Source organism: Onychomys torridus, chromosome 1, assembly GCF_903995425.1.
Source record: "Onychomys torridus chromosome 1, mOncTor1.1, whole genome shotgun sequence".
Taxonomy (NCBI): domain Eukaryota; kingdom Metazoa; phylum Chordata; class Mammalia; order Rodentia; family Cricetidae; genus Onychomys; species Onychomys torridus.
The window spans coordinates 81816857-81888259 of NC_050443.1; the positions used below are offsets into that span (position 1 = coordinate 81816857).

General features: G+C 43.5%; 5 protein-coding genes across 5 annotated transcripts; 3 read left to right on the forward strand and 2 right to left on the reverse strand.

Moving 5' to 3' along the window:
- The first annotated feature begins 3043 nt into the window (after positions 1–3043).
- LOC118575633 (olfactory receptor 52B4-like) lies at positions 3044–3988 on the forward strand. The gene has a single exon (XM_036176116.1). It carries the CDS (start codon positions 3044–3046, stop codon positions 3986–3988), a length of 945 nt encoding a protein of 314 aa, XP_036032009.1.
- Positions 3989–15798: 11810 nt separating this feature from the next.
- On the forward strand, positions 15799–16749 carry LOC118574318 (olfactory receptor 52B4-like). Its single transcript, XM_036175163.1, has one exon. The coding sequence runs from the start codon at positions 15799–15801 to the stop codon at positions 16747–16749; it is 951 nt and encodes a 316-aa protein (XP_036031056.1).
- Positions 16750–21921: 5172 nt separating this feature from the next.
- Trim21 (tripartite motif containing 21) lies at positions 21922–30977 on the reverse strand. Its single transcript, XM_036176935.1, has 7 exons — positions 30882–30977; positions 28996–29399; positions 28540–28635; positions 27040–27270; positions 25349–25371; positions 24687–24787; positions 21922–24321 (listed from the first exon to the last, which is right to left on the reverse strand). The coding sequence occupies exons 2-7, from the start codon at positions 29389–29391 to the stop codon at positions 23777–23779; spliced, it is 1392 nt and encodes a 463-aa protein (XP_036032828.1). The 5' UTR covers positions 29392–29399; positions 30882–30977; the 3' UTR covers positions 21922–23776.
- Positions 30978–43611: 12634 nt separating this feature from the next.
- LOC118581657 (olfactory receptor 51G2-like) lies at positions 43612–44620 on the forward strand. Its single transcript, XM_036184061.1, has one exon. The coding sequence runs from the start codon at positions 43634–43636 to the stop codon at positions 44582–44584; it is 951 nt and encodes a 316-aa protein (XP_036039954.1). The 5' UTR covers positions 43612–43633; the 3' UTR covers positions 44585–44620.
- Positions 44621–51749: 7129 nt separating this feature from the next.
- LOC118579507 (putative olfactory receptor 52P1) lies at positions 51750–52804 on the reverse strand. Its single transcript, XM_036180804.1, has one exon. It carries the CDS (start codon positions 52730–52732, stop codon positions 51785–51787), a length of 948 nt encoding a protein of 315 aa, XP_036036697.1. The 5' UTR covers positions 52733–52804; the 3' UTR covers positions 51750–51784.
- Positions 52805–71403: the final 18599 nt, after the last annotated feature.

A 71403-nucleotide genomic window follows, 5' to 3' on the forward strand; every position in this document is an offset into this window, starting at 1 on the left:
CCTAATTTTTAATGTTGGTACATGTATAAACAAGAGGGTGTGAGTGGGTGTAGGCTATGAAACTCAATATGGGACCATGGGAGGGTGTTGAGGGAAGAGCAGGACAAAAGGTCACATGTGACATGAAAGTGGAGTGGATGGTACAGGGGGTGGGAAGAAAGGGAAAAGCATAAACAAATTTTGTTTAAAAAATGCCAAAGCTTCCGATCTATCTATCTATCTATCTATCTATCTATCTATCTATCTATCTATTGGTCTATCTATCTATCTATCTATTGGTCTATCTATCTATCTATCTATCTATCTATCTATCTATCTATCTATCTATCTATCTATCTGCCTATCTATCTATCTGCCTATCTATCTATCTATCTATCTATCTGCCTATCTGTCTATCTGCCTATCTATCTGTCTGTCTGTCTGTCTGTCTGTCTGTCTATCGATCTATCTAATGGGTTTTCTGAGTGTGTAAACAAGTGAGTCTATGCATCTCTACCTTTTTTTTTTTTTTTAACTTTTCTTGGGCTCTTTCCCTTCTGTTTGTTTTGTCCTATTATGACGTGTTATTTTTTTATTTCATCTTATTTTATTTTATTATTGTTCCTTAGAGTCCTGTTTGTGTTCTGAGGAGAGACAGAAAAGTGGTGGATCTGGATAGGAGGGAATGTGGGGAGAAACTGAGACAAGCAGAGGGAGAGGAAACCATAATTACGATATATTATGTAAGAAAAATCTATTTTCAATAAAAAGGAAAAATAAATGAGAAAAATGCCATAATGAAATCTAGTACTTTGTATGCCAATAAAATAAATAAAAAGTCTACAACTCAACCCCTGAAAACAACAAGAAAACCAAGGCTATAGGCCAGACGGTCATCAACAGAAAATGGAAATGTGGTGGGTATATATGACAGACTTTTACTCACTTGTAAAGAAACATGAAATTTGAAGAAAAAGTGAATGTATATCTCATTTTCATTACAGGATATAGCAAAGTCTTTGACTTGTTTTGTAGTTAGACAGACATTACCAGCCTTGGAGGTCATTAATGACGGACCCTCTTCATAACCGACTTTGGACACCATCTCCCATTTCTTTGGTGACACCAAAAAGAAAAGCATTGTAATTGCATTTCCTTAAGACTTTAAAATGCTGTATGAAAAGTGGAGGTTTCAGGGCTTTGCTGAGGCCCATTTAAGGGAGTGGCACTTCCTCCTACTCAAAGGAGTTTCCACTCAGGGATCTATCTACTCCTAGCCCTGGGTAGAGACATAGATGGCTGAAAGATTAGAACATTACATACCGTTGTCCCATCCCTTAAGAATTAATCCAACTCCTCAGAAAGTCTGATTCACCTAAAGACATGCTAAAGAGATCTTTAATGAAATAATGTGCTTATACTTCCCAGAAGCCTCTGTCTTGACTCAGTTGCTTTCATATCTCCACTTGTCTACTTTTTGGAGTTCTAACTCAGAAAGATTAGCTTTCCTCTCTCTCTCTCTCTCTCTCTCTCTCTCTCTCTCTCTCTCTCTCTCTCTGATACTGGTGGGCCTTCTCATTGTTTCTTTGAAGTCTCCCACCTGTCATACAGCTGCCTTTATCTGCTGTTGAGCTTCAGTGCTGAACCTGCCTGGCTTCTTGAAACCTGACACAAAAGGCAAGGCTGTCTTTCCTCTCATCCATCATCTTCTTCCTTCCAGAAGCTGCTATGATCACAGCTTACCAAACTTGTTGATTTACTCTCAATTTCTCATAGGCTCCCAGCCTTCTTTTGGACTTCATTTAAACATCCTTTGGAGACATCCATTGAAATGTTTATTTGTTAGAGAGAACACATGTCTACCTCTTCTCCAGAGATGGAGGAGAAGGTGGTGGTGTGGGCAGGTCTGAAATGCTGTAATCATGAGACTCTGAATACAATGGAAGGATTTTGGAAACACAGGTCTAAATTTGATCTCCCTGGTGTGGAAGCTTCCCTTGGGGTCTTCAGGTAAATGCACACAAAAAAACCCCCTCTGCTCCCTCTAACATTGAGTCTTATGTGAATTTATATCATTCTGTGCTGTAGGAATTGCAGTGGAGGCAGGTGAGTTACTTACTGGTGTGGGGTGAGTTTCTTGGTGAAACAGACATCCATTCCAACAAGACTAGAGGGTGCTGGACCCAAGGCAAGCATCTGAGATATGAGACTGTGTGTCTGGAATTCAATAGGCAGGGACAAGTGTAAAATTGTAATTGTAAGTGGCTCTAGTATGAGGGCAAAGAGTGACTACTGGGAGAGGAGAAGGAAGGGCTGATGCAGTACGTCTGGATCTTATGTACCCAGGGTCACTGAGTCCTTCTTAAGCTCTGCTTAAGGTCTATTGCCCAACAACTGGAAATATTCTGCCTCTTGTTTTCTCTCACTGAGTATGTTTTACATGCTAGATTCTGGAAGTGCACGAAGAGAAACGAAGTTAAAAGATCAACTAAGGTCAAAGTAAGCAATTAAAATAAGACTCGCTGTTTTGCTGTCCAAAAGCACTGGGCACCCCTTGACTCCTGGAAGCCTCCCTAGCACCTCTTCCTGCTTACATATGATTATTGGCTTTATCTGCAACCCCTCCTCCTGCTGTTTCTGTTCGGGAGGGTGATGAACAGAGCTGCATTTGGACCCCCTAAGGGTGCATACACTTTTACTCTTAGTGTGTTGTTGATTGACTTGTGGTAGCTGATGTCCACAGTAGGACTTGGGCTAAATCAGGTCCTTCAGTTCAGCAGACCAAATTACTTTCTTCCTTGTGGTCCCATGAATTTCTTATTCTACACTAATACGTTCAGTTAGCATATTATTATAATTAGCTGTGTAAAACTATCTGGCTGTAATGGTTCTGTCTCTTCAAAGATGCAGATCATATTCTTATTCAACTGTTCATCTGATGTAGTTCCAGGCACACTCACAGTGAAGAACAATAAGGAAGTACTGTAAGACTCTGATATCATAAAAAATACCTTTGAACACAGTATGAGATTTCAGTTCTCTGGGAAAGGTCATCTGCATCAATATGGATATTGTAAACCACACTGGTCTTAGTTACACAGTCTTCCATTTGCTTGGCATCCCTGGCCTAGAGGACCAGCACATGTGGATTTCCATCCCCTTCTTCATTTCCTATGTCACTGCCCTGCTGGGGAACAGCCTGCTCATCTTCATTATCCTCACAAGGCCTAGTCTCCATGGACCTATGTACCTCTTCCTCTGCATGCTGGCAGGAGCAGACATTGTCCTCTCGACATGCACAGTTCCCCAGGCCTTGGCTATCTTCTGGTTCCATGCTGGGGAGATCTCCCTGGATCGCTGCATCACTCAGCTCTTCTTCATCCATTCTACCTTCATCTCTGAGTCAGGGATCTTGCTGGTGATGGCATTTGACCGCTACATTGCCATTTGCTACCCTCTGAGGTACACCACTATTCTCACAAACTCTCTGATTAGGAAGATTGGAGTGACCATCTTTCTGAGAAGTTATGGTACAATTTTCCCTATGATATTCCTTCTGAAAAGACTAACATTTTGCAGAACCAATATTCTTCCACATACAGCTTGTGAGCACACTGGCTTGTCCAAGTATGCTTGTAATGGTGTTCAAGTAAATATCTGGTATGGATTTTTTGTTCTAATGTCAACAGTCACTTTAGATGTTGTGCTAATATTTATTTCTTATATGCTAATTTTCCATGCTATCTTCCGCCTCCCTTCCCAAGGTGCTCGCCACAAAGCTCTGAATACTTGTGGGTGCCATGTCTGTGTCATCATGCTCTTTTACGGGCCTGGGATCTTCTCAACCCTCACCCATCAGTTTGGACACCAGATTTCAGCAGATATCCATGTCCTACTTGCCAATGTTTGCATTCTGGCTCCACCAATGTTGAATCCCATCATCTATGGGGTCAAGACCAAACAAATCCGAGACCAAGTGACTCATGTCTTATTTCTGAAAGTAATATGACTTTCAGGAGAGAAACCAAACTTCTGTATTCTCAACATTCTAGTCACATATGAAGTGATCTCTAACAGCCCTGGTAGTTGAGGGGTGTTGAGCCCAAACTATTTATCTCAAGGACTCTCTTTGTGGATAAACTCTATTAGGGGGAATTTTGATATGCTTTTCAAGGTCTCAGATCAGTAATGAGGTCGGAATACTTGGAGTTTAAGATGTACAGAGTTGCTACTATATATTCAGTGCACATAGTGATGGGTTCTAAAGACACTTTCGTTAAAGTATTCATATACTTTCTCTGTACTCACCCCATTCCCCCATCCCCCCTTTGTTGTCCTTCCCCTAGTCCCACACGCACCTATCCTTCCTTCAACTTTCAGATCACATACAATGCAGTTACATATGTCACATGCATGTGATTTCCTGCACCTAAAATCTAGGGCTCACAAATGAGAGTAAAGGAGATGTTTGTCTTTCTGAACATAACTTATTTTGCCTAATTTGATGATCTCCAGTTGTATCCAATTCTCTGCAAATGATATGACTTCATCTTTTTTATGGCCGAATGAAACAGTGTGTGTATATGTATTTGTATTTTTAAATTGATTATTTGTGAACTTCACATCATGAACCCTGTTTTCACCCCCCAGTCTTCTCATGTCCACTCTTCCTCCCCTGTGACCCCCCCCCCACCCCAAATGGACAAAAGAGTCCATTTTGTGTTGTTCATGCATTCTCTGGAGCATGGTCAGATTCCTAGTGGCCAGCCCCCAAAAGAAGGATGAGTCTTTTTCTGCCTGTATCCATGCTAGAAGTCATCAACTGAGGAGAGCCGTGTGGTGGCCAGAGCCAGCTCTCCTGTGTCCATGTCACTGCCTGCAACTGTCACTGTTCTGTGGGCTGATGAGGTGAGGAGCCAGTTTTCCTGTGTACATGGCTTCAGGCAGCAGCCCAGACCACGGGCATCTATGGACTTCCATGGCGACATCGGCAGTAGACATCATCATGGCCTTTGACAGTATCAGGACCACTGACCCACTCTTGGCTCTCAGCAGCTGCGTGAGTTATGAGCTTCCTTGGCATGGCCTCAGGTGGTTGTACATGTCAGTCACATCAGCATGGTGCCTGAGAACATCACTAAGGCATCAGGGAACAGCACAGACTGCTTATGTCTACATGGGTCTCAGGCCTGGTGCAGCAGCATGGGTCACTGATACTAACTTGGTCTCTGGTGGCATCGAGGGCCATGGTAGTCCTTCGAGGAGGTCCAATGCAGAAAGTGAACCTTTCCCCATCTCGGGGTCTCTGTTGTTGTCTAGGGCCAGTAGCCAGGCAGTACATTTGGGGGCTGAGTCTGAGTCTGCTTAAGCTCCAGGCTGTCGTACACCATCTGGCCGACCCCACTGGGTAAGGACAGCAAGTAGATTTCAGCCCTCTCTCACCTGTCACTTCTACCAGGTCTCCAGTTCTGCCTCTCTCCATAGCGCACGTCGCTCTGTTTTTTTCTCTTTCCCACCTCTCCATCACATAGTTGTTCTTTGTAGTGGTGCCTATCACCCCTGCTGTTGCCTAGGGCCATGACACCGTATTTTCTTTATCCATCATCAGTTGATGGGCTTCTGGGCTGATTCCATTAACTTGGCTGTTTTTTTAGAACTCTGTCTTCTGACCCTGACCTCCAATATTCTTAACCTCTCTTTATTATTTTTGTGTTTCTTTGAAGCACATTTGGGCTACATTTTCCTAACCTGTGTTCACTTTTTGCTAGTGATCTTCACCTCTGTCTAATACACTGGTCAACCAAAACATTGAGTCTTATTTTTTGTTTAATGATTGAATTTAAAAACTGATAAAATTTATCTTTACAGAAAAAAATGTGTCGAAAGTAGGAAATTTGCATGGACTTCTCTTTTCCCTCCCTTCAGTTTTTCCTGTTACTAACATCTTGCATTGATGTCATACATTTATTAGGATTGATAATGAATACTGGTACATTATTGCTAATAAAATTCATAGTTCCCATTGTCAGGCTTTGTTGATAGCCTAGATTGACAGTAATTTTATTTATATCATTCTGATCTCTATGAATTTGGTGCTTAACTGGGTTCATATTAATGTGAGATTAGTCAGATATCAAAAGAAAAGACTTTAGTGGATTTGATCATGGTTAAAAGAAAATTGTAATGATGAATATCTTCTGAGTCTAAATTGAAGAACATAAATGACATTATACTGGTGAACTCACAGTAGCTGCAGTTACCTACATGAATCCTATATAAGATCAAATCAGTCAACACTCCAGCATGGATGGGGAGGCTCCCTTGAGGATCCTCCTCTAGCTCAGGAGCTAGTGACAGTTGATAGCTGCTGAACGAGGGGGAGCCATTTTTCTTTTGGGGTGTGAACACTAAAATGTTGTCCACGGTCCCTAGCATGGGTGGCCCACAGCCATGAAGTAGTAATTGGATTAGAAGACTATGTACAAAAAAGAAGAGGACATGTTTGGGGTGGTCTAGGGGTGACTGGGAGGGGACAATTAAAATATATATATATGTATGAAAATGTCAAAGAATAAATAGAAATATTCTTAAAAATTATAAGTGACTAAACAGGAGGTCTTCCCCTTTCTGAACAGTAACAAAGGAGGAGGGGATGTGGGGGCAGAGGGAGGTGGGAGGAGGGGAGGGAAGGAGAGGAGGGAGGGGAAACTGTGGTCAGAATGTAAAGTAAATGAGTAAGTTTAACTAATAAAAAAACAAACAAACAAAACCACTAACAGAGCTGGGCATGGTGGCACATGCCTTTGATCCCAGCACTTGGGAGGCAGAGGCAGGCAGATCTCTGTGAGTTCAAGGCCAGCCTGCTCTACAGAGTGAGTTCCAGGACAGGCTCCAAAGCTACACAGAGAAACCCTGTCTTGAAAAACAAGAAAAAACAAAAAAACCAAAACCAAAACCCAAACCCAAACCACTAAATAGAAAATAAATCACAGAGAGTGGCTGGCAGTTTAGGAGGAAAATAGTGATGTTAATGGAATACAGTCTTAGTGAGGTTAATTTAATATGTGTAGCTGGCATGTATGTGGGCAACCTCATAACTAGACAGTAGGATATCTGGAATTAGTGAATCTAGAAGTAGAAGAGTGATAAAATTATGGAAATGAGTGCCTAGAAGAGAGTGGAGAGAAACACAGAGTTGAGGAGGAAGCAGAATTGAGAGTATGGGCAGTGATGAATGGATGAAAGAAATGTGTTGTACACAAATACAGAGAATATTATTCAGCTTTAAAAACAAGGAAATCCTGTTCTGTGCAACAGCATGCCTGAACCTGAAGGTATTACAATAAATGAAACAAGCCAGATACAGAAAGAAAACGTAATGCATGACAAACACATGTGGAATCTAAAGCAGCCAGTGTCACAGAAGCAGAGTAGGATCCAGTGTTCAAGGATGTGTTGATAGTACACCTGGAACTTGCTGAGATTGTAGACCTCCTCACAAAACCAAACCCAAAGGGATTACGTGAGGCAATGAGCATTTTGACTAGCTTTACTATGGTGGTCATTTCAGTGTACATACATTTCAAAACACCCTATGTATACTTCAGATACACATGTTTCTAATTTGTCAGTTATTCTTCAGTAAGTTTTAGGCAAAAAGAACAGAGAGAAGAACTTGTTGTCTACTTGTACATTGAACTGTTTATACAAGAGTGCCAACATCTCGCATGTGTCTGCGAAGAAATCGAGAAGGTCTGCCACCAGCACTGAGGAGGAGAAAGACGTACCAGTCCCATATGAGCAACAATTTCGGCAAGGAAATCAGTAAGAACTAATCTGGAAACAGCTCAGGAAGTAGTTTGCAGTAGAAATCACCTTAAGTGATTTCATCTCTTAAAAGTTTAAGTAAGTCTTATCAGTTTAAATAAATTGCACCAAAATATCCATAGATGAAAGACTTCACTAGATGATTTTTCTTTTCATATTTTTCTTATTGACTTCATTTCTCTGTGACATAAATTCCATGAAGGCATTTGTCTTCTCTATTCCTCTATTTGGAAGTGACTGGCATGGAGTAGATTTCCAGTGGGATTATTTTTATTTACTTCAAAAAGATTTCTAATATGTATTAAAATTTGAAATTTTCGGTCAGTAATAAGATAAAGTTCATAGAAGTAAAAACATTTCTGCTACAGTTTCCTTTTTGGAGGAGCACGTATTCAACTCAGAGGTATTAATATGCTGGGCTGGTGATGGCTCAGTGAGAAAAAAGAATTTGATCCCACAGTGGAAGCAGAGACTCAGATTGTAAAAGTTATCCTCAGACCTACACAATGCTCCATGACATTACACACATACAAATCATATACTGCTTCCTCACCAAACCAAAACCCAAAGGAATAGTGTGTCACACATAAACAAAAAATTAAAATCCTATGTAAATACATTCATCAGAGAATACTGTTAACAGAACAAACTGGAAGCTATATAAATGTGGAAGTGGGAGAATAGAAAACAAAAAGGTACATGGGAAGGTTTGTAAGGAGAAAAGGGAATGGAGGAAAGACATAATTATATTATAATCTCAAAAATTAAAAAAATTGAGAACAGGCATCATGGCCCGTCAACAGTGAAGAATGTTCAGTCACTCTTTATTTTTTCAAGAAATATTTATAACTCTCTATGTGGTATTGTGTGAAACTGGAGACAGGTGCAGCTGTAATGGATCCTTGTGGTGGAATTGTGCTGGAGTTTGGTTTCTTGACACACCAGTAGGGTTTACCTATTCCTATCACAAAACAACGCAAGTGAGATGATGGATATTCAATTTCTTCCCTATGGTGACCATTTGACTCTCTCTATATCCAAGAGCATCATGTCGGCACCTTAAAGATACACAACAAAATCTAATTTAAAGAAAGCATGATTTCCCAAAGCAGGGAAAAGAAAGAAGTTATGTGGTTGCACATTTATTACCACAGATAGTCAGGCATGCTGGGTAGACAGTATACAATATGAATTTCCAAAAATAGCCTACAAAATAGCCTACAAAGAAGCTGGGAGGGTTATCAATGGAAATGTTTTATTAATAATCACTAGATGCTGACATTAGATTAATAGTTCTACAGATACAACAATATCAACACACTTTAAATGGACTTGATTTTATTTGACAGTTTGTTATGAGAATGTCTGTCAACATAGCACTAAAGTTGATGCTGGTTGAGTGGGTGAAATAAACAAACAGACAAAAAAATGAATGCTTGAAAAAGATAGGCAGGATTCCAATGCTTAAAGTGTTTCTTTGCCTTTTAGATGTCAGGGTCTAGGAGAATCATGTGGAATGAAGTTTGGGGCCCTCCAGAAGGATTCTAGCCAAATTCCTGTCCTCTGACCTTATACCTTTCCCACCAAATTATCTCATTCAACCTCATGGAAGCCCTCAAGAATGCTCTTCACTATGGGCTTCCAGTGTTCATGCTATGAACGAGTTAACAGAGGCTTTATAGTTATATTCTTGCTGTAGAGGAGATCCTAAGGGACAAGAAAGTCACCTGGATTAGCTCATGGTCCCTGGGGATGCTCAGAGAAAGAATAATTTGTTTCGTGGTTCCTCCCACAGAGTGGCACACTGGCCATGGTAGAGTCTTCTGCCACGTGGACACTCTGGGGTAAAGACTGCGCATGACTCCAGGTAGAGCCTGAAGGTTGTGATGGGCAATCTGTGATGAGGAGGACACATGTTGGTATTACTCACCAGAGCCTGTGGGCTCCACCACCCCTGCCATGGATGTGAACTATGGGAGTCTGAGTGAGTGTGATGATGAAGGAGATGGGGAACAAAGTGATGGACTGACTGCCTTACTCATCTGGGCATCTAGGTCTGTGTTTGAAATTCTCTATCTGAGAACAGTCAGAGGACAGTCCAGCTGTTCCTGCAGAAGTTTTGGGACTTAGTGGAAACATGCACGGAATGAGAAAGGAGGCACCTTCTTCTTGACCTCTAAACTCATCTATTTTGTGACTCTGGAGAATTCCATTCCTGTCTGATGTCTGGATACATAGTAACATACCCAAGGTTATCCCAGAGCAGCAGGCTTGGAGATTTGTCCTCTGAGGGCCCAGAACTATAGTTTAGGTTTCCAATATGAATTAATAAATTCTACCCTACAAAAAGCCTCTCCAAATAAGTAAGATTAACTACATTTTAAAAACATTTAAAATTATTGCTTGGTCGTTTCATATGATTAAACAATGCATTTGACTCATCCTCACCCCCATTTTTCTCTCTCATCTCCCTCCTTCTCCCACTGAGACCCTTCTTTGTGACCCTGCTTTCAGGCCTTCGTTTTGTGTGGGACCCATGGAGTTTAATTAGCTTCTTGCCTGAGTGTGGGCAGAGAGTTGTTTACTGCATTCTTATGCAGTGCTAGGGGGAAGAGGCTGTCTTTAGTCTTATGATCCTCATGTCCCTTGTGACTACATCTTGGATTTCATACTCATGGTTCTTTTAATAAACAAAGAGGGTGATTTAATAAAAAATGAGGTAGATAATATGTAAATAATCAAATGGCTATGTTCAATAGAATTCTACTTTTTAAGAGCAGAAGGTGGGTAGGATTGGCCCAAGCCTGCAGTTTGATGACCCCCTGGAAAAAACCTCCCAGTCAGCATTTACAGTTTTGTTTTGTGTTTTTAGAGGAGCTCTGGCTCTGTGGTCCAAGCTGGCCTTGAACTCTCAACCCTCCCAATACTTTATATTTTGTATCTCTGTCTAAAACTTGTGCAGTTCAAAGTGGAACTGAAGAAGTAGGCATTTTACCCTATGATTTACCTGCTTTGAGAGCTCTCTTTTCTGGTAAATGTAGGTAGAGGCTGGAGGCAGGGGTGAAAAGGGTGTACTCTCTTCAACTCACAGCTCCCAGAGGATGCTCACTGATGAGAGGAAAGCCAGAATGCTGAATGAGGATGGACTGACATGACTCATGTAAGTCATCACACAGGTAATTTATGATGTGTGGGAGAGTGAGCCTGACGTAGTTAATGATGGTCTGGCAGTTCCTCCATGTCTGTGAAGGCTTAGGTGCGCCTGTGTAGTGACACAGTGAAGGGCTATTGGTGTGAATTGTGAAAATGTGTGTCAGTGTATACCTCTTGATCAGAACTTGTGTGAGTGAACACATGATGGTGACTATAAAAATGAATGTGGTGAAAATGTGTGTGTGTGTGTGTGTGTGTGTGTGTGTGTGTGTGTGTGTGTCTATGTATGCAGCTGCAGAGATGAAACTGAACACGTGACTCTAATGCTTGCATTATTTTTGCCTATACCAGCTGTCAGATGCATCTCTGAAGTTGTAGCATAACTAGAGTTGTTGGGGAATGGGCTGCACGCCCTCAAAGTATGGCTTGAGTAATCAGCATCAGGCTTGAAGGGTAATCAATGAAGGCTTCAAATACTTTCATTGCATGGTTTTTATTAATTTGGTATGCATATGTGTGTAGTTATGCACATGCCATGGCATGCGTGTAGAGGTCAGAGGATAGCTTGTTGGAGTCAGTTTTCTCCTTCCACTGTGTGGATTCTAGGGACTAAAGTCATGTCTTCAGGCTTGGCAGCAGGCACCTTTATGCACTGAGCCAGCTTGCTAGCCCAAAGAAGGTTTTTAAATGTAAAGGAAGCTTGATGCTACCTAAACATGGATTCAAATATTAGCCTTGCTACTAACAGATTGTTTGAACAAATTATCTGTTTAACTTTCAGTTTCTTGTACAAGTTTGTGATAGTTTCAATTTCATAGGTTTGGTGTGAGGTTTAGAAATAAGAAACATGTTTAATACTCAGGTATTTAATGATTACTACTATAAAATTAAGAAGCATAACTGATAGAGATTGGAGATTCCAGATAGACACATGAAAGGTGACATGAGCTTTGGCAATTGTGACACAGCAGATGAGTCTAGAGAATGCCGTGCAGTGCAGTGTCTGGGCTGCAGCGGGATGGCAATGGGTGAGTGTGAGGAGGGAGGTCAGAGGGCAGGAAAGGACAGACCTCGCTTTTGTGAAATGGGAGGGAGACATTTGAACATAAGTGCACAGCTGGATCAGTCACCAGAGAGGGAGAGGTTGACATCTCTGGAATGATGGATTAATGTGGAGGAGTAAAGAGAGGGTTGGGGTCAGGCTCGCAGAGGAGGAAGAGGGAAAAGATGACTGTATACAAATCAACTCCAACAAATCCACCCAAGTGAGGAGGTGAGGGACTCTGTCGGCGGTTTCCTCTGTGAACTAGGAGTTGGAATGTTAAAATTGCCTGATAAATTGAGGCAAAGTGGGTTAGGACAGACAGGAACTGATTCAAGTCTGTTCTGGGGATCCAGATTTCAGCCTACTGTTTGGACAACCTGGTGGCCTTTGCTGTGTCTGTTATCTTCTCAGTAAGATGGGAAGGCCACCACAGTTACCTGGGGGTGTGGCGACTGAGACATGAACACCTAGGCACAGCCAGCCCTAACTGATCTTTTGTTCATTCCATCCATCTCTTCTCTATGCATCTTATATAACACTGAAAGATATAGCTACTTAAAATGCATTTTTTTCTTTTTCTAAGACAGGGTTTCTCTGTGTAACAACACTACCCCCAAGCAGCACAGGGCTCGAAGGGAAATCCACAGAGTCGGCACATACTAGACTTTTTTGTCTGAGGAGGTAAGGGGAAAAGACACTCACACACTCTCTTGATGGTTTCCTTCAGACTTTTTCTTTATTCTTCTTTTGCATTCTCTAGTCTTTATTTTCCTGGAGATTTCCTTCTCTCATTCTTGATGTTTTCCTTCTAACTCTATCTTCATTCTTGGTGTTTCCCTTCTAGTTCTAAATCTCTCATTCTTAATGTTTTCCTTCTAACTCATTTTAACTCTTTCATTCTCAATATTTCCTTCTGACTCTCATTCTTGATGTTTTCCTTCTAGCCCATTTTAATTCTAACTCTTTTTCTTACAGCTTATACACCTCAACAAAATCTTTCAGGCAATATAGGAATTAACTATGTGGTTACATTCTGTTTTTCAGGTGAATGATAACAATGATTATAAAACAAACAGTAAAAAGCTAGCATGTTTCCCATATACCTTACACGATTAAACATTTTATTTAATACAGATGAAAAATAAGTTATTCCAAGAACCCACATACATTCATACCCAAGTAGCTTGTTATAGATTAACTGTGTGGGCAAGCAAGATATTCTTCTCAGTTAGGTCTTTCACTGGCAGGCTGCATTTTGCAGTTACAAAGAAAGGGCCAACTACTTTATTACTTATCTTGAAAGGCAATATTATAAGGAATCTTAAAGGAATAATAAACCTAAACTTTTACGTATGAAAAGAATCAGTCAGCTCTACTTTAAATCTTTGGGGTGCATACCTCCTCATAAATAGTTTTTTTTTTATATCAGAAGATTGAAGGCAGAAACAAGTATAAGGAATTAATCATCGCCTTTGGTCACAAACCAATCCTAGCAAGAAAATGACTAACATCAGCAAGTAATAATGAGGCTGCTTTGTTCTTGTTCCCTGATCTTAAAGAGTTCCACATTCAACTATGTGCCTTTCTAAAACCTTAGATTATCTTCCTGGATTTTTCACCTCAAAGCTCTTTGATGAAAACATCTTAGTCTAACTTTAAGTTATTTTCAAAGCATTGTTTCAGCTATTATGCACTCTGAAACCTATGAACACATCTCCCTATGAACACATATTAAGGTTGAAAAATTTTAAGCTAGCTGGGCTACTGGTACTCAGTTGTTTTTCTTAATCATTAACCTAAGTCAGTCTATATGATTCCTCAGTGGAAATTCATGTGTTCTAGCTGTGTGACACTTCCTTGTATTTGTTTTTATTTATCAAAACTCCATATAAACTAACATTATTATTATTATTAATTAGACAGTACAGCTTAGGAATAAATCACCTTCATAATAATTCACAGGTAAAAATATCCAGTATGGGATGTTTCCAAGACATAAACACACTATGTTAGAGGCAGTGAGGATCTCCCCACACCCATTCACACCATGCCAGATACCAGAGACAGATGGTAGCAGCAAACATGTAAAGGCACAGCAGAAGCAAAAGACAGTCCAGGATCTGTGGTCTTGGGGCCTATCCTTTCTGAAACTGACCCATCAGAGAGTTTCTTCCTGGTGGGCTAACACCTTGAACTTCAATTGCCACCTGCTGCTCCTCTGACATGGCCACTGGCAATCCTGGCTGTCCTGAACTTGATTTGTAGATCAGGCTGTCCTTGAACTCACAGAGATCAGTCTACCTCTGCCTCTTGAATGCTGGGATTAAAGGTGTGTGCCACCATCACCCAGCCTCCCAAAGAAGGCAGGAGATGAGAAGTTTAGATGGGTGGTATTGATTAACTATAAAATGGTAAAAATTCCTCTGTTGGAAATGTCTGTTGAAATGTTGAAAGACTGGCATTTAACTCAATGGTAAAGTACCTGCCTAGAATGTTTGAGGCTTTTGATTCCACCACCAGCACCAGTACCAGCACCAGCACCAGCACCACCACAATGACCAACACATGTAGCTTGAAAGAAACAAGGATAAATTAGACTTTGCCAGACTGTAGCTCAGTAGTAGAGTACTTGCCCAGTGTGCACAAAGGCCCTGGGTTTGATTACTAACAGCATAGTGAGGAAAAAAAAAAAAAAAAGGAGAGGGCTGCATTTGCAAGAAGAGGCTAGCAATAGTGGGAAACAAATATGTGTGAACAGGATGAGAGTGTCTAGGAAACAAGTCTGATAACTCTCGTATGCATCACCATGCAGTTTCCCAGCCGTTATAGAAGCCTGCAGTCCAGGCAGAGGTCTGAGATGTGCCTGAGATGTGCACAAACCTTGCTCCCTCAATGCCCTCTCTGGACTCTCAGCTCCATTTTCAAAAGCTCTTTCAGCCTTTCTTTTCTTGCAACTTCCTTTTATTTTCCCAGGAAAGATTCTTCAGTGGCTCTTACTACACCAATATAAATTCTAAAGCCTTAGAGCAGTGTGCAGCCCTTCATGCTGGCTCCTACCTCACTCCTCACCATTATTTTCTACCATGTAATTTTCTCTAGCCCCCAACTCCTTTGAGATGTCTTTAGTGTTGTGCATGCTTCTTTACTTGGCAAGCTCTTACTTACTCTTCCAGCTTAAGGTCCTGAAACACTTTTAGAAAGCTTTTTCTGAACTCTTTCCAAAGCTTCCCAGGTTAGACTTTTTCTTATAGGGTGCTTGGATTATGTAAGTAGACATTGTACTTGATTTTCTGCCTCTTCTTCAAACTGGTCCTCAAGCACCCATCCCTTGAGCAAAGCCGATGCTCAGCTGGCCAGCTGACTTGATAGTCAACTCAGTCGCTACTTTTCTTTTGAGAAGTCATATTCCATGGGAGTTGTAGTTTGCTCTTCATGGCTTGTAGCTCTTTAGAACAACTCACGTCTAAGACCTGTGGCCTTTTAGAGTCGGGTGGTTTGTCTTAAAGATGATCTACCCTATTTTTCCTCCAAATTCAAGTGATTAAAGAGAAACCCAGGGCAGGGCAGCAACTTAGGGTGGTCTATATGGTAGATAGAATGTCAAGGATTTAGCCATATCTCTTCACCAAGAGATCTGTCGTGGGGTTACCACAATTCCTGGTCAGAATGCTTTTTGCTGTTCTATCCAGTGAAAAATGACCTGTTCTGTCCTCCTCAACCCCATTCAGGTTTTTGGGAAGAGGGAGCTGACTGTCATATCCTATACTCTAATGTACAGATGACCTGGCCTGGGCATGGCAACTTCTAACTACACAGGAACCAGTCATTCACTCTTTATTCTGCTGGGCATCCCTGGCCTGGAAGACCAACATGCATGGATCTCTATCCCCTTCTTCATTTCCTACCTGGTTGCACTCTTTGGAAACAGCATTCTCGTTCTTGTCATCATTACTGAACGCAGCCTCCATGAACCCATGTACCTCTTCCTCTGCATGCTGGCTGTGGCTGACCTCATCCTGTCTACCACCACTGTGCCCAAGGCTCTGGCCATATTCTGGTTTCATGCTGGAGCGATTTCCCTTGATGGATGTGTCACTCAAATCTTCTTCATCCATGCCACCTTCATTGCCGAATCCGGGATTCTGTTGTCCATGGCGTTTGACCGCTATGTGGCCATCTGTGACCCACTGCACTACAGAACGGTGCTCAGTCACATGGCAATCATTAAGATCGGCTTGGCTGTGGTCTTGAGAAGCTTCTGTGTGATACTCCCAGATGTGTTCCTGGTGAAACGGCTGCCTTTCTGCCACAGCAACGTGCTGCCCCACACCTACTGTGAGCACATGGCTGTTGCTAAATTTGCCTGTGCTGATATTCGCGTCAATGTTTGGTATGGCTTGTCTGTCCTCCTCTCTACTGTAGTGCTTGATGCCTTGCTCATCTTGGTCTCCTACAGTCTCATTCTTTACGCAGTCTTCCGCCTTCCCTCCAGAGGAGCCCGGCAAAAGGCTCTGGGCACATGTGGGTCCCACCTTGGTGTCATTTCCATGTTTTACCTGCCTGGCATTTTTACCATAATTACCCAGAGGTTTGGGCACCGCGTTCCTCTCCATACCCACATTCTACTGGCCAACGTCTGCATGTTGGCCCCTCCCATGCTGAATCCCATCATCTATGGGATCAAAACCAGGCAGATTCGTGAGCGTGTGCTTAGTACCTTGGCTTCACAGTGGAAGCTCTGCTAGGTTGGGTTAATTACGTGGCATATTTACCACACAGAGCTTTACATTGTTTTATCTACTTTACAAAGACGGAAGAATGAATCAAGACTTCCATGGAGAGTGTACAAAGTGACTTGCCCTGACTTTCAAAGTCATTTTGCCATGTGATCAAAGAAGGATAGTGTTTAGCAAGCATGGACTTTTGGGTCAGGATTGAATTCTGACTTTGTGGATGATGATGATGGTGGTGGTGGTGCTGCTGCTTCTGAAAGTGTGATCTGTTGGACTTTGGTAAATGACTTATTTTCACAGAAACTCTTCTTAGGATATGTTTGGGACATCTTTAAAAGAGGGATGCCCACACCAAAGTAACTAAAAGAACAAGAAAATTTTGCTTACAATGAATTTTACTAGTGCATCAGAATAAAAACATTCACATTGAATCAGATTAATGTAATTGTGAAATTTTATGTAGTATGTGGTTTGATGCAATAGAAGGCCATTCCATGGGGTTTGTATGTGCACATGCACTTATCTTAGTTGGGAAGATGACTCTATGAATATCTTGCATAGAAGAAAGCATCAGGTTTATTATTAATTTTTTTTCAAAGTGATAGATACATTCCTCTTATTTATTAATCATTGGCTTTGATATTAGAGGTCTTTGTAGATTGATTTAAGACCTGATTTAAAACATTGTGAACATTACAGCTTAGTAAATGTTTATTGTAAAAGCATCACATTTTAGTTTGAATCAAATATGCAGGCTCGTCACAGTCTTCATATTTTTTATTGTTATCTAATTGTATCTTTATCATTAGGCTGTGGCACGACTGACCTATAAACAGGATTTTTGTTATATATAATGCAGAATAAATTATAAGTCTATTTTAAAATTTCTTCCTTTTTTCTTTAGTATGCTTGAAATTTTTATATATTACTTTTTTCTACCCTCACTTTAAAATTATTTCTTTGAGAGTTTCATACAATTTTGATCATATTTACCCCTTCTCCTCATACCTTCCCAATCCATGCCCTTTTTCCTATCCTATTTTGTGTCCTCCTCCTCCTTCAAAACCCACCAAGTGCTGTTTATGTTCCCATACACTCTTGGAGATATGGCTTTCACTGGGGGGTGGTCTACCCACCAGCGCCCACACCCTTAACGAAAACTGGCTTTCTTCCTGGCAGCTACCAACTGCCAAAAGCTTCTCAGGTAGGGATGGGACTTTGTGCTCACTTCTCTCCATGCTGGATTTTCTCTGGCTGGAGACAGCACAGATATAATGTTTCTTTAATATTTTTGTGTCTGTTCATTTGAAAGGTGGTGTCAGAATGAAAGATGCTCAGGAAAATCAACAGGCTTTCTTTGACTTTAGGCGACAGTACTAATCAGAACTGGAGCTAGTGCTTGGAGATCTTTCATTTCTCAAGGTAACTTTTATGTGTAGGTAGTGAGTGAGATAACCTGGTATGGCATGGTGTTCAGATAATGAGGAACTGAAAATTATGTCACTGTAATAGTTCCCTCCCACCAGCATGAAAATCAAAAGATACAAACTATATTTATAGTGTCAACCCCAAGACAGAAAACAAAGAAGAAAGATCAATTATAGTTAATGCTTCATTTTTTTCATGTTTTTTTTTTCACAAACAGGACACCTCCATTCCTCCTTCAGTCTACCAGCCGAGCCTTTAGTTGACTTTGCTAGAGTGTCTTTAGCTCCATGACAGTGTCCTTCCTAGGATCTCCTTTCTGTCCAGGTTTAAGATAGGCTGTCACTCCTCTTTAGAAGCATCTCTGACCAATGAACTAACTCCTTTTAGCTTATTGACATCTTTGTACAATATATGAATTTTCGTGGAATACATAGACGATGTGCTGAGGACAATTAGATTCAGTTTCAGAACGAGAACATAGGAGTTTGTCCTGGCTTATCTTAGATGCACTCAGTTAGGCAAAATCATCTAACTCAAAGCCCATTTTACAATAAATGTTGATTATATATATGTATACCCAGACAATGAGCTATGAATAGCAATGAAAATGAATGGTGTAGATGAAGTTTGCCTGGTCCTGCCTGGCCCATGGTCAGGACAAATCTCTCTCACCTGCCAGTCCCACAGCCAAGTAAACACAGAGATGTAGATGTATCCGGCTTGTTAAATAAGAAACAGAACCGATTGCAGAGTTAAAAACCACGAGGTCAGAGCAAGAGCAGAAAACCTTACCCTTCACTGCTTCTGCGGTTCTTCCTCTCCGCAAGATACCTACTTCTGTGCATCCTATTTAAAAACTTTCTGTTCTCCTACCTCATTGGTTGTAAACCCAGCCACATGACCTCCTCGTCACTGCCTGTTTGTACAGACCTCCAGGTCTTCTATGGTTGGTATTGAGATTAAAGGCGTGTGTCTGCCATGCTGGCTGTGTCCTTGAACACACAGAGATCCGCCTAGCTCTGCCTCCCAAGTGCTGGGATTAAAGACGTGCCCCACTACTGCTCAGCTTCTGCTCTGGCTTGCTCTGACCTCAAGGCAACTTTATTGACATACAAATAAAACCATATTTCAATACAAATAAAATATCACTATACAGAGAGACTTATATTACTTATAAACTGTATGGCCGTGGCAGGCTTCTTGCTAACTGTTCTTATATCTTAAATTAACCCATTTCTATTAATCTATAAGTTGCCACGTGGCTTGTGGCTCACCAGTATCTTAACATCTGCTTCTCATGGTGGCGGCTGGCAGCATCTCCTGTCTCAGCCTTCCACTTACCAGAATTCTCCTCTCTCTTTGTCCCACCTACTGCCTGGCTCCTGGCCAATCAGCACTTTATTTATTAACCAATCAGAGCAACACATTTACAGCATACAGACCATCCCACAGCAGAATGGACTGCACTGGTAATAAAAGGGGTGAATCTTAGGTGTGGGTGAGCCAGCTTCAAAGTTGTGAGCATGGGAGAGCTCTCTGCATTTCTCATCTGTTTTGTGGTGACATGGGTAGGGGAATGATGCCCTCCCCCAACACAGCAATGCCTGGGGCAGGTGGGAGAGCTGGCCCTGTGGTCATAAGAGCAGGAGAGCTCTCCCTGATCCCTACCAGCTGCAATACTTGGGAGAGTAGGCCCTGTACCTTGCCAGGACAGCACAATAGAGCCAACCCTGTTAGCGCAGGAATGGGTGAGCCAGCCCCAGAAGTTGTGAGCATGGGAGAGATGTCGTCATTATCCATATGTTTTGTGGTGGCATGGGCAGAGGAGAGTCCTCCCCACCCCCCACCCCATGCATCAGCATCTGGGTGGGAGAGCTGGCCTTGTGGTCATAAGAGTAGGAGAACCAACTCTGTTAGTCCAAGTGTGGGTGAGCCAGCCCCGAAGTTGTAAGCATGGTAGGTCCCTATTTCACATATGGTGGACCAACCCTACAGTTGCCCAGGCCCAGATCTAAGGTTGTGACTTGGTCCACCCCGTAATCTACCCCATCTATGATCTGCTGGAGCATGTAAAGGGACCTGACCTGCAGACCCAAAGGATCTCCACAACACAGGTCAACAACAGGATATCCAGGAGGAACCTTAGTGAGGGCCCAGGATTAATAGTGTAGTAGAAACCAGAGGCCTGGAAGCAGACCAATGACTCTTTACAATGAACACTTGCAAGTAAAGATATATGGACAAAGGGGTTTATGATGTGACTCACTGTGTCACACTGCAGTTTCCATTTTGTTTCCCTCTTTTTATTTTATTTTCTCTTAAATTTTGTTTTATTTAGGGGGTGTGCAAGGGTGGAGGGTAGATGTAAAGGGACGAGATAAAGAATTGGATCGAGACACATGATGTAAAAGACTCATAGAATTAAAAAAAAGGATGAATCTTAGCAATATAACATTGAACATTATATGAAGCAAAATTAAGCTAGATATTGGAGAAAGGAGGGAAAGGTTTTATATAATTTCATGTAAAGTAGTCAAAGGATTATAATAAATCTGATATATATATATACACACACACACACATTTACCCTATGGGTTATGACTTGAAGGGAGCTGCTGAGATGTTGTCAATTGTTTCTAGATGTAGATTCTATCATTAGGGCATATTCAGTTTGTTACCAAAATAATCAGTTGCACATAATGTGCACATGCATTTATGTCAATAGGCTTTGTTTACAAATCCCAACCACATGCTAGACTCCCAAGAAAACCTGCATGCCACCGTTTGGACTCCTTCTTGGAGCTCCTTCTCCCTCGAGTTCCCAGAGAAGCCCGAGAACTTTCAGAGTATAGAAATAGGGGTGTGGGGAAGGACCAATACATCTTATAAACACATAAGACATGCCTTTTTGATAAGCCTATTATATTGGTTTCTTCTAGAGAGACTGTGAAACATGTGTTGTACAGATCAAATATGGCAGTCTTCCATCTTCAGTCAAGGGAAAATTTTATCTATGCTCAGTATTAATTCCAACAATTATTTCCTAAGAACTTGCTCTGTGGTAGGCACAAGGGATTCAATGCTCAGGCTCTAGTATCCACACCAATCTCAGGCAGCCTTGCCCCAGGACATAGTATCCATTCTCTACAAAGGGCCCAACTGACTGTACTCATTGCTGCTGTTCCTTGTTAGGCTGGCCCTACAGACTGAAAGGCCTGGATAGGTCTGTGGGGTCTTCAACTCCAGGGCCTGGCCCAGAGTAGCTATTGAACATTCCCTACCACTGAAAGAATCCCAAGGCAGAATCCGAAGGCCAAGAGAGGATGTGGCCTTACATCAAGACAACTTCAAACATCTAAAATGCCCTGAATGGACTCTACTGTGATCAGGGTGTTGCTGGAAGGCCAACCTGAATTCACAGGCTTAAGAACTGTAGAGGGGAGGGAAGAACAGGGAAGAAAGTTCTCTTTCTTTCTCACTCTTTTTTTTTTTGAGCTGGGGATCGAAGCTAGCAAGCGCTCTACCACTGAGCTAAATCCCCAACCCTCTTTCTCACTCTTACACATAAAATAGGTGCCACAACAACAAAAGCCTGTGAAAGGTAAGGGAGTGGGGGGGATGGTGGGGGATGAAGAGGGAGCAGCGCTATTGGAGGTGAACGTGAGCAGAGTGTATCCATATGTGTGTCTGAAAACATAATAATGAAACTTACTATATGCTTACAAAAATTTATGAAAAATTAAAAAATCTGTCAGGTTTCACTTTATATTTTGAAATACAGAAGTGTATTTTAAATATTCTCAGGTATTTATTTATCCAAACGTTCTTTGCCAAACTTTACACTAGCTCCAAGTTCAGTTCAGTGTTTACATTTCACTACTGCTCGTGCTCCACCAAAACCACTCTTTGTCCAAACAGTGTGACCAGCAGTCACACAGTGAACCCCATGGTCAGCCACTTTGTGCCCCTGAATGGACAAACCACTGCTCTGCTACAAGGTCAAAGCTTGCCCTCAAAGTTATTCAGAAAGGAGGGGGCTTCTGCAAAGCATACTTCTAAGACAAACAAAACCACCAGTGAATTTCTTAAGAACAGACAATAAAAGGGAGCATCACACTGTTGTACAGGATTTGGAATGAAAGAAATACAGATGTTTTCTTCTGGTCCAGCTGACAACACTCTTCCAGTTCCATCCCTGGGCCTCTTCACTGGGTACCATAAAGCCTTCATTTGAGGCATCGAGAATGTCTATAGTCCTGTTCGTCCTCCTAGCCAGTTAGTTTGACAATTCTTTCAGCTGTCTGAGGCGGACATCTCTCTTCTTGTAAGTCTTCGGCAGTTAGCTTTGGTTCTCCGACCTGTTGCACCCACGGCACACTTTTCATCCTAGTGCTTGCTCCCACCAGGGTTCCTCCACACCACCCCCAGGCTAACCTTAGATGCTGTAGTTCTGTGTTGACATGGGTCTCTGGGAGGCCACACTGCTAGAGCTGAGAGGTTTCTTCGGTTTGAGCCGAACAAGGGAGCAGCTGCAGTTTCTTGGCCCTGGCAGCTGTTGGGTCCTAATTGGTTCCTTTCACAGTGTACGGGAAAACTTCTGGAACTACTGGCTGAATTATTTTCTTTATTGTGCAGTTATCCATCCTTTATCTTAAATCTGCTTATAGTATTTCTGAAGCTCTGGATATTTTTGTGTTCTAGCTCAGCTACTAATTTCATGTTCTTCAAGGCAGTCGAACCTGGGAACAGCACACCCATAAACTGCTAACAGTCAGCCTCTGAGCACAGCTGTCCCTTCCTTGTGAGATTCAACTACAGGGACTCACTGACCGGACTAACATGGCACCTAGACTTTGGCTATCGTGGGGACATTGAGTGTACTGTCAAGCTACATTCAGCTCTTGCCTGAACTAACTTTTACTACTTTGTTCTGGCTTTGCCATGTCACCCTGGAAGATATTCTTGACCCAAGTCTACAGATGAAGAAGTGCATAGGGCATTCCAGGGAGGAAAAGCAACAAACAAACAAAGAAACTCCAAAAGAAAAAAAAAAAAAACCCTCCAGTAACAAAAAACCCAATCCAAACCAAAAGATGTACAATGTTAAAGACACCTATTTTGGGCTTTATCAACAAGGACTGAGATACAATTCTGAGACACAGAAGGAAGCCCTTCTGAATAGATGGGTATCTGGCCAAAGGTAATAGTCAAGAAATAGAGTAAAGAAAACAAAATAAGTCACACAAAGGAGGCAGGATGTGGTTTTGACTGAGCTAGATGAGTGTGGGTCCAGTGTGAAGAGTCTGTTTCAATGCAGGGAATCATTAAGGAACCTATGTTAGGAATCATATGGAAGGTCAGTTGACATTGACTTTCTGTTGCCCCCAGCTAATGCCTTCATTCTGAGGCCCTGACTCCTCTAAAGAGATGAGGGTGTGGGAGGATTCCAACTGGATGGGCAAAAAAGGCAGAATGTACGGCTGAGGAACACCAACAGGAAGTGAGTAACAGTATCCAGAAATGGCCTTAGGTAGTCATTGGACTTTGATCATGACAAGGAGGAGGTAACAGCGTCCAGAAAGTGCTGTCAGTAGGCACTGGCTCCCAATCATCACATCTTTAGTGGACAGAGCTTTAGAGGTGCAGCATTTCCTCCATCGTCATTGAAACCAACACTGAAGAAGGGCCGCAGAGGTCCAACAAAGGCACACTCCGAGAAGGTGTAGATGAGGGAGCCATGGTCAGTGATGTTATAGAAGGAGACAATGCCAGCCTCATAGTCTACAAAGATCCCAACTTGGCATGGAGGCACCTGAAGATGGAGGGTGGTCTGGGGGCTGGTGCCAGCCTCATAAGTGTCTTTTTTCCATAGCCAAATGGTCCAGAAGCCATTCTCAGGACTGAGTGTAAAGTGCCCTTTCCTCTGCACAGATTCTCTGCAAACCCCCAGATCCCAGGCCTCCTTGCTGGTCACATCTACCTCCCAGTAAATTTTCCCAGAGGTGAACCTCTGGGCGCCTAGCACCATGGGGTAATTACTAAATCTCTCATCATTTTCAGGCACATTCTGACAGGTATCTGCAATCCTCACTTGTCTCCGATCCTTTGGGATGATGAGCCATGAGTTGGCTGTGTTGCGATCCAGAGTAATATGCACTGCAGAAAGAAGATCACAGGTAAGCCTGGGTAGGGTCAGCATCTCTTTGCTTGTAGTGAGGGGATTCACATAAACTCAAAGGTGAGGGGTGACCCTACACCTCACTATGTGAGGAAATGACCTACAGCAACCTGGCCTTTCCTCTGATCTGTGAGGAAACCTCACCTATGTGTCTTTGCTCCACTTGTACTCACTGGACACCTCTTCCACATGCCACCATCCTGTGCTCCCCATGACTGTCTACCTCTTCCACATGCCACCATCCTGTGCTCCCCATGACTGTCTACCTCTTCCACATGCCACCATCCTGTGCTCCCCACTCTTCACTCTCATTATCCCCTTCTGTTCCTAGAAGTCACCTCACCCCAACATGTCCTCAGCATCTTCTTCCGCCCTGGCACATGGCATGTACTTGTCAGGTCTGGGGAGGCAACATCTAACGTATCCAGGTTGAAGGATCTACTCCTATAGGAAGAAGGGTTTGAGAATCTTACTTGGCACTCCTGTCTTCTACCCCAGGCCCTAGTGATCTCCTTCCTGGATGACTCTGATAATTAAATTCAATACAAATTGACAATACTCATGCATTCGATGTCCATGTAAAAGGAAAAAAAAAGTTTCTACCCAGGAGTTCCAAGCTCTAGGAAACTCAAATAAACCTCCATCTCTTCCCAAAGCCAGAGGTCACTACTAAGTGGCTTCTATTTAATTTTATAGGAAATCATCTAATAGGTGAGTTCTTCTGTGAAGAATTTAGAGAGTCCCAGCAGACTCAGATTACCTTTTTTGTTTTTGTTTTTGTTTTTTGTTTTTTGTGAGGACTTTAATGTATAAAGATGAAATAGTCTAACTACATCAGGCAATTCGCCAACTGAGATGTCCACTAGTCTTTTGAGGTCAGAGAACATTTTAGAGAAGACCAGGTCTTTGAGAACAGGGAGACGTGGGGAACACTCCCAGTGCATGTATGCCTAACTCAATAACTATTTCTGTGCACACGTGCTTCCCACTCCCTTTTCTTCTTACCTTTCCAGGACAATCGTCACCTCCTGAGGAGAGAAGAGGCATAGAGTCAATTCTAGGGTTTCTGACTAACCACTGAGACTTGACTCCTGGGGTCAAGTGATATCGCCTGTGTTTTCTCTGGAGTGTGCTCTGCAGCATTCCCTCCGGCCATAGATGATTCTGACTAGCTCTTAGCAGAAAGGACATGTGACTGCTTGTAGAATATCTAGGAAGCTAACATGGCCTGTTGCTAGGATATGACCAGGGGTTTAAAGACTAACTGAGAAAACAATTTAGAAGGGCTAGGTTCTTGGAGGAGGGAGTTGACCACGGAGATGGTAGAAGAGGAAAATAAAAGCATAACCCGATTGAAGCCAGAGGCCATTTCAGGAAGAGAGTGGCTGAGGTAGAATATCCAGAAAGGCTCTTTGCCATTTACGGGCTTGAGTTGTGTGGGGAAGGGTTAGTTGGTTGAAAGCTTTGTCCTGTGTTGTGGCTAATCCTCTGCCTTATTTAGAGTGAACTTAAGTGAAAATATTTGTCCCCAGAGAGTGACAGGCATAATGTTGGAACTGGCAGCTTTGCAGGCTCAGTCAAAAGGCACTGGGGAGCCCAGATTAGTGACAGGCAAGAGAAAGCCTTCCAAACCAAAGCAATATAATCAGCTTTTCCTGAACAAACCCCAAAAGAAATGTTTCTATGCATCTGACCGAGGGACAGTGTGAGAAAAGAAGCATAGAGATCATCTAGTCCATGGTGTTCCAACGTGAGGCTAACAAATCACAGGTGGATGCAAGATGGTTTTAGAATATACACAGATTTTAAGAACAGTTATGTACGCATTTCATCTTAACTTTTGCCTAGTACTACTTAAACTGACATCATTTAACCTGATTCTCTCACTAAGCCTATTCATGTCTCTGCTCCTTAGCTTTCTCATCCATGGAATGGGATAACAGTAGCACTTACCTGAACCATGATAAGCCATCTGTGTGCTATTTAGGAATCTGCAGTTATCATTATGGGAAAAATTTAGAAAAAAAAAATAGTAGTACCAATACATAATTTCTTAACTATCATGCTTTGGAAAAAAAATTATTTTAAAGCTAAATTTATTTTGGGAAAAGAGTGAAGAGTATTTGCAGAAGCAGAACCAGTTAAAAATCATGTGGGTAGCTCATAGAAATAAAGTATGAAATGCAACAGCTATGACTGATGTCAGGAGCACTCTCGTGTGTCCCAGCCCCTCTACGGCTTCCTAAGTGGAGAAACTGTGCACAGGAGAGAGAAACAGTTTCCCACAACCTATTGCTATGGCGGGAAAGGAGACAGCTCAGATTTGTAAATTCTATTTCCAAAAACATTCTTATGGCTACTTGCCTAAGCACTAGAATGGATTTTCTCATTTAATTCTTTAAAATATATGTAATACTATATACGCGGGTGATATGTGATAAGTGCGATGCTCCAGCTCCCACACCTGGCACCTGCTGAGGTAGGCACTTCCCAGGGATGCCTGTCCTAGGGTTGCTACATGAGCACTTTTTCTTGTACCTGTACTCCGTGGTTCTGGAATGGAAGCCACTCCTGGGTCCACATTTCAGTTTAAGAACATATCAAAGATTAAGGTAGCACTTGCTTTGAGAGTGGTTCCAGACAGCTCTGGTTTTCTCCCAAGTTACTCCCTGTACTGCGCATGGGTCGCACCTCACCTGCAGTAGCTCAAGCTTGGAGCCCCGGCTCCTCCTCTCCAGCTCTGTGATCAGCTCCTGCAGGGCCTGGTTCTTCTCGGCCAGCTCAGCCTCCTTCTCCCCCAGAAGTCTCAGGTGCTTCCTCTCATCCTTCTCCAGTTTCTGCAGCTGCCTCTGCTCTTCCTTGGCCAACAAGCTATTCTGGTGTACAAACTCTGAGTGAATCCTTGACTTCTGTGTGTCAACGTTCCTCTGTGGTTGCAAGGGAAAGACAGGAATTTTACATTTTTATGTTTAATAAAAATTTCCTAGGCTTTGGTGGTGTGGATGCTTCTGTCCCCTGGTCACTCATCTCTCTGTTTATGTCTGGGAATGAATGCATGTACACACGCATACCCAGGCACAAAGCATGCTTTCATGTGCATGCGTGCAGGCACACGGTTTTTGGGACTATTAGGGAAACAGCACTGTGAGTGGCACACTGGAGCTAGGGCTGGAGTGAGCTACAGCTTCAGCAACTTCTGGCACCAACAGGCATTTTCTCAACCTTTCTTCCAAAACCCAGGTAATGCCCATGTAAGTCTGTTTGTCTTTCTATCTCAACAAGTCACAGAGAGTAAAACCTGTTCCCATTTCCAATGATGCACTATTCCTGAGCTCTGGGGGACAACAGGGTAGTCTCTGCCATCTTGGGAGGGTCACCTGATGACCTCTTTTGCCACCACAGCTTGATCCAGTCTTGCTAAGCCCAGTTCCTCTTAGGGGGTCTGTGATTGCTTGTGAGCCCCTTACATTCCTTGTCAGTTTCATGTGTACCCTGTTTTCCAAATCACCGATGTGACAGGCGTTAGTTATTTACCAGGCTTTGGACTATTAACCTGGTCACCATTAAGCAGCCACCGAGTCAGGTGGGCCTCCACCTCAGACTTACATAGATCCCTCAGGCTGTTCCCTCCAGTCTCTGTCCTGTCTAAAGGGCGCAGGAGATGGGATTCTCTCACAGGATACCTCAGACTCAGAAAGTACAGTGTTGATTCTGGTAGCCCAAGACTGTTTGTTATCCACTGAGACAGGGGCAGAAGGAGTGGCATCACCTTACACTTTCTCCAGTAATTCTTGATTTTTATGAAGATTGGGGGAAATCTCATCTGGTTTCAAGCTTGCTTTTTTCTTTCTTTCTTCCTTCCTTCCTTCCTTTCTTTCTTTCTCTCTCTCTTTTTCTTTCTTTCCTCCCCCTCCCTCCCTCCCCTCTTTCTTCCCCCTCCCTCCCTCCCTCCCTTCTTCCTTCCTTCCTTCCTTCCTTCCTTCCTTCCTTCCTTCCTTCCTTCTTCCTTCCTTTCTTTCTTTCTTTCTTTCTTTCTTTCTTTCTTTCTTTCTTTCTTAATTCTTCTCTATCTGGAGATATAGTGTGGATGGTTCTTGGGGAGGGACCTATATAACAACTCTCCCACCCCTTGGAGAGACACAGTCATGCTTGCTTGAGGTCAAGACCTGGGACCTAGCCCACCTGCGGGATCTTACCTTCCAGTCTCTTCTTTGCATTTCGAGATCCATTTCCAGCTTTTCGGCCAACTCTTTCCCTTTCCTCAGTTTTTCTAAAGCCACGCAGAGCTTCTCCTGTAGAAAAAGGTAGCAGGTTAGTCCTCAGCTAGAGATGTGGAGGAGGGGGCTGGGAAGACTTTGGGGGAAAACCCAGCTTGTCTTACAAAACAGAACGACCCTGATGGGGTAATGGGATCTGGGTCATTACATTTCTATTCCACCAGGAAGCTAGAGAAAACATGACCTTGTAGCAGTCCCCTGGTGTAGCCTCTGCTCCTGAGAAATAAGCTTGTATTTGATGCACAAGTACCTCTCAGTGAAAGAAGAAATCAGCCCTCCATTCCCCAATTTCTCAGCTCTCTGTTCAGAGGAACAAAGTACTCTTCACAGACCATTTTCTTTATACCTACATGTGCCTTTGTGCTAGGGCCTCACCTGGTATATCGGAGCAGCCTCTTCCACAGGGACCTTGGTGTGGTCACGGTGTTTCCCAGAGTGGTCGCACACCCAGCAAAGGGCCTGCCCGTCTTCCTCACAGAACACCTGAAGTTTCTCTCCATGCTTCATGCAGCAGTCTTCCTGGGCCCCCTTCTTGGCACCCTGGGCTGTTTGTTTAAGGTTTTCTACCATGTTGGCTATGTGCCGATTGGGCCTGAGGTTTCTGAGCAGAAAGCGCTGCCGGCACTGGGGACATGAACCGCCCCCATCTTTCCCAACCTCAGAAATGCATCCCTTGCAAAAGCTATGGCCACACTCGATACTCATGGGCTCCACCATGGGATCCAGACAGACACAGCAGGTGACGTCATCCCACATCTTTTCCAGAGACATCTTTGAGGCTGGAGTGCAGAGGGGGAAGGGAAGAGATACAATGAAAGTTTGCACAAGAGCAAAAGCAGGACAAACCCAAACTCCCCGAAAAAAGGAAAACAACGTGTGAGCGAACGACATGGGAAAACAAGAGAAGGGAGGAGCGTCAGGCTGAGTGACAGCAGCCTCTCCTCCAGTCTGACCCACGGACCCGCCGGCAGAAGGGGAGACTGTCTCCAGAAGAGGCAGAGAACACTTGCAGGGATGATGCTGTTACTGATTCCACCTTCATCACATCCCTCCCAGCTTTAACCACACACTCCGTCTCATCTCATGCCTCCATGGTGCAGAGAAGTTCATTGAAGTAGTACTGACCATTGACCGTATTTACCATGGACCCTCCACATTCCAACTGAGTGCTACCTGCTTGTCAGTCTTCGTTAGTCTTGACAATAACCACAGGAGTCAGGAATTAGGAGTCAAGGTCTATGCAGTTATTCATTACATGAGACATTTTGGTCAAACATGATCGGCTGCATGTATGGCGAATGAACAGTAGGCTGGACCATAGAGCGTAGGTGTGCCATTGGCTACCCTCTCAGGTTCATGTAAGTACACTTCAAGATGTGCGTTCATTCTGATATGACATCACCTAGGAGCACATTTCCAGTCATTAGGGTTGCATGTGCATGTATGAATGTATGTATGTATGTATGTATGTATGTATGTATCTATATACATAGCTGTTTTTATTTATCCTAATATGTTCTTTGTTGTTGTTGTTGTTGTTGTTTTTGAGACAGGGTTTCTCTGTGTAGTTTTGGTGCCTGTCCTGGAACTCACTCTGTAGCCCAGGCTGGCCTTGAACTCACAGAGATCCTCCTGCCTCTGCCTCCCGAGTGCTGGGATTAAAGGCGTAGGCCACCACCACCCGGCCCTATTATGTTCTTATATACAAAATATATGTGAGCACAAATGCATCAGAGTAGGTGTGCCCACACATTCCCTTATGTGAATGTTTAGGCACACATATGAATATGTGTGCTCATTCACACACATTTGTGGGGAGCATTCGCCAGGCTCTTCTTTAAGCTGCTGCAAGCCTAGTACCTGTCTCAACGTTCTGAGTGCCTTAAACTCACACTAATTTCCAGCTGAACATTCTACATGGCTAACACTCACCTCCATCAGGGCTCTTCAAGGGGCAGGAGTTGCCCTGACCTCTGGGCTAGGTCACAGCCTGCTTCTCCCACCTTTACTAGCTCCCTTGTCTCAGCTCAGGCACCAGCCACCATGAAAGCCCCTTCCAGGGGACTGGGAAAGTCACTTTCAGAGCCCAGCCTCCACTGGCCTGTGTGGACAGCCCGCCAGGCTGGAACTAGAGAGCTCTGCGGAGGAGAAGCAGCAGGTGGACCGGCAGGTTCGGGGTGGGGGGCGCTGGTCGGAAGGGGTTCCTCGAGTCTGGGGCGAAGGAGAGAGCACTCCTAGGTGGGCCGGGGATCCCTACTCACCCTACCACGGTCCTCAGCGTTGGCCACCGGCTCCCAGCTTCGCTTTCACAATCCTGCTCTCTAAATTTCACTTTCAGTTTCCTCTCAGAGGCTAGTCTAGAAGGAAGCGGGAGGAGCAAGGGGAGGAGGGAGTTGAGCGGCAGAGGAAGGATGGGGGCAGGGAGGGCGGAGACAGACAGGGCGGGGAGTGAGAGGAGGGAGCTCAGCGGTGCTAGAAGCTGCTGGCCCCGGCAAGCGGTACCTTCTCTCTGGGGCCTCCTTGACTCATTTCCCAGAATGTAATCTACAGGATATCGATGTGCTGCTGTCTTTGACACTGGTCTTCACCTCACACCTGGAGCATCTGGGAGAAGAGGTCTGGATGGAGAGGAATCACATTCTGCTTGCTACTTCCAGGAATGGATTCCTTCCCACAAGATTGGTAGCTCTTTAAAATTTGGGGCGAAAAATCTCGCCACCGTTCTTATTAGCATATATTAATTGTTCTGTGTACTTCAGTTATGCTCATTTCCCATCACTCTATCTTCCGATTGTCAAAGTAGGTGTTATACCAATGAAGGGAGTTGAGATTTGTGGGCACTGACTATCTTAGAACTTGCGCTAGAAGCATCGGTTGAATTTTCCTTAATATTTATTATATTTAGGAAACAAAAAGACACCCCATGCTTTGAAATTTCTAGTCCTATTTCAGAGACATTTTCTGAGTGGAAGGTTACCAGGTGATATCAACTGTCTAGATTGTGCTGCCGAAGTGGGATTTCATTCCAGGAACACAAACAGTCCCAGAAAGCAGAATGAAACAGAGTCAAGCATCTGAATGGACGAAGAGAGCTGTAGACATCAGAAAACGACTCTGCCTCATACCCCTGAAGACCTGTTGCTGTTTCCTGCAGGCATGGAGAAAGCCATCTTGGTCCATTTTGTTATTTACCACTAGATGGCGCTCTGTTTCTGTTGACACGCCCACCCTACGGTTGTGTTGGTACATATTCACACAGACTAATATAACATAGTGTAACTTCCATGTTAGTAATTGTTTGCAGATCCAAACTATCATTCCAAATTCCCTTCATCCGCAGATGGTACTTCAATATTTGTTTTCCTTTTCTTCCTGTTGATATGACCCACGTCTTTATTTGGGAAAGAATAATGCCATTGACATTACCATCCAGCACGTTGGCTATGCTAGTGAGGTGAGAAGGTGGAATTTGGGTTTTAATCATAGTCTCCACGACTTTAATGTGTGTTAGTAACCGAAGTTGTCCCGGGTGGTAGGGATCGGTCCACTCTGGCCAGGACAGGAAGGGCATCCTCTGCATATTTCTAATTTAGTGACCTAAGGCGCTCCAAAGGCACGTAAGGAGGAGGAGGGTCAGTTAGGAAGAGGAAGGGCTCACCTGGTGTGGGGGAGGGGCAAGAGAGGGTGATAGAGGGTTGCTGGTTTTAATTATGTATCAGAATTATGGGATTGCTCTTGTTTGTTTCTGCTGTTTTGGAGAGCCTGCCACCCAGCTCCCAAATAAATCACTCACAGAGGCTACTCTTAATTATAAATGTCTGGCCTATGCTTGGCTTATTTCTAGCCAGCTTTCTTTTCTTCTTCTTCTTCTTCTTCTTCTTCTTCTTCTTCTTCTTCTTCTTCTTCTTCTTCTTCTTCTTCTTCTTCTTCTTCTTCTTCTTCTTCTTCTTCTTCTTCTTCTTCTTCTTCTTCTTCTTCTTCTTAACAAAGGGAAAACTTTATTGTTTCAATCAAAGGGAATATTAGCAGCCTACTCGTTATCATGCAGAAAGGTATCTCAACTATAGAAACTCGAAGAACAATTTCTAGCTTGCTTTCTTAACTTTAAATGATCCCATCTACCTTTGGCCTCAGAACTTTTACTTTTTTTTTTTTCTGTATACCTTTCTTTCTTACCCTGTTGCTGGTTGTGTAGCTGGATGGCTGTGTGGCTGTGTGGCTGGGTGGCTGGGTGGCTGGCCCCTGATGTCTTCCTCTCCTTGTTTTTGTTCTTTCTTCCTCCTCCCAGATTTCTCCTTGTATTTATCCTCTCTGCCTGCCAGCCTGCCTATCCTTTCTCCTGCCTTGCCATTGGCCGTTCAGTTCTTTATGAAACCATCAGGTGTTTTAGACAGGCACAGCAACACAGCTTTAGAGTTAAACAAATACAACATAAACAAAAGTAACACACCCTAAAGTAATATTAAAATAATACTACAGATAACCCTTTACTCTCATAGGTAAGGCCTTTGTTCATTTCTGTTCCAATAATAAAATGTCATGGATTGAGTAATTCATAAAAAAAATGTTTATTTTTTTATAGTTGTGAAGAATGGGAAGCCCAAGATAAGGCAGCAGCAGATTTGCTGCCTTCTACTTGCTCTCTTCTCAAGATGAGGCCTTCCTTCTCTTTGAATCCTTTTTTGTAAGGACTCTAATCCACAGCTCCATTTCTTGTCGTCATTGTCATCATCATCATCATCATCATCATCATCATCTTATTGTATGAATTTCATGAAGACAAAGACATTCAGACCATAGCAGATGGGATTTCCAAATTGGTGCCATACCTGTGCTTTCAACAGGTCATACCCCAGTTCTACTGACCACCTATCCTGACTGACGATACACATTCCAGACCAATAGTTTCCATAGGGAAGCTCCATTATTAGGGCTTGTTAGATATAAAACAGTTCCTTGGTTATAGGTAGTGCTTTGGAAATAGCTTAGTGGTACAGGTTTAAAAGTGGTGGCTCTTGGCAGATACAATGTAGATGGAAAAACAGATATGTTGGAATATCACTTACTTTGCTTGAAAAATTCCATTTATTTAATATAAATAGTATCACTAGACAACTGCTCAGATTTTCCTAGGCACAGTAAAAAATCAGGGTAAGAATTGGTTTCATATATATATATTAGCATTCCACTTCCTCCAGGAACCCCCTACTTCCTCCTTTTACTTCCCCCAGGAAGTGATGGGATCTCAAATTTTAAGACCCCATTATGGATCAAACAATGTAAACAAATGTACAAAGAATGTGAGATTAATTTTGTGTATAACTTGGCTGCTTGAGGTATACCTGGAGAACTGGTCTGTCTCTCTCTCTCTGAATTAGTTTGATATAGTCCCTAATAAAAAACAACTTAAAAATCTTTTACAGCTCTGACCATGGAGTAGGGGGAGGTTAATGTGGTATGTGGTTATAGAGGAGGCTTTATTTAAGTTTGAAATGACTAGGGTGCTTTTAGAAAAAGCATGTGAATTTGGTAGGAAAAATGGTGGGGGAGTAGGGGAGGAATTGAGGGAAAGGAATGGGGTATGTAGTTGATCAAAACATAGTATGTACATGTACAAAATTCTCAATAAAAAGAAAAAAATTTCACGTGAAAAGTTTTCATTTTAAAAGAAAATATGCAGAGCCATTTTATAAAGTAAAGACATCTGAAATAAACAAGATTTATTTGATGTGTGCGCATGTTTATGTGTACATGTGTGCAAGTGCCTATGGAGGCCAGAAGAGGATGTTGGATACCCTGGAACCAGAGTTATTAGGCAGTTATGCTGACTGATGTGAGTGCTGGGAACCAAAATCTGGTCCTCTGGAAGAATAGGAAACACCCCATACCATCTCCCAGTACCATACGTCCTAATTTAATCATAGTAAAGATTCTGTGAAGACCAGCCACCACCTACAATATACACATAATGACTAAGGATCAAGGAGGTCATTTTCTCATAATCACATATTTGGTGAGAGATCCAGAAATAAATAGGCCAGAAGTTTTCCACTACCTCATGCTCGGCAGATGGTTTCCAAGGGCGTTCGTTGCTGAGAGAGAGAGAGAGAGAGAGAGAGAGAGAGAGAGAGAGAGAGAGAGAGAGAGAGAGAGACTGCTTCATGAGTGTAGCTTTGCTTTTCAACACTGTTATTCCCTAAGCACCATTGTGGGGTTAAGCAGAGAAATGTCTTCCTCCTCTCTCCCAAGTTTCCTAGGCCTAAAGCACTGATGTGTGTTTGTGGCTATACTGCTTGGTCTTTGGCAGAATTTGGCAAGACCACACTGACGCTCTCTAGATGCAGGCTTTCTTCAAGGTCTCTCCCACAGAAGGACAGAGTGTGCCCCAGCCTCTGGTTACTCGCATCTGCCTCCATCTGTCACTGGAGTTCACAGGGTTGGGTCTTCGGGAAGAGTAGCCATTCTGTATGAGGTGTCTGAGCATTGCCCTGGTGCCCCTAAGAAAACTCATCAGGTACTCTCAGAGCTGCCTGTCCCAGAGCTCAGGGACCTCAGCAAGGTGAGCTGTGTAAATCTCTTGGATTTGCGCCTGGTTCCCAGCAGACCTGTTATGTCTCTACTTCTAACAGGAAGATTATAAAGTACTGACCTTTGTGGGCAGAACAAGAGATGCTTCTTACTAACAGAGGAGCAGATGAGAGGAGACACAGGCTCTGGAGCTGTGGTGAGTGAGCAGATGAGGTGCCAGGTTTGGGCTGAGAGGACTGGGAACCAGAGCCTTGTACCATCTGCCTGCATCATCATTTCTGCGACTGAGCAGAATGATGCCCATCTAGAGCAGCCACCTTCCCTCTGGGTCAGTCGTGGCCTGAGGTATGATAATGACTGGATGAAGGCTTTTCCTGATCTTTAACATAAAGGGCTTAGGTCTGGGAGGCCCTCTTTAGGTCTGCTGTTCCTAGGTGGTCTGGACCAGGGACTATCATGAGAAGATGGGCAACTAAGGATGAAGGGAAACACTGTTATTCAATTCTCAGCTAACTGGTCTAATCTGGGAAAAGCTATAGGTGTGCGGATGGTTCCTCATGACTCCTGTAGTGGCTGCTTTAGGCACAGGCAGAAGCTGAGGTGTTCTACAGCTTATTGTAGGGCAAAGTCAGCTACAACATGGGATCTGCCTCAGTCTGAGGTCTGGTTGGCTAAACCTCCACCCAAATGCCAATTTCTGACTAGTTGAAGCAGGGCAGTTGACAGTCTCTCTTCTGCTAAGCTAACTCAGTCTGAGGAGGCCATTAACCATGTAACAACTGGTCACATTGATACTTAGGGCCTTGTGATTTCCAGATGATCACATAGACCCTCACTGCCATTCAAGGGTAGAAGTACTCTTGTTATTTCTTGTTTACAAATCAGGCAATTTAGGACAAAGAGGTGTCAAAACATGCCCAATACTCACAGATGGCAAATAGTAATGCTAGGATTCAAACCCAGACTCCATGGATCTAAAGTACAGACTTAAAATGTTTTTAGATTAATTTAATTATTTTATTTTTTGTTTGTGAGTGTTCTGCCTGCATGTATATATGTACATTACACGTACTCTTAAAGGGTCGTGACCTATTATGTGGCTTGGGGAACCTAACCCAGGTCTTCTGCAAGAGCACAAGAGTTCTCAATCACTGATCCATTTCTTTGGCCCCTAGAGTGTGCACATTTAATCCTGTGCTACCTGCCTAGACTGTAATATACATTATATGCCAACATGTTCCAGCCTCTGAAACGCCAATGTGAAATGTATGCTTTTACTAGAATGCACATATTAACCGTGCTGCTAAAGACACCCAAGGAAGTGAAAGGGGTTTAACATTTGTAGCAAGCTCAGATGTCCTTAGATTTAGCTGTGTTAATACTGAAGGGAAGAGCCTGGCTGTGAAATAGTCATAGCTGCTTGTGATTTATGTAAAAGGCTTTTGTGTCAGTCTTTGTCTGTCTTCTTCCCTCCCTCCCCCTCTCTCCTTCCTTCCTTTCTTCTATGTGTCTATAGCTATTACATTATTATATATATTACATCTTAATATCTTAGACATATTCTTGCATCTTAGATATATTCTGGACCTATTCTACACTTAAACCTCACCAGTTAAATATAAGATTTTAGTTGCTACTTAAAAAAAAAAAACAAAGACAATACTTATATGGTTAGATTTTGAAGACCAAGTGTTTAAAATATTTAAAGAGATTTAATACAAAACAGAATTAAAAGAGGGAAAGGATCTGATTTATTTAAAACCCAATTTTTTTCCTGTATAGATCATGAGTGTGTAAACAAATGAAAGTTTTACTAGATCCTCCAGTTTCCATTCTTTTTGCTCAACCTCATTGCAGCCCTGCTGACAGCATTAGACCTAAATCCGTTATTAGTTTTCAGCTACAGACTCCCAAGGATCCTTGGTTTGTAAGGGGTTTAGGGAAGGACATGTGGAGAACAAGTCATCCCTTCAGCCAGCCAGGAAGCCAAGGAGGCGGAGGAGTCTGAGGTGTTCGGTGACCCTGCAAGCACTCAGTGACTTCCTTGTCACAGGTGCCTCGCATAGGCAGTTTTATGCCAAGCTTATTTCTGAGCAGTGTAATTTTATCCCTAACATTAGCTGAGGCACATCAATATCATGGCTTGAGGAAACTTGAGTTTCTGGCTCATGCCAGTCTCTGCTAGACTTCGGATTCAGTGCTATGAACTGTTTTTCTGTGTCTTCCCATTTGGCCCTAGGACCCAGCTGGCAAAGCCAGAGGCTTAAATCCTCACACTCCCTGGAGTGTTGGTGACTGATGCTTGGTTGCCATAGAAATCTTCTTGGGGTCTCCAACCTTCTCTAAGCTGGGCCATTTCCTTCCAAGACTCATAGCTATTGGTGATAGACTTCTTTGATTAACAAAACAAAATAGGTTTTACATTATTCATGGTCTTCTGGCATCTGGATAAGTAAAATGGTGGAAAGTCAGAGAATATAATTTATTTTTTTTCCATCCCCATAATTGACTACATTATTGATTTTCTATCTATCTACTTAACCTATTTGTCATTAGTCATTATCTATTTTATCTACAACCCACTCCTTTCTACCACCACCCCTGCCCTGTCCACATTTAGTTTGATCAATCGTCTTGATCACTCTCTCAGGAGATTACTGCTTTGAGGAGAACATTCTTCTCCCTAAACCGTAACTCCATAACTAAATTCACACAGCTGAACCATAACCCCATAACTTAATTCACACAGCTTGCAATACAGGACAGTCATTAAGCTCATGAGCTCCTTTTGGTTTAGGGTGTAGAAACATGAGAATACTCAAGGACTAGTGACTGGGACATTGAAGTGGTCACAAGGAAGCTGGGATGTTAGATGAAGAGAACTCTCAAGTATGTAACTTCATGTCACTTCTTTGGGGACAGATATTTTCAGCACTAACCATGTTAATAGGCACAATAGGTAATAGAAGAAGTATCATAACATAGTGCCTAAGCAGCCTCTGGGATCTGGCTACCTTGATTTCTAGTCTGGCCACTCGCTTGTTAACTTTATGACCTCAGGCAAGTCATCAAATTAGTTGGTGCCTCAGTTTTCCCATGTGAAAATGGGAATGATAATTTTATTCTCCTCATAATATAGCAAGCCCTCAATAACCAAGGAATTTATTGTTGTTATTATTATTATTATTGAGACTGGAGCTCATTGTGTAGTCTAGGCTGGCCTCAGCTCACGGTCTTCTTATCTCAACCCCTCCTATGTACTGGGATTGTAGGTGTTCTTTACCACTGCAGCATGTATGTAGTATGTGTATGGTACCACTTTAGTGCTCATGCACCAAGCACTCACACACACACACACCATATATATATATAAGGTGATTATTTAAAAAAAATTTTTGGGAGTGAGAATGCTGAACGACCAACACACAAGCATTGGTATCAAATCATTTGTTTCTTCTGCTTACTTCTAAAGAGGTGTGACAGGATTTCTCATCTCTTAGATTGTTTTTTTATCTTCAGGAAGGACACAATGGCACTCAAAGGCTTTAGAAGGTGAGGGACTTCATGAAATGCGGGCTATAAAATCCTAAGCTAGGGCATGGTTAGCATTACACCTTTGTCAATGCCTACAAATGTGTAAAACCGTGTGTAGCCTTTCCCATGTTCATAACCACTCTGTGACATCATTTTATTACATGAAAGGACATGATGACAGCTCAGGATGAGAAACATAACTCCTGGAGGCAACCCTCACGTGGGCTGAAGTGTAGAGGGCGGCCCTTGCAGGTATTCACTGTGGCTCTGATGGATAGTTGCTCATTTTTATGTGTAAGACCGAATGTGGGTGGGTTTGGGTTGTGTGACAGTGAGGCAGATCATACAGGCATGCCCGAAATGTGGGGAGACTGTAGGATTCAGACAGGCAAGACGATGCTTGCTATGAATCTTTCTTCAGCAAACTTTATCCTCACAATTCTCCAAAGAAATGTGTTTTTAAAAAAAGGCAAAAGAGGAAATGATGGAATTTTGATGCCATTTAAGGGCTTATATTTCTGGGTTTTTATTACTCAAAAGTGTACCCAGACTCCCTCCCTCCCTCCCTCCCTCCCTCCCTCCCTCCCTCCCTTCCTTCCTTCTTTCTTTCTTTCTCTCTCTTTCTTTCTCTCTCTCTTCTTCCTTCCTTCCTTTCTTTCCTTCTTTTTTTAAAAAGCATTTCAAACTACATCTTTATTGAATTTTATTGTAACCTAAAATATAACATTGATGAAAATGCAAAGCAAAAAGTTCTGATATTTAGGATATATATATATATATATATATATATATATATATATATATATATATATATATTAGATGACAATGCAAACCAACAGGAGGAAATAAGCTCCAAGAGAAGACACAAGACTCGGAGACCCACTTACCCATATACTCAGGAGTCCCATAGAAGTACTAAGCTGAAAGCTATGATACATACTCGGAGGACCTGGTACAGACCTGTGCAGGCTCCGTGCGCGCTACTTCAGTCTCTCTGAGTTCATGTGAGCTTCACTCAGTTGATTCAGAGGGGCTTTTCCTCCTGGTGTCCTCTGTCTCCTATGGTCCCCATACTCCTTCTGCCTCCTCTTCCACTGGGTTTCCTGAGCTTCGAGGTCCCCAGACTTTCACTGAATGAGAGAATGAACTGACAAGGTAGAGTAGACATTGTGTATCAGATACATGTTGTTGTATATACTCATAATGGAAGAATCATCTCTCAAAGAGAATGAACAAATTGCAAAGTAGATGCAGCAGTATGGATGTGACATAAAGTTGAATGAATTACATGTACGCACTGTATGATTATAATTATTCAAAGTTCCAAGATTTGTGACAATAATCTTTGGTCATGAATCAGGATAACAGGAGGGTAAAATCACTGGAAGTCATTGGACTTGGAGATTCTGAAAAGACTTTGTTTCTTATTTAAAAATTTATTATTTGTGTGTGTGTGTGTGTGTGTGTGTGTGTGTGTGTGTGTGTATGAGAGGGAAAGGGAGGGAGGGAGAGGTGTGCATGCTATGGCACATGTGTGAGGATCAGAGGATTGTGGTGATACAGTGTATACCCCAATAAAGCTTGCCTGAGGATCAGAGGACAGAGCTAGTCACTAGATTAGACATAGAGGTCAGGAAGTGGTGGCACACCTCTTTAATCCTATCACTCAGGAGGCAGAGATCTGTCTGGATCTCTGTGAGTTCAAGGCCACACTGGGCTACGTGAGAGAAACAGAGCCAGGCAGTGATGACACATGCCTTTAATCCCAGGAAGTAATATGGCAGGGCAGAGAAAGGTATAAAATGTGTGAGGAGACAGGAACTCACTCTCTTTAGATTTAGGATTTCGTAGAGGTAAGTTAGTGTCTGGCTGTTCTGCTTCTCTGATCTTTCCGCTTTAACCCTGATATCTGACTCTGGGTTTTTTATTATAAGACCTTTTAAGATTCGTGTTACAGAGGATAACTGTGGAGATGGCTTTTTTTCTTCCACCTTTATGTGGGTTCTGGGGAGAGAACTCGGTTTGCCAGGCTTGCCCATCAACCGCCTTTACCCTGAGCCATCTGCTGGCCCTCAAAATTTGGTTACATGGATATACTCACTTGGTGGGGATTCATCAAGCTTTGTGCTTTTGATATGTAGACTTTCTTGTGTATATTTTAAAATGATCAAACAGCAAATTTGATGAGCAGAAGGATATCTTAATAACTCATGATACTTAGGGGAAAGGTGATGGAAAAGATTAGAGATGTAAGATAGGCAAGGTCTCTCCTCTTTTGTACTCTATGGAGATTTTGCTTAGATGTGATCTTCATGCATCAGGGAACCATCGATGTTCATTAAAGCCAGAATTGCTAGAACAAACGTGGACCCTATTCATTCATTAATTCCTGGCTGTCTATGTAATAACTTAAGTATTTATATTGTACTTCTCATGAATATTTTAAGCCTAGTTCAAATGGAAACTTGAAAACAAAGTGACATACACGAACACTGAAGAAAATTGGACAATACAGCTGTTTTATTACTGAGAGAAGTGTTGTTGGTTTGGCATGATTAGTTTTATTGGGATCTGAAGAGAAGAGATACTTCAAAGATTAGTTGATTAGGAGAATATATTCTAGAGTAAAAGGACAAGTTTTTTTTAGTGTTTTATGGATAAAACCAAGGAAGAGTGACAGGAATCCACAGGAAATAGCCTGTGGCTTTGGGAGAGACCAGAGGGATTAGCATTTTGTTCAATCTATAATGCAGACCAGTGTGCGATGCTAGGTGGACAAGGGGAGATCAGCTCTGTTCTGAGGAGAGAAGCTGTGAGAACAGGATGTGTGAGGTTGTCAGAACGGGAGAGCTCACACACCTCAGTCTGGGCTCTTCAGCAGGACTTTGTTAATCCTGGGATTCTGGAAGCTTCTGCTGCTTTGCCTGACATCACGTGATACTCTTGAGCTCTGTCAGCCTCAGCACCCTGTTCCCACCTAAGAACTTCAAGGTAGTTGACCCCATACAACAGCTTTTGTAGTAAGAGGGCTGAAGAGGGGTGGTTTAAGAGAAAACTGCTCTTTAGATGAGTCTGTAATCTTGACAGGAGGGTTGGAATCATGCCTGAGAGGTTTAAGTGGAGGATGAGGTGGACAGAGGACTTGGAAAACACTAGCAAAATTGAATGCATTTGCCAAATTCCCACCTTGCCCGCCAGACTTTGAGGAACCCTTGGCTACTTCTTTTTAAAATTTTTAAAATTCATTTTACATACTACCCATAGTTTCCTCTCCCACCCCTTCTCCTGCTCCCCCCCCCCCCCCTCTCCAAGTTGGTAAGGCCTCCCATCCTTGGCCACTGCTTTTAGGCCAATTCATCTTCACAGGAGAGAAATTTGTCACCAGTGAGCACATTTGAAGAGGCAATTTTGACCACTACACATTGCATATGTGTATTGAAATATCACACGGTTCCCCACAAATATGTACAATTATTACATGTTAACCAAAAATTTAAAAATGTTTAAGGGGTAAAATGTTAGCCATCTTGAATTGATTATTATATAATGTATACATTAATTGGCACAAAATACTCTACACATTTGAACAATTAACAGCAATTAAAAATGAAATATAGGGTTGTGGATTTAGCTCAGTGGTAGAGCGCTTGCCTAGCAAGCACAAGGCCCTGGGTTTGATCCTCAGCTAAAAAAAAAAAAAAAAAAAAAAAAAAAAGAAATATATCGGCATGTCTTTAATCCCAGCACTTGGAAGGCAGAGGCAGGTGGATCTCTCTGAGTTCCAGGCCAGCCAGGGCTATGTAGAGAGATCTTATCTCAAACAATAAACAAATAAATAAAAATAAATAAATATTAAAATTTAAAAAAGAGTTGCCCAGTAGCTGATAAAACATTATTTCCAGGTAAGCCTCTGAGGGTGTTTTGGAAGAGATGAACTGAACAGGAAGATAAACTGGAGCTGGACATACACACAGGACTCACGACCATGGTGAGTGGCAGTATCCAACCTGCCTAGGGTTCAAATGGAACCACAGGGCAAGGAGTAAGAGCGGGAATGGCCTGCCTGGCTGATGGTAGGGTTAGCTTTCAAACAGGAAATTTTAGAGACAATAAACATTATTCAAACTACAGGCAGGGTTTTATTTAAAAAAATGAAATACATCAAAGTAAAGAACCTATTTTCTTCCCCCAAAGCATTTCCCAGAAAGGCATACAGAAAATGTACATAACAGCACCAGAAGTGTGAGCAACCAGCCCCCTAAGGGGACGCTTCTGCAAACATACCATTGGTTGACTGTTCCTTCAGGCATGTTTGGTAGCAGATATCAGATGGAAAACATACCTCTAAGGAACAATGCAGCCCAGATGTCTTGTTTTTATTGTCGTCCTAAAAATTTAAAAACATTTATTACACTTACTTAGTGTGTGTGTGTGTGTGTGTGTGTGTGTGTGCGTGCATGAGCTCATGTGGCAGTAAGAGGACAATGGTGGAAATCAGGTTCTCTTCTTCCACTGTGTAGGTTCCAGGGATCAGACTTGGGCTTCAGGCTTGACAGAGGCACTTTGACCAGCTGAGCTATCTTGCCAGCCCCAATCCTGTCTCTTTGGAGAATTACTCTCCCCTCAGTATGCAGTCTGAGAAGGCTCTCTGGATGATTAGCGTTTTAGGTTTCACTCAGGTGAAAACTGGAAGTTGCTCAGGGCCGAGGGAAGGTGGCTGTTGATGCTAAAGAAAAGGCAGTTAGCAATAGTCAGAAATTAATTCAGAAAATATACCCAGGAACACTTCATTCAGAGAAGGAAAATCAAACTCTGTAAGAGCTCTTAGGAGCGTTGCTGTTTTTTAATGACCTGGTAATGGTCTTTGAGTCAGCTCTTCTTTTCTAGCTCAGTGCCCACATGAATGAATGTCTCCTTCTCACAGGGTGGACCGTTTCCTCCTGGAGTCAGTATGTTCTGCAACTCCAGCACTCCTGGTCACTCTACCTTCCTCCTCACTGGCTTTCCAGGCCTGGAAGCCTCCCACCATTGGGTTTCTATTCCTATCAACCTCATTTGTGTGGTTTCCATCCTGGGCAACAGCATCATCCTGTTCCTGATCCGCACAGATCCAGCCTTACATGAACCCATGTACATCTTCCTGTCCATGCTAGCGGCCTCTGATCTGGGCCTCTGTGCCTCCACCTTCCCTACCATGGTGCGGCTCTTCTGGCTGGGTGTTCGGGAGCTGCCTTTTGATCTCTGTGCAGCACAGATGTTTTTCATCCATGCCTTCACCTATGTGGAATCTGGTGTGCTACTGGCCATGGCCTTTGATCGCTTCATTGCCATCCGGGATCCTCTGCACTATGCCACGATCCTTCCCCACTCGGCAGTGGCCAAAGTCGGGGCTGCCGTTTTGGTAAGGGCCATCCTACTTAACCTCCCTGGACCCATCCTTCTGCGCCGTCTGCTCTTTCCCCAGATCAGTGTCCTCTCCCACTGCTATTGCCTACACTGTGACCTCGTGGGACTGGCTTGCTCAGACACCCAGATCAACAGCTTTGTTGGCCTGGTCTCCATTCTCCTCTCACTGGGTCTCGACTCCTCCCTCATCATGCTGTCCTACGCTCTGATCCTACGGACTGTGCTGAGCATTGCATCGCCCGGAGAACGGCTCAAGGCACTCAACACATGTGTCTCACACCTCTGCATTGTGCTCATCTTTTATTTGCCCAAGTTGGGACTGTCTGTTCTGCACCGAGTGGAGAAGCACAGCTACCCAGCTCTGGCAGTGCTTATGGCCAACCTGCACTTCCTGGTGCCACCCTTCATGAACCCTGTTGTCTATTGCATCAAGTCGAAGCAGATCCGTCAGGGCTTCTTAAAGCGCTTCCAGCAGAAGCGGGTAGATGTTTCCTAGGACAGAAGGACCTCAGTGGGCCACCATGAATCTTGGGGTGGGTGAGGTCTAGTGAATGGGTCAACTTTTGAGGCTTTCAAATACCTTGTCTTAACTGTTGAAGCCTTTGTGGGGCCTGGCTTCAGTAATTATAGACTTCAGACACTGAGCATATCAGAGTATCACATTGATAATTCTTTCCATGTTCTATTAATTCAGTGCTGAACTACCCTAGACTCATACTGCTGCAACGTCTTCCCCAGGCTGCTAATTTCCATGATAGAATGTTGGTATCCATCTGTTCTAGTTTCATTTCTGTCACCGTGATAAAATACCCAGACAGAAAGCAACACGGGGGAGAAAAGGCTTTATTTGGTTTACAGATAGTCTGTTACTGAATGGAAGTCAACACAGGATCTTGAAGCATCATATCTGTAGTCAAGAGCAGAAGAGAATAAACACATGGATCCTAGCCTGCTGGTACTCAGCCATCCCCTTTCACTCATATACAGCTCAGGATCCCTTGCCAAGGGAATGGTGCCATCCAGAATGGGCTGGGTTATTTAACGATCAAGACAACCCTCTACACACATGCCCACAGACCTATCCAATCCAGTAAATCCTTCAATGGATACTCCCTTCTCAGGTGGTTCTAGGTTGTGTCAAATTGATAGTTAAAACTAATTGGCACACTGTCCATACAGGCATCTCTCCTTCCTAGATTTTTCTTTGTGTTTTGTGCATAAACCTAAGGAAGAACTGACACAAACTGTGTTTATTTACCGTCCCCCCAATTTTGTATTAACTGGTTCCTATGTCATGAAACACAAAGGGAGGCGGGTGATGGCAGACGACAACATTGCACTTGCTTGCAGCTTAGGGAAAGGTAATTATATCTGTACAAAATGCCCTGAGAATTGCACACAATGTATTTTGATCATATTCATCCTTTCCCAAACTGCTTCCAGACTCACCGCCTTGCTTATCTGCTCAATTTTGTGTCCTCATTTAATAAAACCCACCAAGTCCAACTTGTGTGGCTTATATACTTGTGGGTTTGCAGCCATTCACTATGATGTACTTGACCTACCAGTGGCCACAGCCTTAAACAAAATGGACTCTCTTTCTATGAACAGCTTGCCAATAGCTCCTCAGCCAGGGGTTGGACTTTGTGCCCACCTCCATTCTCCATGGTGGCATTTTATCTGGCCAAAGCCTGCAGACATCTTGCCCGCTGTCTCAAGCACTGTCAGTCTACATGCAACCACCAGCTGCATCTGAAAACCATTGTTTCCTTCTGGTCATCCACTGCCTCTGCTCTTACAGTCTTTCCATCATCTCTTCTGCAGAGATCCCTGAGCCTTGAGCGAAGAGGACATGATATAGAAATCCCATTTAAGGCTAAGCATTGACAGTCTCTTATTCTCTACACCTTGACTAGTGGTGGGTGTTTATATTCATCTCTATGCTCTTCAGAAAGAGGCTTGCCTGATGAAGCTCAAGAGATGCACTAATCTATGGGTGTAATGATACGTCATTAGGAGTTGCTTTAATGCTATGTCTGTTTAGCAGAATAATAGTAGTAGGTTCTCCCTTAGAGACTGTGACCCATCTAGCCACAGGTTCTTGGCCCTGGTAACAGTGCCAGGTATGGGTTTTATCTTGAGAAGTGAGGTTTCTTCTTTTCTTTTCTTTTTTTCTTTGTCCTGTGTACCTTTAGCTTTTAGTAAAAAACAGTCTGGTATTGTCAGGCTTAAGGAAGTTACTTCTGGGAGGCACTTGTTTCTTAGGTACAAAAGGAACACTAGGCTTTTCTTCACTTCCACAGCACTGGACCTGCAGTATAGTCTACAAAAGGCAAAGGATTCAGGGCTGTTGGTTCCAGGAATAGTGCTTTCTGTATAGGGACTCAGTGCATACAATAGATCCATGAGTAGGAGAGATACAGGGGTAAGAGATGAACAGCTGGTCCTCAGAAGGGCACAGACCTGATTGATCTGAATGTCTAGAGCCTACGAGGGGAGCAGGCAGCTAATATATACACTGGGATGCAATGAGGTAAGGATGATGCCAGGGACCTTGGGGATACTATTTGGGATACTATTCAGGATACTATACTCTTATAGTATAAGAATAGTATAAGTATAGTATAAGAAGGAGGCTTCTTCCGAGACAGCAGCTTGGAGAGAAGGCAAGAACACTGTGGAACCTCTTCTGTTACTGCTTCCAAACTTCCAAGAGACTGAAGGATTCTCATTCCATTTCTGTCACTTCTCTTAATATAAATTATTCAGTTTATCTTGAATAAACATGGATATCCTTGGTGGAAAAACCATGACAGGCCTGTTAAGCAGGACTTCATAGCGACCTACACAATCGAGAACCTAATGATTCTGGTCATTTGCCGTTTTCATGCACTGAGAAGAGGGAGAAGGAGGAAACTGGGGACAGGAAGACAGCATGGGGAACTGTGAATCTCGAATAAAGATGTGTGATTGAAAAGCTTGTGTGCCCTGCTGTGTCACACTCACACTGTAGTGTGAATCCTGTGTAATTCAGAAGTCTGTGTGTGCCAGTAAGTAGAAGGAGGCTTTTGTGAGCACTGTGTCTGGAGGCCACAGACACTGTCCTTAGACATCAAGAAGTTTGGGCTTGTGAATTTCCATTTTGACACACTGTATCTTGTAACATTCGGCTGAGGACCACATCAGTGAATTTGGTTTGGCCCCGCCTGCTTCATCTGCTAGCCCAGTAACAAGAAGGTTCTGGACCTGGAGGGAGTCCATTTCACTGAGGGTTTTACCAGTCTTTGTCAGAAACTAGAGGCTGACCTGACAGCATTCATGATCATAACCACGCATAGGCAGTTGAAACAAACAACTAACACACAAGCAAACAATTGTTTCAGTGCCCAGAGGCTAGAACATTCCCATTCATTAGATCCAAGCAATAAAGCTTGGATACCAGACACTCAGCTGAGGATTAGAGGGATCCTGGACTCTCTCATGCTTGTGCGACCGCATCTCTGAACCTGGCAATGTCTTTCTCTTTTTTCTTTTTAATTTTTAAAGATTTATTTATCTTATCTGTATGAATACTTTTTAAAATATGTTTTTAATTGAAATAGAACTATATTACTTTCTCCCCTCCCTTTCTTCCCTCCAGCCCCTCCCAGGTACCTGGAATAATGCATGAGTTTTTGCCTGCATATTTGGATCTGCATCATGTGTGTGCCTGGTGCCTATGGAGGTTAGAAGAGAGTACTGGACTCCTGGAACTGGAGGGTTTTCAGCCACCACATGGGTGCTGAGTCATCCCTCGAGCCCCATTGATGATGTCTCTCAATGGTCACTCTTGGTCAGTGCAGCATGGCTGTTTCATGGCCGTTATAACATTACGAGCTGGTAGGGATCTGGGATCTCATATCTCCACAGCTTCATTTTCACTATGCAAACATTTCAGCCTGTCCCACAGCTGCTTGCTTTGCTTTACAAGCCAAGTAACTACAGAATAGCTGAGCTGTGCACAATAAGGACTCCTGAGATGGTCTCTAAAATGCTTTGCTATTAGTTTACCCTGATAGAGATTGTTCGGATATAATATGCAGTGGCCTTTAGATTTCAGTGTCAATAAAAATGTCCATGCACATGAATGCAATGCTTCTGGTTTTACTCTGTGTTATAATCAGACTGCATGGATATGTAGAAAACACAGGTTTAAAAATCTTGTTCTGGGGCCTGGAGAGATGGCTCAGAGGTTAAGAGCATTCACTGCTCTTCTAGAGGTCCTGAGTTCAATTCCCAGCAACCACATGGTGGCTTACAACCATCTATAATGAGATCTGAAGCCCTCTTCTGGTGTGCAGACATAACATTGTATACAAAATAAATTAGTTAAAAAAAAAAAATCTTTCTTAAAAAAAAAAAAAAAAAATCTTGTTCTGGGCCAGGCAGTGGTGGCGCATACCTTTAACCCCAGCACTCGGGAGGCAGAGCCAGGTGGATCTCTGTGACTTCAAGGCCAACCTGGTCTACAGAGCAAGATCCAGGTTAGGCACCAAAACTACACAGAGAAACCCTGTCTCAAAAACAAACAAACAAACAACAAACAAACTTGTTCTGTCCCATACTACTGTGTGACCTTCAGTTAACTACATCACCTTTCTGAGTCTCCATTTTTTTTAGATGGAAACACCTACCTTACAGATATGTGGAGATTTAACTGTATAAAGCACACAATTCAGCACGAGAAGACCCTTTGATGTGGGTTTGGAGGGTTGTCAGCTACTATTTGATTAGTAACTTTTTTTTTTCTTTGTACTCTAAACACCATGGAGATAGTTTCTTTACTTATCCAATCCTATTGCTCAACATGGTTTAGAATACTTCAAGCCTTTTGTGCATTACATAAATAAGCAAAAGACTGAATTCCTAGCAAATGCAGCTGATCATGTAACTTCTATTGAACCGATGGAACATTTGTTATAATAATTGACACTACATGATTTAAGGTAGCATTGATTCAAGTTGTAGGTGCCCTTACACCACAAAGATGTGAAGATGAAATGGGCTCTATGTGCAGAATATTAAGAAATATGGGAAAATGTAATAATGACATAACTTAATGTCTTATATCCCTTGGGCCCCATATATCTGAGACAGTGACCTTGCCTAGCTGTCTGCAAACCCAGATCATGTATAATTTAATTATCCTTTCTCTAGGAACCCCAAGAGACCTCTCTTAGCTTTGAGAGCTGATTTGAGAATCTTCTAATTCCCTATCACCTGAACCATAACACAATTTCACAACACAGTTAAATGTAAGTAGAGAATGTTGACTTACGCTTGAGAAGCATTTCCAAAAATGGCATTAAAAAAAATCTTGCCTGGAATAGGAGGCTTGTATTGATATTTCCTTTTTTATGGAGGAAAAAATTGCTATGCCATAGAGTTGGAGGAGGACAGACTTGCCTTCTCACTGCTGTTTATAGTTTTCCTAAAAAGCTCGTGTGTGTGTGTGTGTATGTGTGTGTGTCTGTGTGTGCGTGTGTGTGTGTCTGTGTGTGCATGTGTGTGTCTCTGTGTGTGTGTGTGTGAGTGTGTCTCTGTGTGTGTGTGTCTGTGTGTGTGGTGTGTGTGTGTCTCTGTGTGTGTGTGTGTGTGTGTGTGTGTGTGTGTGTGTGTGTGTGTGTGTGCAGAGGAATGACATTGGCTGACATTCCTCTAAGCATTTTATTTACTGAACTATCTCCTAGGCACCTAGGCTCCTAGTTTTAGAGGTTTATAGATGATTTTTCACACAGGGCCCTATTTATATTGTCCCTTCTCTATTTCTTCATGTCTTTTGTAGGTACTTATAAGGCATGGATTATAATATACTGTTGCCCTTCTTCAGAGGTAGAATTTTCCAATGAGAAACATCTTGTCTTTCTCAAGTTGCTCTACATTTGTTGGTGTATCAAGACTTAACACGCTATTGAACGGAAAAACATTTCCCCAAGACTTTAGATTTTTGTGATCAGGCATTTGAAATCAATAGGCACAGAGTTAAAGCCGTGCTTTAAGACTGTATGAGGGACAAATCTACATTTAATGGTATATTTCAAGATTTTTGTCCTTTAAGAAAGCATTGTGCCTAGCCTAAACTAAATTTCTGTTTGTCCCAAACTGCCAACCCTGTCAGGTATCACCTGTAAAGATGTATAGCTTAATTTTCTTCTCCCACCCCTCCTCCTTCATTTCCCCCTCTTCCTCCTCCACCTCCTTCCCTTCCTCAGCTTCTTCCTCTTTCTTTCTTTATTGTTACAGGGTCTCATTATGTAGCTCAGGTTGGCCCTAAATTAATAATCTTTCTGCCTCAATATCTTGAATGCTGGAATTACAGATTATGTCACCATGCCTGGCCTTAAGGCTCAGTTTTCATCTCCGAAACACAGTTTCTAAGCAGTCATTATGCTTGATAGCCAGCTGGCTTCATGCACAAAACTATGAAAGATGTTTTTATAGCTTGGCAGCTTCCATTTCTCAGGTTCTCATTTTTTCCTTCAGGGTCATACCTCTTTATGAATCCATTTGAATTTATATCATCTTCTTGTCCCTTTGGAGAAGATGTGAACCTTGCCAACCTGACTGGAGTACTTATGTCTCAGGAGGATGGGAAGGCTTGTAAAGCCACTTCACCAGAGGAACTGTGTAAGCCATCTTCATCCGTCTAGAGTGTAACTAGCACACACATTCAAGATTATATTTCTGAAGGGCCCAATTTATTATGGGTTGGGTTGAGAGAGGGATTTCTGTACCTTCCTAGTTGGATTTTGCAACCACGAGGATCCTAATTGGATCTCCAAGCTAATTGTGTTAGGAAACAAATAATACCCAGTTACTCCCCTGTCTCCACACAGAAACATGCTATATGGTTAGCATGAACACACTTCTCAGCCCCTAAAAAAGATGATTTGGTACACAAGGTAACTCAGATGTAGAGGCCTTGTTCACTTCATGGCTTTGACTTCCCTCCAGTGAGAATGAATTTCTTCTAGCTTACTCACTGGAGTAATTAAAATAAAGAATGACACTGTCAAGGAAGGGCAGGAGAAGAACAACTGGGAACCCTTGACATCACTGATGAGGCTGTAACATGGTGCAACTATGTTGAACAAAGCATTCATTCAGCAGGTTCTGTTAAACACACACCTCCCCTCGGTCCTAGCAACTGCACTTGTAGGTTGAGAAATACAGCAGCTTTATTTCCTAATAGCCCAGAATGGGAAATATCCAGATGTCTAAGATCAGATAGTCAAGCTGTGGTGCATTTGCAAAATGTAATATTTGTCAGGAATAAAAAGGAATTAGCTAATGCACCTAGCAACCCGTGGGTGGAAATTATTGTTCTTATCATGTCAGTAACCACATTTCTCTCATTAAATCAACATCCTTCAGAAGAGAGGAGAGATGTTAGACAGTGGCATTTTCAGGGAAGCCACTATCAATTTGGAAGCTGCATCTCCCTTTAGGTAATGTTCCTGAGCATTGTGACCTTATCTACACCACAAGTCGCAAGAATCAGATGGTTCTTCCTCCAACACATGCTAAATCTCCATTCTAAAGTAAGAATATCATTGAGTGTGGGTTTTTGCCTTCCCAGCATGTTGGCAGTCAGTCATGTAAACACTTCCAAGGGCTGGAGAAAAATGGCATAAGGTCTGGGGGTGTGGTTGAAGCATTATGATGGGGCAGGACTCCTCTTCAGTAGTCGGAATGCTCCATCTCTGATCTGCTTGGTTTTCATCCCATAGATGATGGGGTTGAGCATGGGTGGCACAACCAGGTAGAGGTCAGCCAAGAGGATGTGGACATGTCTGGGTACATGCTGGCCAAAGCGCTGTGTATAGAACGAGAAGAGCCCTGGTGTGTAGAAGAGAAGGATGACACCCAGGTGGGAGCCACAAGTGCCAAAGGTCTTAGCCCTGGCCTCTTTGGAGGAGAGGCCCAACACAGCCCGAAGGATGAGTGCATAGGATATGGCAATACAAATGGAGTCAGTCCCTACGACTAATGTGGCTGCTGTGATACCATATATATTGTTTGGTTGTGTGCCTCCACAAGCCAGCTTCACCACAGCCATGTGCTCACAGTAGGAGTGTGCCACCACTCGGCCACAGTAGCTCAGCCTTGCCAGTAGGCAAGTAAGTGGGGTCATGAGCCCTAAGCCACGAAACAGAGCAGCAGCCCCTAACTTGCTCACTGACTCTGGGGACAGCAACGACCCGTAGTGCAGTGGCCGACAGATGGCCAAGTAGCGGTCAAAGGCCATTGACAGCAGGATACCGGATTCTACAGCTGAGAAGCCATGGATAAAGAACATCTGGGCAGCACAGGCCCCAAAGGCAATCTCAGCAGCATTCGCCCAAAAGAGTGCGAGGAGCTTGGGCACAGTGGAGGTGCAGAGCACCAGGTCAATGGTGGACAGCATGCATAGGAACAGGTACATGGGCTGGTGCAGCGAAGGCTCGGAGTGCACCACCAGCAGAACTGCCACGTTACCAAGCACTGCCAGGGCATACATGGAGCAGAAAGGAAATGCAATCCAAAAGTGGGACGACTCCAGGCCGGGAATTCCCATCAGCAGAAAGGAGCTCGGGTTCTGATGGCTGTGGTTCGTGTACTGCATGGTCAGGCTAAAGAAGAGCGTGTGTGGAAGATCTCACTGCTTTTCTCTAGTGTCTACAAAACCTTAAGAGATGGAGCATCTGGGATCGTATTTATGCTGTAGATGAACAGCAGCAGAAACATTTGAGTAAGACTCCACAAAAGAGCATCTGGCATGTGAAGATTGTAGGGTCCTGGGAAACAACAGAGTGGGAGATGGGTTAGTATCAGCAAGGTTCAAAGGACCTCTTCTCACTTCTGTGTGATTTAATAATGTCTGGTCTATGGGACGGGCTGAGGGGCAGAGACATAGAACCATTTCCATGGTGAAAGTAAGAGCTAGAGATGTTTACACAGTTTTCTCGGCCTATGAACCTTTGAAATTCTCCAGTACTATTTCCTGCAGATTCATTGGTTGCGTGACAACACACAGGTGATGTTAATAACACAGGGTCAGTTGGATTGGATGGGAGCCTCAAATATGGTTCCTTTTCAAGATGGGAAGATTATTATTGACGGGAAGTAAATGGAGGGTAAGAACTTTTTGTGTGAGTGTTTCAAGCCCCCGAGCCCATCACTACGTGTGCATAAGGACTGAAACTTAAGTTGTGACCAGGAATAAGAAGACACAGATGAAGGGCCAAGTCTCTTGTAGCCTGCTATGGATGGAAGATTTCCTGGCTCATGTTTAGTAAGATGCTGGAATTGCTTCAGGAGTCCTCTGCAGCTGTTGGTAGAATCAGGTGAGAAGATGCAGAATTGGTAGTGGTAGCTGTCAAGATGATTTAGTCATAATAAGTGATTTGATGAGGTCATTGAGAGATAATTGTTTGCAAATATATTCTCTAATAAGAAGTAAAGGTATGTGAAAAGATGAGATGTAGATTTTAGTCACCAACAATATACAATACCCATAAGCAAGTAGAGTTACATTTTGTCCAAAGATAATGCCGAGCTTTGACACATCTCTACTCCACACTTTCTGCCGCACCCGCTTTTCTGATCTGCCTCCACCTATGTCTTCTCACTTTTCTTATGTGTTAACCAGCGGTATCTGAGAATTTAAGAGAGTGGGGAGATTGAGGGAAAAATATGGGAAGAGCACAGTAGGGGAGGGATTCTGATGAGAAGGAAGCAGAAGAGAACCCGAGCCAGAATTCACATGGAAAGAAGCGCTCATGACATGCTGGGGCATGAGTGTGTCCTGTTTGCTAACTGAAATAGAGAGTAGAACTAGATAGATCATCTGGAGAGATCACAGTTGTGTCCCCAACCTAAAGATGCAGTGTTTGGTGCAACTGCGAGCATCGGCCACTGCACCCAGGGACCTGTGGAACTGCCTTGGAGAAAGGCAGGACGGAGAGGCTTTCTACTGTGAACTGTTATGCCTGGATGCCTCTTTCCATCCCAGTGCCGACTGTAGCTGTCACTCTGGAAGAAGGCATCCTGCCCCTCTCTAGCTCATTAGTCCTATTTAATATTTCCTATGTAATCTCCTGTTATAGTTCCATCATCCATACTGGGACCAATAATCTCCATAGGGGATTTCAGCCAATGTGGTGGTTGGAAGCATCAGGGGCAGAAGGGAAATCAGAGTGTTGGGACCTTGTGAAATGGCATGAGCATGCTTCCTAAGCTTGCGAGTTTGTGTGTCCATATATATTGCTGTGGAAGCAGGGCTGCATTCAGAAGATTCAGACTCACATATTTACATGGCACTCTCTTTGGTTGCCCATCCCCCAGATATAATTTCTCTGATAAAGAGAGACCAGAGGTCAAAATAACCTAGGTATGAAGAAAACAGACCCATTTCTTTCCCTCCTTTGTCCTCTTAGCCAATTAATCATCATTCAGATTTACTCAGCTCTTGAATTTCCATTCAGAGATCCTCGCCCTGTCCTTTATCCTGGAGCCACATACCACAGTGTCCGTACACATCCCCTGCCTTGGCTGCTTTGCCCAGATGAGACGTGAAGTTGGAAGCACAGGCATTGAGTATACTGTGCTTCGATTCCAGGAAAGATGTCAGGGCTTAAGTACGGATCTTGGTTTTCTCATTTCCTAGCTGCCACTAATACTTGAGTTAGAATTCATTTAAAACTTCCAGGATGGTGAGATTGTAGGGCAGTGATGCAAGGCTGAAGCTGGGTCACCATCATCAGCATGTACAGGGACTCCTGTTGTCTGCTTTAATGACCTCTAGGCTGAGGGCTGAGCAGCATGTTTGCTGAGTCCATTCATGGTGAAGGTGGTATTGGACACTTTTACAGCATTTCTCTATATCTTCTAGCTGTCTTTACACCCTAGTGTTTTTTCCCCTTATTTATCTGTATCTTGTGGTCAACCAAACATACCAAGTCACTTCCAAATAACTTTCTCAGAATAGCAAATAGTCACTCATCTATTTGCCTTGTTTGAATCATGTTAGCGTTTGCTATAAGACAGGCCTTACCTAAAACATAAGAATAGGTACCCAGGTACCAGGAATAGAGCTGTGTTATGAGGAAAGGAGCAAATTATTCCACCCCTCTTGAGCAAATAAAAGCCACTTGCCAGCAATTCGTCACCCTTGATGGAAGCTTCAGATCGGTGCAATTCAAGTCCTGGCTCAGAAACTTACCAGCTGGATTCAGTGATCTCACCTAAACTCTGTTCACCAGCTTCCCGATGACCTGGAGAGGCTGGTTCATACTTCATAGGAGTTGTCCAAAGAGTCAGGAATATCTCAATGAGAAATAATTCTAGTGGCGCTTGGGTCTGTGGTTGGCTTATAGTATGTCAATTCGGGGGTGAGCTTCCAGACAGATTTACCAGGTCTGGGAAGGGGTGATAGTGGAATTCCAGGTCCTGCAGGGCTTAGAGTACTGGAAACAAAAGAGCTCCAGTATTTATCCTGTCATTAGGGCCTGAGGTATGATTAGAAACTCCCCGAGGACAGGGACACTAAATAGGCCTCTGGGATGCTGGAAAGAGGCATCAAATTGAAGCTTTGAATTTTAGACCTTTTTTGAGGAGGGAAGACAATCTTAATACATCTTCTACTGTAACAGAATACCACAGGGTGTATTGTAAATAATACAAATTTATTTGGCTTATGATTTTAAAGGCTGGCAAGTCCAAGATCCAGGGGCTCCATCTGGCGAGGGCCTCATTACTGTGTTATATGTGGTATTTAACTATTTACAAATGAAACTGTCATATGATCTATCAACTCCACTATTGAGTATATAGTCAAAGAAGATGAAATCAGTATGTTGAAGAGATAGCTGAACCCCCAGTATTTATTCACAATCAGTGACATGGAATTCAGTGCCCATCAATAGACAGGTGGATGAAGAGGATGTGGTAGATATACGCAATTAAATATTATTTGGCCATAACAAGAACAAAATTCTATTTGCCACAATATGAATGAACCTGCAGATTGCATTAGGTGAAAGAAGACAGACACAGAAAGACAAATTCCACTTATCTGTGGAATATAAAAAGATTACCAGAGACTGGCATGGTTGGAAAAGGAGAGAGGTAGATCTAAAGACACAAAAATTGAAGTTAATTGAGGAGATATGTTCAAGAAAGAGTTACTGTATAATGCTCTGATCTTAGTTAACAATAGTTAACAATTTTTCCCCCCTCTGTGTTGGTGATCCAATCCAGTTCTTGCATGTTCTAGACAAGCAAGTGATCTGCCCCTTTAATGTGGAATTAATACACATATTAAGCCAGCTTTATTTATCCATGTCATAAAGTACATATATTTAAGACAATATGCTATGCATGATAAATGTATACAATTTTATTTAAAAATTAAAAATGAGAGGTGCTTTGGAAAAAATTGAATTATGAGGCAGAAAATGTTAGGAAATACAACTTGGTAACCATGCTAGACCTTTCTGAGGAGTTGACTGAGTCAGGGATCTTGATGAAGTAAGTAAGAAAGGCATGCAGGTCCATGAGGCATATGGTTACAGGCAAAAGGAACAGTAGATATGGGGACATCTGGAATGAATTTCATGAATTTGAAAGACAGCCTCAGGCCAGTTGCTAAAGTGGAGTGACAGAGGAAATAGTGAAAGTGAATTTGGAGAAGTGGCCATGGTCAATGTGATGAAGTCTATAGCAAGCCATGGTGAGGATTCTATTTAGTTTGAAATGTGATGAGAGATATTGATGAGTGTGGTGGACTGAATGAAAATGGCCCCCATAGGCTCATAGGGAGTGGCACTATTGGGAAAGTGTGGCCTTGTTGGAGGAGGTGTGTTATTGGGGGTGGGCTTTGGGGTTTCCGAAGCCCAAGCCAGGCACAGAGGCACTCTTCCCTTCTTTTTCATGCCGATCCAGATGTGTAACTCTCAGCTTCCTCTTCAGCATCATGTCTGCCTGTGTGCCACCATGCTTCCCACCATGATGATAATGGACTAAACTTTGAAACTGTAAGCCAGCTCCAATTTCTTTTCCAAGCTCTTTTCAAGAGCTTCCATAGTCATGGTGTCTCTTCATTTCTTTTTGTTATGAAATCCTAACTAAGACAGAAGTTGGTACCAGGAGTGGGGTATTCCTGTGATAGACTTGACAATGCTTTTGTTTGGAGGAATATGGAATATTTTGGGACTAGACTACATCTGGACTAGAAAGGCAATTGTTTGAGTGGGGCTTAATGGGCTACAGTAGTAGGAGCATGGAAGACAGGGGTGGTGAGGGTAAATCGAACTGTGGGGATCCTTCTCAAGAGGTTACAGAGAAGGAGAATGTTAGTATGTGGCCTAGAGATCATTTCTGTGGTATTTTGGTGAAAAATGTGACTGCTCTCTACCCTTGTCCAAAAAAATCTCCCCAATGCTAACTTGAAGAGTTATGGATGAACAGCTTTGGCGACGAGATTCCTGTGCTGAATGTGTCTTGTGGTTATTAGTGGATAGTCTTATGCAGATCTATGATAAAAAGGAGCAAGCTGAGCAAGGGAAAATACAAAATGCACAGTTTGTGGAGAAAAGGGGCACCAAGGAAATATAAATAGATTAAGGAAAAACCTGACAGTGGAATAAAGGGAGTGGACCTCAGAGCAAGACCCCACCCAGCTAAGTTTCCAACTTGTGAAAAGGAATTAAAGAAAAGCTTAGGGATGCCTTTAATCCCAGTTCTCTGAGGCAGAGGCAGGCAGATGTCTGAGTTCAAGGCCAGTCTGGTCTATAGACCAAGTTTAGGACAGCCAAGCTTAGGCAGTGTAGGAAACCATTGAAAATAGAAAGCTGATGAAAATGTATTTGAACAAGGGGGCCATGTTCCAGCCCCAGCAAGCAGCAGAATGTAGCAGCTTCGGCCATGTGGTTCTGGCTTTAGAGTCAAGGATATAAGAAATGGGTTATAGAACCTCCCTCAGCAACTAAGGAAAGCCACTGAGACCAGGTGTGTGGCAGAGGTGTCCCTGCATGGAGTTCCAGAGAAGCCATTGTGTGAAGCTGTAAAGGTGAAGCCTGGATGGCCTTGGAGACCCCAAGGTGTTAGAGATGCCAGACTTGTGGGATACCTGCCAAGGAGAGTTGCTAACAGGGTGTGGAACTGGTCTAAGAGAGAAGTATGTTGCAGTCGACAAAGCTGAAAGGAGTTGGAGATCTGAAGATCGATTTGACATCAGACACGGAGATGTAGAGTTTGGAGTTTTCCCATCTGGTTTAAGGCTTCTTTTGGAACAGTATTTCCTCACTATGCTCCCTTTTCTCCCTTTGGAACAGTAATATATATCCTGTGCCATTATATGTCGGAAGTATGTGATCTGCTTTTTAATTCTGATTTTTTAAAATGTATTTTTTTTCTCATATGTTCCATCCCAACAGCAGTTTCCTCTCCTTGTTCTTCTCTACCCGCCCCTTCCCTGCTCCAGTTCACTCTTCCTCCATTTCCCTTCAGAAAAGGGCAGGCCTCATATCAACCAAACCTGATCTATCAAGTTGCAATAAGACTAGGCACCTCCTCTGATATTAAGGCTGGATGAGGAAAAGGGTCCCAAAGGCTGGCAAAAGAATCAGAGACACCCCACTCCTGCCGTTAGGAATCCCACAAGAAGACCAAGCTACACAACCATGACATAGGCAGAGGGCCTAGGTCAGACCAGTTCAGGCCCTTGGTTGTCAGTTCCGTCTCTGGGAGCCCCTATGAGGCCATGTTAGTTGATTCTGTGGATTTTCTGGTGGTGTCCTTGTCCCCTCTGGCTTTTACAATCCTTCCTCCCCGGTTCCCTGAACTCTGCCTAATGTTTGGCTGTGGGTCTCTGCATCTGTTTCCATCAGTTGCTGGATGAGGCCTTTCTGATGACTAGGCTCCTGTCTATAAGTATAGCAAAATAGCATCAGGAATCATTTACTTTACTTTTTTTTTTTTTTTTTGGTCAAGTTTGGTTCTATCCTAGGTTTCTGGGCTAGCCAGTCTTTGGTTCCTGTCAGGGGTGGGCTTCCTCTTGTGGCATGGGTCATAAGCTGGACAGGTTATTGGTTGACCACTGCCCTGATTTCTGTACCACATTTATTGCAGCACATCTTATAGGCAGGATAAATTGTAGGTTGAAGGTTTTGAGGCTGGGCTGGTGTCCCAATCCTTCCCTTGGAAGTCTTGCCTGGTTACAGGAGATAGCTGGTTCAGGCTACAAATCCCCTACTTACTAGGAGTGTTACCTAGGGTCACTCTCGTAGATTCCTGGAATTTCCATTGTACTGGGTTTCTACCTCCCTCCCGAAAGCCACCCCCTTGTTACAATTATGAGATTGCTATGAGTTTCAGAAGAGACTTTGGATTTTAAACAGGATTGAGACTGATGACTATGGGGACTTCTGAAGTTGGACTGAACACTTTTTGCATTACGGTCTGGCTATAAGATAGGGTGGGGCAGGGAGTGGAATGTGGCAGTTTGAGTGAAAATGAACCCCATAGGCTCATAGGGAAGTGTGGCACATTGGGAAGTGTGACCTTGTTGGAGGAAGTGTGTCACTGGGGATAGGTTTTGGGGTTTCAGAAGCCCAAGCCAGGCCCAGTGGCACTCTCTTCCTGCTGTCTGCTGATCCAGATATAGAACTCTCAGCTACCTCTCCAGCACCATGTCTGTCTGCATGCTATTATGTCCTGCTATGATGATAATGGACTAAACCTTGATGGGGGATATCTTTCTGTATGCTGTGAATATGTGTTGCTCTGATAGGTTGATAAATAAAGCCATTTGGCCTATGGTAAGTGACTTTAGAGGCAGGTGGGAAATCTAAACAAAGAGACAGGAAGAAGGCAGGGAGAGATGCTGCAAGCCACTGCCAGAAGAAGCAAGATGTAAAGTAATGGTAAGCCACAAGCCACGTGGCAAGGTATAGATTTATAGAAATGGGCTAATTTTTAAGATATAAGAGCTAGCTAGCAAGAAGCCTGCCATGGCCAAAGTTTAAAAATAGTATAAGCTTCTGTGTGTTTACTTGGGTCTGAGCAGCTTTGGGGATGTGGGAGCTGGGCGGGACCAGGGAAACTTCAGCTACCAAGAAAACTTCAGCTACAAAACCTCTGAACTGTAAGCCACCCCCAATTAAATGTTTTCCTTCATAAGAGTTGCCATGGTCACAGTGTCTCTACACAGCAATAAAACCCTAATAAAACTGGACGGTGGTGGCACACACCTTTAATCCCAGTACTCAGGAGGCAGAGCCAGGTAGATCTTTGTGAGTTCAAGGCCAGCCTGGTCTACAAAGTGAGATCCAGGACAGGCAACAAAACTACACAGAGACCCTATCTTGAAAACAACAACAACAACAACAACAGACAAACAAACAAAACCCCCAAACCCAAACACACAAACATGAAAAACAAACAAAAAACCCTAAATAGGACAAAGAGTTTGAACAAAAGTCTGTCACACTGTGACTTAAGCTCTGAAAGATCCACTCTAGGTTCTAAATGAAGGGGATGGGCAAAAAAGAAAGGTAAACAGTAAGAAGTTATCATTAATCAAAGGATGAAGGAATGGTGGCTTGGACCCAGAGGACAACAATAGACGTGACGACAAAGTGGGTATTTAGAACAGAATTTGAAGGCAGATAGGATTGCTGGTCACTGGTTAAATGCGGAGCTGTGAGAACATGATGGGCTTGGAGGAAGCCTCCAACCTGAGAAAACAGTGACTAGAAAAGCTCTAATGCCGCGGGAATCAGAGAAAGGTTTATAGGATGGAGGAAAAGGGGGAGGGGAGGTGTCAGAGTTCTATGTGGCGTGTGTGAGCTTGGAAATGGACATTAGGCACTCAAGCAGAGATGCTGAGCAAGAATGCCCTGTCGTTATTCCTCAGTATCAATGGAGAACTGGTTTCAGGATACCGCTCATACCCCAACTCACAGATGTTCAAGTCCCTTGCATGAAATGGCACAGCATTTGTGTGTAACCCAATTGCATCTTCTTGTGAACTTTAAATCACCTGTGGATTATTTCCAATGCCTAATGCAATGTTATTTGTTTTACTATATTGTTAAGGTAGAACACACAATGCAAAGGTCTTAATCTAGTTGCCAATTTGCAATTCAGGGGAGATATATTAGTTGAAGGTTTACGAGTGGAAGTCAAAGAATAGATAAATAAAGCCATGGAAAATGGCAAAATCGAAGGCGACGAGGAAGACACTTCAAGGCGGGAAAGAAAACTACCTAGCAGCAGACACTAATGACGTAGAAGAAAGCCCTGCAGGGGGTTCAGCTACCAAGTGCTGCCACAATGTTGAATTTGATATGGCTTAGTGGGGTTTGTGTTGATGTCTCTGGCCCATGTTGCCATCAAAGGCCACATGGATGCCCAGGGTCTAGGCAGCAACCTGTGACCATGTTGGTGTCCAATGGCTGTGCTGCTGCTGGGGTCAAGTGGATCTGAGTGGTCAGTGCTGTCATCTGGGCCATGGTATCATTTGGACCAGGGCTGCTGCTGGGGGCCATATCTGGGTCCATGGCCCTGCTGCAGTCAGGGTCTGTGTTGATGTCTGTAGCTCCTGAGACCATCAAGGGCCATGCCAATGCTATAGGGCCTGGGATGCCACCTGGGACCAGGTTGGTGTCCATGCTGCTGTGGGGGCCATGCTGATCTGAGTGGCCTATGCTGCTACCTGAGAACATAGTGACATCTGGGCCTACGCTGCTGCCCAGGGCCATGTCTGGGTCTGTGGTCCTACCGCAGCTGGGGTCTGTATTGATAGCCCATGTTGCTACCAAAGACCACACATGCCTGGGGCCTGGGTCGCAACCTGTGGCCATGAGAGCGTCTGAAGGTCATGCTGCTGCCAGGACCATGTTGATCTGAGTGGCCTGTGCTGACCCCTGGGGCCATGGAGACTTCAGCCTAGGCCACTGCCTAGGGCCATGTCTGGGGTCATGGCCCTGTAGCAGCAGGAATCTGGGGTGATATTCATGGCTCCTATTATCACCAAGGGCTCCTCAGATGCCCAGGGTCTGGTCAGCCACCTGAGACTATGTTGGTGCCTGAGATCCATGCTGCTGCTGGGCCATACTGATCTGGGTGGTCTGTGCTGCCACTGGGGACATGGTGCTGTCTAGGCCATGTCTGGGTCTGTTGTCCTGCTATAGCTGGGGCTCTGTTCTGATGCCTGTGGCCTGTGTTAGCACAGGGGGTCGTTGGAACCATACTGCACTGAGCCAGCCCCGCCCTTTACTGACCCTGGGACAGCTGGCTCTGCCCCTAGCTGGATGCTCCAACAGGAGAGCTGACTCTGCCCCTCACCACTGGCGTGCACCTGGCACATACTAGAGCTGATCCTATGGTCGGGGACACAGGAGAGCTGATCTTGAGGTTATGAGAGCAAGAGAGCTGACACCTCTCCACCCCCTTGTCTGCCATGTGGTGGCATGGTTGAGAAAGAGATGCCCTCCCCTGCCTTACCTATTACCACCTGTGGCAGGTGAGAGAGCTAGCCCTGACCTTCACTGGCTGCAGCACATAAGAGAGTGGGCACTGCACCCCATCTGGATAGCAAACCAGAGCTGACCCTGGTGTCCAGGATGCAGGTGAGCCAGCCCTGAAGGTGTGAGAACAACAGAGGTGACCCATCCCCCATCATCTGCCATGTGGTGGCATGGGTGAGGGTAATATGCCTTCCCCACTTGACCCTTCCTACCTGCGGCAGGCGAGAGAGCTGGCCCCCAGGGTCAATGAGAGTTCCAGAACTAGCCTTGCCCCACACCAGCTGCAGCACATTGAGTGGGCCCTGCACCCAGCCTGGGGAACACACTAGAGCTGACCCTGGTGTGTGTGTGTGTGTGTGTGTGTGTGTGTGTGTGTGTGTGTGTGTGTGTGTGTAAGGGGGATGGGGTCCAGCAGGTGAGCCAGCTTTGAGGCCATGAGAGCAGGAAATCTGATCTTGACCCCCCTACAGCAATCCAGAGAGATGACCCTGGGCCTCGTCTGGGCAAAACAGTAGACCTGGCCCTGGTGGTGTGAGTGTGGGTGACCTGGATCTGAGGACCTAAGTGCAGGAGAACTGGCCCTGCTCCTTTCTGCAGGCTGCAGTTGGTGAGCTAGCATAGGCAGTGCTGGAAAGTTCACCTGGGTAGTGATAATGAGGGAAAGCTGGTGGGCTGACCAACCCAGCTACCACCCAGGCCCAGAAACAAGGCTATGAGTTGGCCCCACCCCAAGATCCATCCTATCTATGAACTGCTGGGACATGTGAAGGGGGCGAAACCAGAAGCTCCAAAGCAGCAGGATCTCCATGGTACTGGACAACAACAGGACATCTTCAAAGAGCTCCAGCGAGAGCCCGTTATCTGTGGTGTAGCAGAAGCCAGAGGCCTCGAGCCAGACCAATGACTGATGGCAACAAACACTTGCAAGTAAAGGTGAGTGGACTAAAGGGTAAACTGTGTGACTCACACTGCAGCTTCCAGGACAAGAGTCTTCTCTCCCTTCGCTTATTTTGTTTGTTTGTGGTTTGTTTCTTTGTTTGGTTTGGTTTTCGATTTTTCTTTTAAATTTGGTTTTGTTTTTTGGGGGTGGTTGCAAGGGCAGAGGGTGGCTGTGAGGGGGTGGGAGATAAATGAAATTAGAATGCATGATGTGAAATCCACAAAGAATCAGTAAAAGTTAAAAAAAAAATAATGTGGCTTAAGAACCAATTATAGATATTTCCAGCCGAAAGTGCTGGAAGACTAAATACCCACATGCAAGGAACAACTATGGCCCCACACAAAATCAGTCGAATGCATCGGAGAAACTCTCCAGCTCCCGCCGAGCCCTGGCAGTCCCACAGCCCACTTATAAAGTAAACACACAGACTCTTATATTATTTAAACTGTTTGGCCTAATGGCTCAGGCTTCTAGTTATGTAGTTCTTATATCTTAAATTAACCCATTTCTATAAATCTATACCTTGCCACACGGCTCGTGGCTTGCCAGTATCTTACATGTTGGTACTCATGGCAGCGGCTGGCAGTGTTTCCTGACTCAGCCTTCCACTTCCCAGAATTCTCTTCTCTGCTTGTCCTGCCTATACTTCCTGCCTGGCTACTGGCCAATCAGCATTTTATTTATCCAGAGAGATATCCACAGCACTTCCCCTTTCCTTTTTTTTTTTTTCAAAAAGGAAGGTTTTAACTTTCACATGGTATAACAATTATCAAGCAAGAATTACAGTTATAATATCTAGACTATTCATAATATCTAGTCTATTTGTATTTGGCAAAATTAAAGAAGATATCCTATCTATCTTATATTTGTGAGTCTAAGGTTTCATATCTAACTTAACTATTATCATAACTAGGGAAAATTATAACTATCTAGTCTTCAACTACATCAAAGACCTCAGAAGGATATAATATTATCTGAGAAATGGGAGAAGGATGCAAGCAACTTCCGGGAGACAGAGACAGCTGTCAGCCTGAACAGTCAGTCACCTAATTTTCCTTTGTAAAGTTGGAGCATCTGTCTTCAGCCCACAGGCCTAGAGTCTCTCAGTCATTTCTTTCTGTGCACTGCAGAATATCTGGCAGTTTCCTCTGAGAAGCAGGAACCTGAAGGACCATTTTGTCAAGCAAAGTTCAGTGGTCACCTTCCTATGGGTCCTGCATGTCCAGTCAATACATTTTTTTTTTCAAGCAGTCCAGGCAAGAACAGTTTCTTGCTTAAATGACTATTTTTGCCAAGAAGAAGATAAACTCCATATGGAATGTCTTTGATGCCCATCCTCCTCCCTGAAGTATATCGGTGCTGCCAGGAGCAGACATGTCTCACTGTCCAGAAAGTCTAAATTTTTAAAACATTTTAAATGTCATATTCTGTAGGTCTTTGAAGTGTTTGAAGATTACCTACCTAATTGAATTATATCTATGTATACCTAGAAAACAACATGACTATAAGTTTTACTATTATAGAAGACTAATTATTAATCTGTATTTCTTAATTATCCATTACAATCTAAATGAGTTACATAAACATAATACCTCAAATGAGAATAGAAATATATATACAGTATAACAAAATTAAATTTAAACTTGTATCAATAAACTAAAATCCATAACAATGTAAAACATTTTTAAACAACTTGCTCTTTAAAAGTAGATTCAATAAACTACCCTTTCATCCTATCATATCTATATCAGTAACTACTAGAACAAATCCAGAAAAATTTCTGATTACACTGAAAAAAATGTTGAAAGAACACTTTGAAGAGCATGAAAAGGCAATCTAAGGAATGGGAGGAAATATTTACCCAGGATACATCAGTAGACTGTTTACTACAAAATATACATGAAGACCTTCCAAGCCAGGCTTGGCGGCTCATGCTTCTCATCCCAGCTCTTAAGAGGCAAAAGGAGAAAGTTTGCTACATGATCAGGGCCATCCTGGGCTACATAGTGAATTTGAGGTCAGTGTGATATACAGTGAGACCCTATCTCAAATAAAACAAAACAAAAGTAGATGCATCTTAATAAACTCCCCCAAACAAGCCAATAATGGGGGGGGGGAGAGAAATGCCAGGCAGTGGTGGTGCATGCCTTTAATCCCAGCACTCAGGAGGTAGAGGCAGGCAGATCTCTGTAAATTCAAGGCCAGACTGGTTTACAGAGATAGTTCCAGAACAGCCAGGACTACACAGAGAAACCTTATCGAGAGAGAGAGAGAGAGAGAGAGAGAGAGAGAGAGAGAGAGAGAGAGAGAGAGAGAGAGAGATTGATTTTAAATAGGTATTTTTCCAGAGGATATATAAACAGCTAACAACCACCTGAAAAGATGCTGAACATCAGTAATCATCAAGACTCCCTCCCACACCCACTAGACAAGTTGTATCAAAACTCAGAAAATAAATGTTGATGAAGAGGTGAAAAAATTGTAACTCTGTGTGTGCTGCTGGGAATGGTGGACCCAATCTGGGTATCTCCTACCTTTACTGTTTGTAATGTTTGCTTGTGAAACTCAAGGTTTACCACCTTTCCATAGTCTGGCTACTGAGCCTAATTCAGACCTTAGCAATGTGATCCTTGTGCAGAAGTCTTGCTTCAAAGCACTGTATCCTGGAGACAACAGGCTCAAGAGAGGTGTACACTTACTCCTGAGGGTAGGTGTGGTGATATTGTGTTCCCCAAAATATTGTGCACCCTAATAAATTTGTCTGGGGTCAGAGAACAGACAGCCACTAGATATAGAGGCTAGAAAATAGTGGCACTCACGCCTTTAATTCTAGCATTCCAGAGGCTGAAATCCCTCTGGATCTCTAAATTCAAGGCCACATTAGAAACAGCCAGGCTTGGTGACACACACCTTTAATCCCAGGGAGTGACGGCTGAAAGAGAAAGATATATAAGGTGTGAAGACCAGAAACTAGAAGTATTTGGCTGGTTAAGCATTTGGCTGGTTAAGCATTCAGGCTTTCGAGCAGCAGTTCAGCTGAGAGCCATTGGGATCAGGACACAGAAGCTTGCAATCTGAGGAAACAGGATCAGCTGAGGAACTGGCGAGGTGAGGAAACTGTGGCTTGTTCTGCTTCTCTGATCTTCCATCATTCACCCCATAACTGGCTCAGGTTTGGTTTTATTAATAAGACCCTCTAAGATTCATGCTACAGGTAGGTGTTAGGACATCCATGTAGGAAGAGTGTGTGTCAGCAGGACATAATTTCAATAGAAATGGCTGTGTTGCCTCAGGGAGTAACAGACATTTTTTTAGGTTGAGAGGTATAGAGGCACATTAAACTCCAGCTTCTCTCCTTAGGACTGTGGCAGAGTAGCAGACTCTAAGACTATTCCTGGGGGGTGTTAATACTTTGACAATAATAGATATTAAAATTATTGAGTATTAATAGCACAGTTTGTTATTCTATAATGATCTCATTGGATCCTTCTTTGGATCCTGTAATGTGTGAAGGACCAGGCACTGGGATCACAAGAATGAAGCCATCTAAAGAAGGAAGATTAAGTGCCTTGCTAAGGTTAACAAGCCGGGACTCAAACCCAGGTCTCCCATCCATAACCTTAAATGCCAGTTCAGTGCAGAAAACAAACATGCCTAAAACAAACCCCCTACAAAACAAGTATAAAAACCACAGGCAACCTTGCTCTTGTTATGAACCAACAACCCTCCCTCCCTCAGCCAGGAAGAACAAGCAGGCTGCAGTTCTTAGCAGACACCAAGGCAGGGTGGGAAGAAGCACACTCATTACCTGACTGCAGTCAGGCCACACTCGGCCCCCAGGGAGAAGCAAGACTGAATGTAACAACCACAAAATGATGAGAAGGTGGGGTTGGTAGGAAGCCAGAGGCAAAGACTAGAGAGCCCTAGAGTCACCCCCAGAGAGGAGTCATCGCCTATAACGGGCCTGTTTAGGGTGTTCCTCAGAGACAGGGCCTACTGTTTTCCTTTCTTTTGGGGAAAGGGAAGTCGTCTGAGAGTATATCTAGTCTTTCTTGTCCATCTCCTCTCACGGAGAGAGGAGGATGACATTGCTTTCCCATGACCCACAGGAAGTGAATGGAACTACATGCTGAGGGTGAGACCCTGGAGGGCATGAGGCAGTTGATGCAGACTGATCAGGGCGGGCACTTGTGCTGGCATCAGCTAGCCTCTGGGTGTGGGGGATGGGGCTTGAGCAGATTATCTGAGATGGGGAGGAGGAAGACCAGACCAAGGAAAGAGGCCAGGGAATGTAAGCAGAGAAAGTGGGATCAGTCAGAATGATGGCAGAAATGCCACCCAAAGGCTGAGAGAAGAGTGTTGGATGTTAAGGGGGAACAGGTTTGGTCAGAGGGACAGTGCTGTGGAGTGACTGAGTATAGCCTCATTCTTCTTTGTTTCTGAGATCCATTGCTGCCTCAGGCATCACCTCACCCCTGTGTTGTCACTCTCAACCCAGTACACTTCCAGCCACCAGGACACCTTTCTAGCATCTTCTGAAGCTTTATCTTCTAAGGGCTTCAGATCCTCTCATCATGTCATTATTAGAATCAGCCCCCGGCTGCCCCTCAGGCCCGTGCCCAGTTGGGGTACTTCTTAGAGTCTGTCAGCAGAAAACCCTGGCTGAGTAACCCAGAGCATGCCGATCAGCTCTCTCCTCTGGTCACCATTACTTTCCTTCTCACTCACAGCTACTGAGAAGTGGCTGGGATGAGAACTGAGAAGGACAGGTGGGACATCGGGTTCATTCAAGAGTTCAATGACAAAGAGTTGTGTCTTATAGACAGTGCGCTCCTATAGACACAGCCCTGGGATGCTGCAGGAAGAGTCAAAAGATGAGGCTTCGATCTGAAGCGCGAGTCCTCCATGAGGATTTGGTGATGTAGTGCTCCAAATCAATCATTATAAGGTTTTCTCTAGACAAAGGCATAATGGATGAAGTAGGCAGCGTGCTGCATCAATGCTATCAGCTGTGGTTTTGGGGGAGATAAAGAAACGACCTGGGCTTCCTGTGGTTCCTCTCCGATATCGTTGGTGAGGAGGCAGGGAATGCACACAGCCAGTGACACTGAAGGACTGGAAATAACGCCCAAGTCAAGGAGGGTTAAGTGTTTGGAACAGGAGAAGACTGGCGGAGACTGTGAATGAACTGGAGGTATGTTGTCCTCAAAGCTGAAGAGCGAAGGTTGATGACTTCTGGGTATTGTAGACATGACAGACAGGATTTGAGACCGAGCAGTGAGAGAATACAGACTGGAGGGCCAGCGGCAGTCATCAGGAGTAGATAGGAAGCAAGGGAGACAAGGTCACTCAGGGAAGACTGGAGGCTTGCTTGGAAGAGAAGCAGTGCATTTACATGGGATGCGATGACAGCCCAAACAATGCCCAAACAGTGTCCATAAACACAGAAGATAGTCCTGTCATCATGGGGCTCTCATGCTCCACCCCTAAATTTTGTCTTGGAGAAAATTCACAGATCTATATAACCCTGGAGTGGGGAATTTCTTCTTTCTTAAATTGAAATAGTATTTTTTTTCATATAATATATTCTGCTTATGCCTTTCCCTCTCCCAATTCCTCAAATCCTCCTCTTCCTCTTCCATCCAAATCCACACTCTCTCTTTCTTTCTCTCATGAAAAAACAAACAGGCATCTATAATAATAATAAAATAAAATAAGATCAAATAAAACAAACTAGAAAAAGACAAAAACAGAAGAGTCTAAGAAAAAGGCACAAGAAACACACACACACACACACACACACACACACACACACGCTCAGAGACACATTTGCACACACAGAAACGGGGTGGGGAATTTCTCAGAATAAGGCTTTTATTCTGACTGAGTTGATAAATGATAGGACACCACAGAATTTTCGTCTGTGGAGGAAGGTCTAGGTTGGGGTCAGATGACTGTATACTGTGTGGTGGCCGGGGGAAGGCAAGTTTCTTTAGGAAAAGGAAATCATCCATGCACTCATTTAAAAATGTTCATTAAGTACCAACTATGTTCAGTAGTGTCTGTGAAATTAGACATGAATTGTAGCCCTGGAGTTCAAACCCTGCCAGTCTGGTGGACCCACAGACACAGGCAAAGTGACAATTGCACTCTCATGGCACTTTCTGATTCAGCATCTAACACATCTCAACCTGTGGGTTGTAATTCCTTCCACAGGGGTCATGCTTCAGACATCCTGCATATCAGATATTTCTATTATGACTCATAACAGTAGCAAAATTACACTTATGAAGTAGCAACGAATTAATTTTATGGTTGGGGTTCTCCACAACCTGAGAAACTGGATTAAAGTGTCTCAGCATTAGGAAGGTTAAGAACCACTGCTCTAACAAGTTGCTATTGAAATGACTAAGAAAGTCTCTCTGGAGGAGCCCAAGAGGGCTTCTCTAAGAAAGTGTCGGGCAAAGGGACTGAGGAAAGAATTCTAGTTAAATCTGGTTAATTATACCCGTGACTCTTGGAGGAGAGGGCAGAGAATCCAGTGTGGTTGAAACCTCGGATGAATATTTTAGAGAACAGAAGGAGTGAGGCAGATGGGCGTAGGAAGAGAGACATTTGCAGGTGTGCCTAGTGGTTTCTATCTCTCTTGTAGCAGTGGGGCCCTGGAGGCAGTCTTCAACTGGGGGATAAAACACAGTTCATCACTCTGCAACTGATAGGTTGAGGAGGGGCAGGAAACCAAGGCAAGGGTGAATAGTGACTTAGGCAAAAGATGGTAGGGGAAGAAGAGAGGACACAGAGGGGAAGAAGGGAAGACACAGAGAGGATGGGGAGAAGAGCAGTGAGGTCACAGAAGGTCTTGTTTGGCTAGAAGGATCCCTAGGCTGAAGCAGCTGACAGAGAGGCTGCATGGCTGGGGAGTAGTGGGAGGAAGTGTGGCTGAAGCCGTGACCAGACAACACAGGGTTTTCAAAGCCTGGTTTGAGATAGGGAGTCCACCCTAAGTCCTGTGGTAGCCAATGGAGGTTCTAGCCAAAGCTAAGGGTAGCACAGTTTGCCCTTTAAAAGTCTTTTTGATTATAGTAGAGAGAAAGGATTATTATAGGGGGTCCAAGAGTCACACCACAGAGGCCAGTTAGGAGGCATTTGCTGTCTAGACATGGGGTGATGGTATTTAAACAGGAGGACCAGCAGAAGACAAGTGGACACTGAGGCATGTTTGTTGGGGACTCACCCCTGACTTCCCCACCATGCTGTGGAAAGCAGGGCTGTAATGTGCATGGATCCAGGAGGCTCATGGAGAGGAAACGGTCAATAGGAGATGGCAAGGTTTGCTTTGGCCATATTTTGGTTGAGACCCCTCTGGGATAGCCGAGTGGCTGTCTAATGGGAGAAGAGTATACTAGTCTGGAACTCAGATACGCTGAATAGAGATGATGACATTTCTATGAGATCAAGGGGAGAAATGTGGGATATGAGAAATAGGAGAGAAAAGGACGGAGACGAGACAATGAAACAAAGACGAGACTGTTTGAGGGGAGTTGTGGAGATGGGGGCTAACGTGGAAGGGACTGAAAAATAGCGAGAGATGAGGAAGTAGAGAATAAATCAGTTTTAAATTTATTTTTAACTCATATCCCCAAATAAAACATGGAACTTGTGGGGAACCATGGGATGTTTCAGCATTGGTACATTGACTAATGCTCAAATCAGATTAAAAGCACCCATTTCCACAACCTTTATCCTTTCTTTACAGAGTAAACACTGAGGATTAAAAGCTCTTCTAGCTTTTTTGAAATATACACGACACAATCCTTATCTGTG

Bases quoted from the DNA above. Each gene is read 5' to 3' on its own strand.
- LOC118575633 (XM_036176116.1), top strand. From the start codon at position 3,044: ATGGATATTGTAAACCACACTGGTCTTAGTTACACAGTCTTCCATTTG.
- LOC118574318 (XM_036175163.1), top strand. From the start codon at position 15,799: ATGGCAACTTCTAACTACACAGGAACCAGTCATTCACTCTTTATTCTG.
- Trim21 (XM_036176935.1), bottom strand. From the start codon at position 29,391: ATGTCTCTGGAAAAGATGTGGGATGACGTCACCTGCTGTGTCTGTCTG. The intron at 24,788-25,348 runs GTAAGAAGAAAA...TTCTTCCTATAG, and splicing joins GTGACGATTGTCCTGGAAAG to GAGTAGATCCTTCAACCTGG. The intron at 24,322-24,686 runs GTGAGGTGACTT...TTCTTTCTGCAG, and splicing joins GATGCTGAGGACATGTTGGG to TGCATATTACTCTGGATCGC.
- LOC118581657 (XM_036184061.1), top strand. From the start codon at position 43,634: ATGTTCTGCAACTCCAGCACTCCTGGTCACTCTACCTTCCTCCTCACT.
- LOC118579507 (XM_036180804.1), bottom strand. From the start codon at position 52,732: ATGCAGTACACGAACCACAGCCATCAGAACCCGAGCTCCTTTCTGCTG.